General features: G+C 33.9%; 1 protein-coding gene across 1 annotated transcript; it reads left to right on the forward strand.

The window, feature by feature from the left end:
* Positions 1-24380: 24380 nt before the first annotated feature.
* On the forward strand, positions 24381-50518 carry LOC115723617 (protein DETOXIFICATION 8-like). The gene is made up of 6 exons (XM_061104035.1): positions 24381-24672; positions 28286-28830; positions 28925-29011; positions 29444-29500; positions 49715-49953; positions 50202-50518. Exons 1-6 carry the CDS (start codon positions 24400-24402, stop codon positions 50426-50428), a joined length of 1428 nt encoding a protein of 475 aa, XP_060960018.1. The 5' UTR covers positions 24381-24399; the 3' UTR covers positions 50429-50518.
* The last annotated feature ends 21571 nt before the right edge of the window (positions 50519-72089 follow it).

The raw sequence follows: 72089 nt of genomic DNA on the forward strand, positions 1-72089 counted from the left end.
TGAGTGGGAGACATCTGAGATGTAATCAAATAAGGAACATTAGGAGATACTCAAGAAAGATTTATGAAAGTGACCTATATGTTAGATATTAAGGAACTGTATATTAATTATCCTTATATCTACACCAACTCATTAAGAATTTTAGATGGTGGTTACTTTGGGGGTGGAGGAGTTATTCTAGAAGAGTTTAAAAACCCATCTATAATAATTTAAGCTCCATCAGAGAAGATATATATAACTTTGTAAATTCGAAATTACCAGAAAGTTATTCCACTGAAGAAAATTCTACACTGTATTATCTCAGTTCCAAATTTTAAAGTATGAGAGATATGTCTTCTGTTTGTTCAGATGTACTTAATAAGCAGTAAGGATTTCAGTATCCCTTGATGAGTAAAGCATATAGTAAAGGATGTTTCATAATGTTTTATGAACCTGGTTCCAAAAATTTGGGTGGAGTCAAATATACTACACTTGATCTGAAGATCAAGACAACAGATTGATTGGAATGCACAACTTGTTTTATGTTAGTGCAAGTGGGAGTTTGTTGGGTTTTGTGCTCTAAATAAAACCCATTGCAATCTGATTAGTTATCAATTTGAGAGATTTGAAGTGATTTATGTTAACATGTATTTCTCATGCTTATGGTTTAATATATTTATATATATATTTAATATATGCACAAAATCAGTTAAGTCCAGAACATTTATTTATTCACAATTACAGTATTATCAACACAGTGGAATCTGATTGTGATTATTGTTAGCCCAAGATATGTTTCCAAGAGGGGGGGTGAATTGGAAATTTAAACTAATTTCGGAAAATTAAAACTTTTAACACAAAATTATGCAATTAGTCAATTAATCAAGTAAAAGCAGGTAGTATGGCAAGCAATATATTAAGACAAATAATTAAACTTGTAAAGTAAAGAGTTTAAGGATTAGAAAATGCAAACTCTCGATTTTTACAAGGTTCGGTAGAACTATGCCACCTACGTCCTTGGTCTTCAAAGCTATGGACCTAGCTTTGAGTTCCAATATCGAGTCAAGTTAACAGGCTTGACTAACCCTTACAACCGGGAAATTTTCACCAAGGTATTTCCAAACCTCTTACAATAGTTTCGCACCCCCGAGGACTATTAACCTCTTTCTCGGATTGTTAAAGTGCCAATCTCACTATTACCGGGTTGTTTACAAAACCGGTGCCAACCTCACCTCAACCACAATATGGAAATGTGTTTGATATACAAGCTAAACTCACTCTAGAAATATGATGATACAATGGAAACCTAGAGTGAAAAGCTAGCACACTTAAGATGAATAAAATCAAATTTTGGCTCAAAGTGTGTGAAATGTGTTGGTTTGGATTTCAAACTTAGAAGCTCCTTAATCTCACTTAGATAGGTTAGATATATGTAATAAATGCTCAACCAACATGATTTTTTGAGTGAAAAACAAGTTTATATAGTGTAGGAACAAAAACTAGCCGTTTATAGCCGTTAGCACATTTTTCAAAAAGAATCCTGGGAAAAACGGACTACCTATTTTAAAACGGACTACCTTTCAGCGAAAAACGAACTACTTATTTTAAATAGGTAGGCCGAAAATCAGGCAGGTTCAAAACTTGCATTTTTTGGCACTAAAACGTGCATAACTCTTTACTCGATTATCCGATTTCAAAAATTCCAATTTTGTTCTCTTAGTTAAACAAAATGTGATTTAGAAATTCAATCAAAAAAATTTTTGGACTATCATGTGAGAAAACTTGTTGCACAAGTTAGTGAATGGGCCAAAATTTAAATTTATAAAACTTTGTGTGCTATGCAAATCAATTTAACAAGACTAAAGTAAATTTATACCATTTGATTTTGAGTAGTCTTGATGTAGATGAGCCTCCTAGCTTGATTTGCATGTTTTTGATCCCATGTTGACTTTTCTCGAGAGTTGACTCTTGACTTTGACTTTGACTTTGACTTTCGGGTTGACTTTTGACTTTGGCCTTTTGAAGACCTCTTTTGAATAGGGTCTTGAGTTGTTGATCTCTTGATGAATCTTTTGCTCTTGATATGCTTGTTGAATCCATTTAGGGTTGCTTTAAAAAGTTTGGTAAAAATACCAATTTATTTATTTTCTCTTTTAATTTTGCTACAAAATCAACAAATCATTAATAACAAATAATAATCAAATATTTGTTAATCATCAAAACAAGGAGATATAAAAGTTTGAGTTAACAATCTCCCCCTTTTTGATGATATCAAATATTTGATTATTTGGAAAGGGAAAGAAAAATTTAAATAATGTATATTGGATTAGCTCCCCCTTAATGTGTGCAAGAAAAAAATACCTTTTAATTTTACCTTGCATGTATTACTCCCCCTCAATTTTTACTTATGATTAAAAGATTAGATACAAAAAAAAAATGAGGTTATGCCAAAAAAAAATAATCAATAGATATTTTCTCCCCCTTTTGATTCATCAAAAAGGGTGGCAAGGAATTCACAAAATATAGAAAAAAATAAAAACAAAGCAACATTACCCATGCATTAAAACAAAGTCATATCATCCAAAATAACATTCAACACACAAAAAAAAAATAAAAAAAAGACCAAATAACACAAAGTCAAGAGGCATGAAGCCTTTGCACACAACCAAAAACAAAATAAAAAAAAACAAATATGCAAGAAAAAAAAATATGCAAGAAACTAGTTTGGTGGAGGGCCAAAACGATCCATGTAAGCCCTCCATTGTGCCATCTCATCTTGAACATTTTCAAATCCTTGGACCATGTCACTCCTCATGATGTTGATATCATTCCTTAAAGTTTGAAATTGAGTGTCAAGAGATGTGTGAAGTTGAGCAAAAGCCTCTTCAATATTGAATTGAGGCATGGGAGGCTCTTGAGGATTGTCTTCTTCTTCATCTTCCTCTTCTTCTTCTTCTTCACTAGCACTAGGAATTGCTTGGCCCCCTCCTTGAGCTTGGGAATCTTGCTTGGTGTAAATCCATCTTTCTTCATCGGTATCGAATTTGTAGGACATACCCTTGATAGTGATTTCCCCTAAAATATCGGAATCCTTAAATTCTAGCACTTCGGTTTCATCATTGGTAGGAATGCCTAGAAGAGGAAATAGGTAACTAAGAAGGGCACCAAAGGGTAAGGCCTTTTTTTGTCTAGGCTTAAACACTTCATTGATGGTTCGAATTATAAGATAGCCTAAGTTTATACTCTTACTTTGGACAATGATATTGAAAAGGAGAATTTGGTCAAGAGCACTAACGCTATCTTTATGGCCCTTCCTAGGTACTATATTGTTGCAAATAAAGGAGTGGATGAGTTTTTCTTGAAGAGTAAGGTTATGGCGTTTTGGTTTGTCAAGGACATCTTCTCCTACACAAACTATACTAGTAAATGAGGCATGGTTATAGTAGGCATCATTCTTAAGTCTAGGCCTAGGATCAAGTAAAAGACCTTCATTAGGGGCATTTAGGAGTTCATTTAAGGAATCAACGGTGATAGTAAATCTAACTCCTTTAAGAGTTCCCTTAATGCAATAAGGATCACTAGCAATTTCAATGCAAGCAAAGAAAGCCCTCACTAGCCTAGGATAGATATAAGTGTTAATTCCTATCAAAGTTTCCCAACCCATTTCTTCAAAAAGAGTGCTAAAATTAATAAAGTTAAGGGCATCCAAATCACATTTCTTACCAATGAGTATGTCCCTCTTTGAGAAATCCTCTTGAAATTTTCTTGCCCATTTTCCATGGGAGAAGAGTTCATGCCTAGCCTTGCTCCTTAGCTCTTCTTGTTGCATGGAAGTTCTTGTCCTCTTTCCTGGTCTTGATGATGAAGCCATGGAAGATAATTGATTTTGGAGAGAGGTAGGATTTTGAAAAGAGAAAAGAGGGATTAGGTTTTGGTAAGAGAAATGTTGATAGAAGAGGGTAGGAGGCTGTCAAATAGGGTTAGGAAATCAGAAATGGGGTTAGAAAAAGGTTTGGAATGGTTTTATGGAGAGAAAACCGAGTTTGGAAAGACCAAAAGGCCCATGCCCACGGTTCCTGTAGAAAACGGTAGTCCGTTTTCTGCGAGTACTGGGAAAAACGGACTGCCGTTTTCTCAGCACAGTGGGCCAAAAAGGGGCCTAACTTGGGTTTTAAAAATCCGTTTGACCTCAAATCTTTTCTAATAGCTCAAATATGATAAAATAAAAATGCTCAAACAAGAAAAACTAAAAAATGATGAAAAATGACGATTTACGGTAAGCTTTTCGAAAATTGCCAAGAAAACTAGAACCTTACCGAAAATGAGTTTTATGCAACGAAATTGAAAAATTCTTTTTCCAGCAGTTTTATGAAGTGAAATGTGAGGTGTATAAACTTATGGAATCGAAAAATGTTGAAAAATGAGAAAGTTTGGCGAAAAACACTCTTTTAGGCCTAAAAATCTAAAAATTCAACAAGTGAGGTACCAAAAATTTGTTTCATGCATATTTCAATCAAGATAAACCTATAGGCATACTAAATACATTCAATTTCACATATTCAAGCATATAGACACATAAGAAAATCAAATATGCAAAAATTCACATGTTCACTTGTTTAAAGACAAGTCCAAAGTTCACCAAAAATCCACATTATGACCTATAATCTTGAGTTTTCAACAAGTATGGTTCATATAGGTCAAGTATCAATAAACTTTCTCATATATGCATATAAATCTCATTAATATCATATTTGGAACAATTATGCATAAATAAGTAAGTAAAGAGATATGAAATTTTTTATAGCTAACCAACCTTATATTTCATTTAAGTTGGTCATGCCTAGCTCTCTTCTAATGAAACTAAATCTCTCATCACTAAGAGGCTTGGTGAATATATCCGCTAATTGGAATTCGGTGCTTACAAAGTCTAGCATAATATCATCTCTTTGGATATGATCTCTAAGGAAGTGGTGCCTTATGTCAATATGCTTGGCTCTAGAATGCAATATTGGATTCTTAGAGAGGTTAATGGCACTAGTGTTATCACATTTTATGGGTGTACATTCAAAATCAATATCCAAATCCTTAAGAGTTTGTTTCATCCAAAGTATTTGTGCACAACAACTACCCGCAGCTATATATTCGGCTTCGGTTGTGGATAGAGCTACCGAGTTTTGTTTCTTGCTAAACCATGACACTAAGGAATTTCCTAGAAAGTGACAAGTTCCACTAGTACTTTTTCTATCCGTCTTACAACCGGCAAAGTCGGCATCCGAGTAGCTAACTATTTCAAAGTTTGAGTTCTTGGGGTACCAAAGTCCTAGATTCATTGTGCCTATCAAGTATCTAAATATTCTCTTAACGACACTTAAGTGGGATTCTTTAGGACAAGATTGGTACCTAGCACAAAGACCAACACTAAACAAAATATCCGGTCTACTAGCGGTTAAATATAATAAAGAGCCAATCATACCTCGATACTTGGTGATGTCCACATTCTTACCGCTTTCATCTTTGTCCATCTTTATGGATGTGCTCATGGGTGTATTCATGGACTTTGCATTTGCCAAGTCAAACTTTTGAAGAAGATCCTTGATGTACTTAGTTTGACCTATGAATATACCATCCTTTTGTTGCTTGATTTGAAGTCCAAGAAAAAAATTGAGTTCTCCCATCATGCTCATCTCAAACTCACTATGCATACACTTAGAAAATTCTTCACAAAGAGCATCATTAGTAGCACCAAAGATAATATCATCAACATAAATTTGTACTATAATAATGTCTTTCGATTTTCTTTTTATAAAAAGTGTATTATCCGCTTTACCCATTGAAAAACCATTTGAAATAAGAAAAGTGCTTAATCTTTCATACCAAGCTCTAGGAGCTTGCTTTAAACCATATAAAGCCTTTTTCAATTTGTAAACATGGTTAGGGTATTTATGATTTTGAAAACCGGGTGGTTGAGAGACATAAACCTCTTCCATAATGTACCCATTTAAGAATGCGCTTTTTACATCCATTTGGTACAAGATAAAATTCTTGTGGCATGCAAAAGCTAACAACATTCTAATGGACTCAAGTCTTGCTACCGGGGCATAGGTTTCCTCATAATCAATTCCTTCTTCTTGATTGTAACCTTGGGCCACTAATCTAGCCTTGTTACGCACAATGACCCCATGCTCATCTACCTTATTTCTATAGACCCATTTTGTTCCAATCACCGATTGATGTGACGGTCTTGGAACTAACTCCCAAACATTATTTCTTATAAATTGATTTATTTCTTCTTGCATAGCTAGAAGCCAAAATTCATCAACTTCGGCCTCTTTAAAATTCTTTGGTTCAATTTGAGAAATAAAAGCAATGAAATTACACAAGTTTCTAAGGGAGTTTCTAGTAGTGACACCTTGAGAAGGATCACCTAGAATTTTGTCTATAGGATGAGCACTTTTGAATTTCCAATCATGTGGAAGGTTAGAGTTCATACCTTGGCTTTCATTTACCTTTTCCACGGGTGGTTCCTCTTTGGGAGTTTGTGAAGGAGCATTGGAAGTCTCTCCAATTTCGAGATTTTGAACCTCATCTCCCAAACCTACAACATCATCATCTAAATTTTTGCTTGTAGGCGGGTTAGTCTCATCAAAAGCAACATGAATAGATTCTTCAACAACATTAGTTCTTTTGTTATAAATTCTATAAGCTTTACTATGTGTTGAATACCCTATAAAAATTCCAACATCGGATTTCGCATCAAATTTTCCAAGCTTGTCCTTGGTGTTTAAAATGTAACATTTGCATCTAAAAACTTTAAAATAGCCAATGTTGGGGTTTCTTCCTTTCCAAAGCTCATAAGGGGTTTTATTCATGTTGGGCCTAATGAAAACACGATTCAAAATATAACAAGAAGTATTGACGGCCTCGGCCCAAAAATATTTTGGTAATGAAATTTCATTTAGCATTGACCTAGCCATTTCTTGAATTGTTCTATTCTTCCTTTCGACAACTCCATTTTGTTGTGGAGTTCTTGGTGCCGAAAAGTTATGGTTAAAACCATGATCATCACAAAACAATTCTAAGGCATCATTGTCAAACTCACCACCATGGTCACTCCTAACGGAGGTAATAGAATATCCTTTTTCATTTTGCACATTTTTACAAAATTTGACAAAGTTTTCCAAAACATCACTTTTATGAGTCAAGAAAATAACCCAAGTAAATCTTGAAAAATCATCAACAATTACAAATGCATAGTATTTACCACCAAGACTAGCAATTCTAGAAGGACCAAATAAATCAATATGAAGCAATTGCAAAGGTCTAGTAGTTGAAATTTCTTTCTTGGAATGAAAAGATGTTTTAATTTGTTTTCCAAATTGGCATGCATCACAAAGTTTATCTTTAACAAACGGAATAGATGGCAAACCAATAACAAGATCTTTTCTAACCAATTTTGAAATAGAATCCATACTAGCATGTCCTAATCTTCTATGCCACAACCAAGAATTATCATTCATAACGGTTAAACATTTATTTTTACTATCAAAAGAATCAACATCAATAACATACACATTATCCTTCCTTACTCCAAGGAAAATAACTTCATTGGTTGAAACATTTTCAATGGAGCATTTTGAGGATTCAAACACAACACGAAAACCTATATCACATAATTGACTAATACTAAGCAAGTTATGTTTAAGATTATCAACAAGAAGCACATTTTTAATACATGGAGAGTATATGTTACCGATATCACCAATGCCCAAGATTTTTCCTTTTGAATTGTCTCCAAAAGTGACAAAGCCACTTTCCTTGCTTTTAAAGCTTGAAAATCTTGATGGATCACCGGTCATATGCTTTGAACATCCACTATCCAAGAACCATAAGCTTTGGCTCTTTCTTGTTGATTCCTACAAAAACAAGTTCATTTGTTGGCTTTTGGTACCCATATAACTTTGGGTCCATTCATGTTAGTACTAGAACCCTTTGGTACCCATTTAGTCTTGCCTAGATATGCAAATTTCTTTACATGACAATAGGAAATAGTATGACCATCTCGGTTACAATATGTGCATGTAAAGTGAGGTAGACTAGATGATTTCACAAAAAAGTTTCTCAAAAATTTTTGTTTCTTACTAGGATCATAACCAATACCATTTTTTGAAAAACCACATGATTGGTTTCCCACCATGAGATCATAGCCTTCCTTACCTCTAGTGAAGGTATATATGTCATTTTTTAGACTTCTCACATGGGCTTTCAAATCAATAATTTCTTTCTTATGTGAAGCACATGTAGCACATTGAGATTTAGCTATAAGTTCTTTTTCATTTATTTTCATAATCTCAATTTCTTTTAAAAGCATGTTGGTCTTCTCTCTAAGGGTTTGGTTTTTAACAAGCAATTTACCAAAATCATCAAATAGTTCCTTAAATGAATTAGACAACTCATCATATGACATATCTAAGTTATCATCATCATTTTCGCTATCACAATCATTTTGGTTAGAAATGCTTACCCCATCATCAAGTGCCATCATGCACATGTTTGCCACTTCATTCTTTCCTTCTTCTTCGGAGTCCTCTTCGTCACTATTGAGCCAATCCGCCAACATTGCCCTTCCTTTGTATTTGTTCTTCTTTCTCATTGGACAATCCATCTTCATATGTCCGGGCTTCTTGCACTCAAAGCAAATTGGTGGATCATCTTTGCTTTTCTTTCTTTTGAGTCACTCCCTCTTTGTGGCTTCTTCCCAAAGATCTTTTTGAATTTCATGAACTTTTTGTATTTCTTAGAGAAGAGTGCCAAGTCCTCCATGTCACTACATAAGCTTTCCTCATCTTCTTCACTAATGGCATGGGAGGAGGAAGACTTGAATGCAATAGTCTTCTTTTTCTTCTCAACTTCCTCTTCTTCTTGGCCACTCATGAAAATTTCATGGTTCATGAGTGAGCCAATTAGTTCTTCCAAGGGAAGTGTTGAGAGATCCTTGGCTTCTTGAATGGCAACCACCTTTCCTTGATAAGCCTTGGTGAGACTTCTCAAAATCTTGGTCACCATATCCTTTTGAGTAAGTACCTTGCCAAGAGAGTTCAAACCATTAGTAATTGTAGTGAAGCGAGTATACATATTAGCAATGGTTTCATCCGATTTCATCTTAAAGTTCTCATATTGAGTGGAATAAATTTGAATTTTAGTTTCCTTCATAGCACTAGTTCCTTGATGAGTAACTTCAAGCATTTTCCACATATCATAAGCGGTAGAGGCTTGTTCAATATTTTTAAAAATATCTCTATCCAAACCACATATAAGAGCATATTTAGCTTTAGCATTTTTAGAAAGCATTTTCTTATCATTTTCATCATATGCTTCATAAGTCTTAATTACTTCAACACCATTTATGACATGTTTAGCAACATAAGGACCACTAGACACAATATGCCACAAATCATAGTCAATAGATTGAAGGTAAGTTTCCATTCTAATTTTCCAATAAGGAAAATCTACTCCATTGAAGTATGGTGCTCTATTTGTGCTAAAACCTTCTAACATGTTATTTTGTGAATTACTTGGAAACGCCATGCTCTAGATTGTGAAATCTAATCAAATAATTTGAGCCCTTGCTCTGATACCAATTGTTAGCCCAAGATATGTTTCCAAGAGGGGGGTGAATTGGAAATTTAAACTAATTTCGGAAAATTAAAACTTTTAACACAAAATTATGCAATTAGTTAATTAATCAAATAAAAGCAAGTAGTATGGCAAGCAATATATTAAGACAAATAATTAAACTTGTAAAGTAAAGAGTTTAAGGATTAGAAAATGCAAACTCTCAATTTTTACAAGGTTCGGTAGAACTATGCCACCTACGTCCTTGGTCTTCAAAGCTATGGACCTAGCTTTGAGTTCCAATATCGAGCCAAGTTAACGGGCTTGACTAACCCTTACAACCGGGAAATTTTCACCAAGGTATTTCCAAACCTCTTACAATAGTTTCGCACCCCCGAGGACTATTAACCTCTTTCTCGGATTGTTAAAGTGCCAATCTCACTATTACCGGGTTGTTTACAAAACCGGTGCCAACCTCACCTCAACCACAATATGAAAATGTGTTTGATATACAAGCTAAACTCACTCTAGAAATATGATGATACAATGGAAACCTAGAGTGAAAAGCTAGCACACTTAAGATGAATAAAATCAAATTTTGGCTCAAAGTGTGTGAAATGTGTTGGTTTGGATTTCAAACTTAGAAGCTCCTTAATCTCACTTAGATAGGTTAGATATATGTAATAAATGCTCAACCAACATGATTTTTTGAGTGAAAAACAAGTTTATATAGTGTAGGAACAAAAACTAGCCGTTTATAGCCGTTAGCACATTTTTCAAAAAGAATCATGGGAAAAACGGACTACCTATTTTAAAACGGACTACCTTTCTGCGAAAAACGGACTACCTATTTTAAATAGGTAGGCCGAAAATCAGGCAGGTTCAAAACTTGCATTTTTTGGCACTAAAACGTGCATAACTCTTTACTCGATTATCCGATTTCAAAAATTCCAATTTTGTTCTCTTAGTTAAACAAAATGTGATTTAGAAATTCAATCAAAAAAATTTTTGGACTATCATGTGAGAAAACTTGTTGCACAAGTTAGTGAATGGGCCAAAATTTAAATTTATAAAACTTTGTGTGCTATGCAAATCACTTTAACAAGACTAAAGTAAATTTATACCATTTGATTTTGAGTAGTCTTGATGTAGATGAGCCTCCTAGCTTGATTTGCATGTTTTTGATCCCATGTTGACTTTTCTCGAGAGTTGACTCTTGACTTTGACTTTGACTTTGACTTTCGGGTTGACTTTTGACTTTGGCCTTTTGAAGACCTCTTTTGAATAGGGTCTTGAGTTGTTGATCTCTTGATGAATCTTTTGCTCTTGATATGCTTGTTGAATCCATTTAGGGTTGCTTTAAAAAGTTTGGTAAAAATACCAATTTATTTATTTTCTCTTTTAATTTTGCTACAAAATCAACAAATCATTAATAACAAATAATAATCAAATATTTGTTAATCATCAAAACAAGGAGATATAAAAGTTTGAGTTAACAATCTCCCCCTTTTTGATGATATCAAATATTTGATTATTTTGAAAGGGAATGAAAAATTTAAATACAAGTCAAGTGATGATTCCCTTCTAGCTTAGCTAAATAGAAGTAAATGGATGAGCTCTTGTTTCAGTGACAATATCTTAGTTCACTAAAACATCATTTACAGGTAGCTAAGTGTTTTAAGGGGCCAAATACATTGAGGGGTGAAACGGTAAATTTATCCCTTCTCGGTGTAAATCATCTATATAGAGGATCTTTGATCAAATTAAGATTATAACGATGGTTAAATGAGATAGCGTATCTATATTGTGAAACATATAGAATGCTCCTATATAAGTCTGAGAGTGCAATTCCAAGTTCTAAGAGTGGATTCAACAAGAAATTAATAAGTTAGGGAATTTACTTGGTAAATTCGGTTCGGCTTATTGGAAGATCAGTAATATAGATCCATGGTCCCCATTCTAGTTGAGACCATACTGCTTGTGAGACTCAATAATCGATTTATGTTTAATCAATTATAATTCTAAACTTAGACTATGTCTAGTTTGTGAATTTTCACTAAGCAGGGGCAAAATTGTAAAGAAAAGAGATTCTAAGTTTATTTAACAATTAAGAGACTCTACATGTCTAATTAATAATTATGTTAAATGACAATATTATTTAATAATCTATTTTAGTTATTAAATAATTAGTTTTGGCATTTAAATGGTTAGAATTGGAAAATTGGCGTTTTTGAGAAAATAGAAATGAAAATTGTGAAAACTGCAAAATTCCAAGTGAGGCCCATTAACACCATGGCCGGCCACTTGAATAGCTTTTTCCTATTATTATTTTCATTATTTTAATGCCAATTAATTGCTAACCTAAACCTAGTAGTTTCCTATAAATAGTAAGTGATGGCTCACACCAAAATAAGAGAGTTATTCAGTAATTCGGGAAACTGTTTTTTTCAGAAAACTGAGCCATCTACCTTCTCTCTATAGCCGACCCTCCTCTTTCTCTTTTCCTCTTCACAATTTTGAATTACCCTAGTGAAAGAGTAGTGCCCACACACAGCAAGTGGTACCTCGATCATAGTCTGGAAGATCGTGAAGAATCCAAATTAAAGAGAAGGATATTCGGACATAGATCTTGATAATACTCTGCGACAGAAAGGATACAAGGGTTAGAGATCTGAGTGGAAGGAGACATATTATTCCGCTGCAACCAATGTAAGGTTTTCTTAACTTTATATGTGTTTGTTATCGTTTTAGAAAGTTCATATTTAGGATGTTAAATAACATACTTGTGAGTAGATCTAAGATCCTGGTAAAATAATTTCCAACAGTAATTGACTCAAGCAGACCCAAAACATTTGGCCCTTAGGTAGTCAAAGTGGTTAAAGACTTTCTCGACGTGTTTCCCAAGGAGTTGCCGGGATTTTCGCCACATCGAGAAATTGACTTTGTGATCGATTTGGCACATGGAGCGGAACCTGTTTCTAAAGCTCCATATAGAATGGCTCCAGCAGAACTCAAGGAGCTTAAGCTACAACTTCAGGGGATGCTTGATATTGGGTTTACTCGACCCAGTGTATCGCCCTGGGGAGCTCCGATCTTGTTTGTGAAAAAGAAAGATGGTTCCCTCAGAATGTGTATTCACTATCGGGAATTAAACAAGTTGACGATCAAGAATAAGTACCCGTTACCCAGAATCAATGATTTTTTCGATCAGCTTCAGGGAAAGACAATATTTTCGAAGATCGACTTACGATCCGGTTATCATCAACTTAGAATCTGGGAAGAAGAGATATCAAAGACTGCGTTCCAAACTAGATATGGGCACTACGAGTTTCTGGTAATGTCATTCGGATTGACTAATGCTCCTACGACCTTTATGGATCTCATGAATAGGGTATTCAAGGATTTCCTCGATAACTGCGTCATAGTGTTTATCGATGACAACCTTGTATACTCTCAGTCAGAAGAGGAGCATGAGCATCATCTTCGAATGGTATTGGAGTGACTTAGGGATCAAAAGTTGTATGCAAAGTTCAAAAAGTGTGAATTCTGGCTGTCTGAGGTGTCTTTTCTAGGACATATTGTCGGGAAGAATGGGATTATGTTTGATACAAGCAAGATTGAGTCAGTGAAGAACTGGCCGAGGCCAAAATCAGTGACGAAAATTCGAAGTTTCCTCGGTTTTGTAGGGTATTATCGATGTTTTGTCGAGGGATTCTCTAAAATCTCTATGCCACTGACCGAGTTAACTAAGAAAAATCAGCGATTCATGTGGTCAGACAAATGTGAAGCAAGTTTTTAAGAGTTGAAGTAACATTTGATAACAACTCCAGTGTTAGCTTTGCCATTAGATCAAGAGAAGTTTGTTGTTTACTGTGGTGCATCCAAACAGGGTATGAGATGTGTTCTGATGCAAGCTGACAAAGTCATAGCCTATGCCTCTCGTCAACTGAAGGATTATGTACAACGCTACCCAACTCATGATCTAGAGCTTGCTGCTGTGGTTTTTGCTCTAAAGATATGGCGACACTATCTTTATAGTGAAAAATATGAGATTTATACTGATCATAAGAACCTCAAGTACTTTTTCACCCAGAAAGACTTGAATATGAGGCAGAGGAGGTGGCTGGAACTGGTTAAGGACTACGATTGCAAGATTCTATATCACTCCAGGAAAGCCAATGTTGTGGCTGTTCGCTAAGTAGAAGAGGTCTTGATTATGTGTTTATAGTTTCCTAAATTTTTGTGATTAAAATTTATATTGAACATAGCATTGATTTTTGGTATTGATAATGTAGTATTAATTTTGAATCTTTATTCTTTGTCTAACTTAGCTTGTTGTTTTTAATGGGACAATCCCCAATAGATTGTTCTCTGTTAGAAAATATAATAGTATTTGATCTCATAAGATATATTTTGTAAATAAAAAATCTAGTTGACTCATCCCCAATAGATGCAACTTAGACTAGGGTCTACAATACCGAAATAATGAAGAAGTTTATAAAATAAGAATAACTTTCACTCTCGCCTTAAGGAACATCGTTAGATTCTTATTTTAAATCAGAATCATTCTTTAGATTTTCCCTATATCTTTTTCATTTAGAAATTACTACAACGTACATCATTGACCTATATGGATTATGATCATTTGTGATGCAGATGAACATATTCTAGATATTCAATCCAAGAATTGATAACTATCCTCAATTTTCAAGAATTGAATCTCATTATAGTGCTACTAAATATCGATTAAACTTAAGATTATAGTTCTGAAATCTATATCAAGCATTTTGTAAGCTAAACACGGAATTATAATAGTGTTTTATTGGCGGTCAAAGCTAGAATAATAACTCAATTTCTAGATTACTAAACACTATGCTTAACATTCATGAGTTTTTATATCCATTTCAGTTGATCAAACTATGTATGAAAATCGAGTTAATATTCTGAGACCGAATACTCACTTAAACTATTCAACAAACTCTTTGTTGTAATTAAACCTAGGAACCATATACATCAAAAGATTAGTTATGACTATGAAATATCTATGGCACTCTATCTTGTCATAGTTTTTTTACAAGATTATTCTCTGCAAAGAGATGTTTGTCCTAGAAAACCACTTGGATGGTGCATTCATGTGCCTTTTTAACATAAGGGTATACAAACTAGGGTGGATACGAGTAACTCGTAAAATTCTTAGATGAGTACTATAGATATTTAACTTATGCCAGAAATTTGAAATATTTGAAAAATTTCATGTATTTCTAGCAAAGACAATTAATAAAGTCGTTAAAGATCTTGCAAACTAATAGGAGTAGAGATATATTTGATATGTAGTTCAAAGACCATTTAAATGAACTTTGAATTGTAATTGAACTTACCTGCTCAGAATTTTAAAGTCACATTTTGATGAAATGATCAGCTTTGTGATTAGTTACTAGCAGCTGACAAAGTCCTTTCTAGTGATATGCCTTAGAGACAGCAAATCATACTTTAAAATGTTGTCCCATCTAAGACTAGATCCCAAGACAATCTTGGATTGAAATAATTGTCAAGTACTTAGTGTATATCATTATTAAATCTAAGGAAGCCCTTACCATGTCCTTAAGAAAAGCTAGAATTATTGACTAAGGTTTGTATATTTGTTGGCTATTCTAAATTGACTAGGGGTGGAGTACACTATGGTCATCAAGACTAGTAAGTGTTTGTTTTTTTTTTTTCACAAATACTACTTTTCTAGACGTGGGCTATATAGATGTAATCTCAAAAAACTAAAGTAGCACACAAGTGGAGCTAGTATTTGATTTAAGTCCATAAGTGTTCCATTATCTTATATTATATAAGATAGTCCTACATCCTTGCTTTTATTGCTGCAACTGAAAAGTTTATACTACTAAAGTTTCTAGACATATAATCACGGTTTCTTGTTGTAGTGGGAGAATTTTCTAGGAACCCACCTTATTATGACTTGGATGACATTAGTGATAAAAATTCATTGTTTGTTAAAAGATGCAATGGACAGTCCTAATAAGGAAATAAGACTCGAAGCGTAAAGAAGTATAGTTTAGCTATTCACATGGAGTAACCTTGAGTTTTCTAAATACACGGATTAGATCAGAATTCATACTCAATCTATTCAATGGACTTAAGAAAACTTATACTCTTTGTATTAAGGGTTTGATGAGAATATCAAAACCTATGGCTTGTGGTGTACCTGGTAATTCACTTGCTCTGTCCCAAGCAGCTTACATTAGTAAGGTGCTAGAGCGCTTTTCAAATTGATAACTCTAATGGAGGTCACTTAACTTCCAGACGTGAAGTTAATTTATCTTAGGAGTTGATTCTAACTACTCTAGAAAAGATAAATGCCAAGAAAAGGAATTCCCTAAGCATCAATAGTAAGAGGTTTCATGTATGCTCTTGTATGTACTAGACCAGACATCTGCTATTGAGTGGGAATTGTGAGTAAGTATTAGTTTAATCTAAAAAGGAACATTGAAAGATAATCAAACATATCCTGAAATACAATAAGAGGAACTATATGTTAGTTATAAGGAATATGAATTAAAACCATTAAGCTATACCAGATCAAATTCTTAGATTTGTGTTAATGCTACAAAGTCTACTTAAGAGATAGTGATTAATCTGGCGGTAGAGCAGTATTTTTGGAGAAGTGTAAAAGCCAATTCAAAATCACTCACTCTGTCAGTAAGGATAAATAATAAGGCTGTCCTAAAGTCAGTTAGGAAACAATTCAAACTCGGGAGAGTTTGATACAAACTTTGTCATAATTCTAGACGTGGAATAATTGCTTAGTGTAACTCTGTGATAAAATAAATGCAATTGCTAGATAGTAAAGAATTTTGTACCATAAGATGAGTAAAACATATAGATGGAGAATTCACAAAATCATAGATTTTAAGACTAAGGAAAATGTGATGGTGGAGAAGATTGATACTAAGTACAGCTTATCAGATCCTATAAAATATTCTATGCAAAATATTACATTTGATAAAGACATCAAGCATATGAGATTAAATTAAAATTCACTTTTATTTTTATATTTGTACAAGTGGGAGTTTGTTGGAATTTTATGTCCTAAATAAATCCAATTTCATTTTAATCTTATTTACTTTCAATAAAGATCAGAAATCATATCTTCACATTGTCATATGCTTTTTTTAACATGTTTTATACATGATCATATGTTTAATATATAATTTCTACTAAATCCCAAACAGGTATTCACAATTACAGTGATGTCATCACAGTGAAAAGTAATTATGATTATATGCTTTAAATTATTAAGTCTCACGATTTATTAGTGCACTAGATTTACACTAACGAGATAATCAAGGATAATGTTTACCTACACTTAGCTAAGTGGAATGACTTTTCCAAGACATTAGTAAAGTAAACCAGGATTGGATATATCGACTATACATCTAACCAAGATCGTGTTGGGCTTTGTGCCCTATATAAAACTCTATTTCAATGTAATCTTTTCTATTCAATTATCAATAAAGAAACAGATTTAATTTCATTACTTATTTTATGTGTTATTTGGTTTATGTGATCATCTATTTACTTATTTGATTAATAAATTCATCCAAACCCTTATCACGTTGATATTCTTGTTTATTGTGTTGTCAACACAGTGGAAAGTAAACAAGATTGTGTGATTAAATGTATTCCTGGATTTATCAGTACACATGGTTTAACTGATATGATAATCTACAACGTAGTTTACTTGCACCTTGGATTAAGTGCTATGTCCTTTCCAGGACATTAATTAAAGTAAGCTTGGGTTGGATGTATGGAGTATGCATCAGAAGGAACCAATATTGAATTTGAACTAGATATGATAATCTTACCGTAATATCTATTCAATTCAATATCACCTAGTTGATCCTAGATCAAATGATCTCAATCCTGACATGGTTAGGTTCGATCTCAAGAGTGTTATTTGTGTTCTTTGATTTGTTAGTTAAGCCTACCTTTTGGTCCGGGTGATACGTACATTTTGGGAACATGATAGTACAATTGAGTGGGAGCGCTAATCATAGATATGGAATCTATAGCTTCTATCTGGAAATAGAAGTGAAACGATGATTTCCTTTAAGCTTAGCTAAATAGAAATAAATGATAGAGCGCTCATTTTAGTGATTATATTAGTTCACTAAAATATCATTTATAGTTGGCTAAGTGCTTTAAGGATAAAATACATTGAAAGGGTGTAACGGTAATTTTGTCCCTATGCAATGTAAATCATCTATAGAGGATCATTGATTATTGAGATTATAAGAATGGATAAAAACCTGAAACTGACACGAAACGACAAGCTGAAAAATCGGTATTCCCCCTACTGCAAAATCCGGGTAACCAGTTTTACAAGCATTGTAAAACCGGTTAACCGGTTTTACCCAGAAACCAACAAAAATTCATACCCTAACCAAAACGTTTCCAAACTCAATCAAACTTTCCAGACCTGCATATTATACCCCAATAAACATATTCCAAGTAACAAAACAACAATCAAAGCTTAGAATCAATTTTCACCATTAAAGCTTCAAGCTTGAGTTCTAAAACTCAAAGCTGGCTAAAACCTTCAAACAACTACTAATTTATGCTTAAATCAACATAATAAACCACAACTAAACCTCTGAAAACAATATCCAACAACTACAACAACTACAGCAGCAAAAGCATCAATTCATGCAAAAATTCCATTTTCTTACACTTCAAGAAAACTAAGGAAAAGAATTGTAAAGAGGTTACCTTGGTTTAGCTCCTATACAATTTGATAAAACCTCAGCAAATTGAAGAGCAAAAGAAACCCTAGTTGACCTAGGATTTTCGAAAGAGAGAGAGAGAGGTTGAAGGAGAAGAGCTTTCCTTCAATTTTTTTTTTTTTTTTGAAAAATGAGTGAAATGAAATAAAAAGATTGGTTTTATTAATTATTCTCAGCCAAAACATAATAAATAATCAGATTATTAATTTAAATTAAACATCACTAAAGACAAAGCACAAATGGGCAAAATGTCCATTTTGCCCTTTCCCCACAAAACAACATAAAAGAGCACTTAGGGATAATTTGGGAAACTCTAAAATCCCGTCTATTCCTGACATTCTAATTTCTAAACTATTGTCCCGCTATACTAAAAATATTAAGATGTGATTCTAATAGCCATACACCGCGTTCCAATGTTGCCGGGCACAAAATATGCAAAATTGTGAAATTTTTATATGTGACATAAAAATGCATTATGAATTCAAATAAATCATCATAAATAATTAATTCAATATTAATAAATAATTTTCATAATAAAGCCCTAATTATCTACTAATTTCCAAATTAAAACTAAGCGGTCTTTACACAAACTGCTTGTAAGACTCAGTTAATTGATTTTAATTAATTAATTTTAATTCTAAAATTAGACTATGGCTACTTTATGAATTTTCACTATGTTATGACTTAATTGTGAAGAAATGATATTTTAGGGTTAATTTATTAATTAAGAGACTTTGTGGAGTCTAATTAATAAATATTATAAATGACAATTTTATTTGATAATTATTTTAATTATTAAATAAATAGTTTTGGCATTTATAGGGTTGAAAGTGTAAAAAATGGTATTTGTGAAAAATAGATAAAATAGTTGAGAAAAATGGAAAAAACCAAACTAATGTAGGGCCCATTAAGTGGCGGGCCATTAGGTGCCTATTTTACTCTATTTTTTATTCTAAATAATTCAACCCTAACCTATTGGAAATTAGTATAAAAGGAAGGCTATTGTCTCATTATCCAACTAATGCCTCCAAAGCTAAAAACCTAGTTTTCTCTCTAGGTTGATGAGACATCTTCCTTCTTCTTCTTCTTCTAATTCAAAATACCATAGCCTTCTTCACAAACCAAAATTCAGCCATTAGTGATTGAGTGCATTCCCACACATAACAAGTTGGTCCTCAATCATAGTATGTAAGACTGTGAAGAATCCAAACAACAAGAAGGATAATCGGGCTCAGATCTTGGTGATACTCTGCTACAGAAAGGATACAAGGGTTAGAGATCTGAGCGGAAGGAGTCATTTAATTCTGCTACAACCACTGTAAGGTTTCTCATACCTTTTATGTGTTTATTTTTATCGCTTTAGAAATTCATATTAGGATGTTAAAAACATACTTGTTAGTAAATCTAGATCTTGGTAAATATATTCCAACAGATCGGATATATCGACTATACATCGGACTGGACTGATATTAACAGTGGAAAAGATATTATAAATAGACTGTTATATGTTTTCTAAGTCAATATCACTTAGTTGATCATAGATCATTTGATCTCCATCTTGACATGGTTAAACTCTGGCTTAAATGTATTGCACAAGTTCTTTCATTTGTTCGTGACCAGTTACCATGGAACCAATTTAATACTTACATCTTGGGAACTCGGCAGTTCAATTCAGTGGGAGTGTTAATCACGGAAATAGACATCTATAGCTTTTATGTCTAGAAGTAAAACGATAGTTTCCAAAGAGCTTGGATTAACGCACTAAATAATAGAGGCCTCATTTCAGTAATTAGTCCTTAAATATCATTTACAAGTAGCTAAGTATTTTAAGGATAAAATATATTGAAGGATAAAACAGTAATTTTGTCCCTACTCATTGTAAATCATCTATAGAGGATCAATAATTATTGTGATTGAAATCATAGATAATTCATAGCGTATCTAAATTTGTTATATAGAGCGTTCTATGTAATCAAGAGTACAATTTCAAATCTATAGTAGAGTCAGGAGGAATTAATAAGATAGAAAATTTACTCGATAAATTTTAGATCTACTTATTAGGAGCTTTGTTACATAGGACCATCGTTCCCATAGTATCTAGGATAATATCATCTTGTAGACTCCATTAATTAATTAATAAGTCAATTAGAATTCAAAAATAGACTATATATTATTAGAGAACTTTCACCAAGTTTGGCCAATTTTGAGAAGAAATTGAAATTTAAGGATTTATTTGTTAATTAGTACAATTTGTGAATCTAATTAATCAATATATTTAAATTGTATTTTATTTGATAATTATTTATGATTATTAAAATAAAATTGGTATTTAAATTATTAGATGAGATAAGTGGTACATAAAAAAAAGACACTTTTGTTTTATTAGTTGAAATAAGGCGACAAAAAATCTAACCCTAAAGTCGATCATGTGATTTTGGCCCTAAGAGTTGATTTCAGCCAAAGGTATTTTATTTAAGTCCACTTCATCTAACCTAACCCTAAGTGAAAGCCTATACAAAGAAACCGATGAGAAGGGAGATCTAACCTAACGTAATTCAAAGTCAGACAACTCTCTTCTCTTCTTTCTCATATATTTCAAATTCACTATGAAAACAGTCTCTCAAATTTGTTCCAAAGTTTATTTTAGTATCAGCCCGTACTATTTAAGGTAACACTGTGATGATTGAAGGAGGAAAAGATCCAGATTCAGATCTTGATTATACTTTGTGACAGAAATGATCAAGGGTTAGAATTCTAAACGAAATGAGACAATTTATTCTGCTGTAGCCACAATAAGGATTTACTAATCTCTATATGCGTTTATTTATTGTCTTAATAATTTCTATATTTAGGATGTTAGATTAGTCATAATCCAATATACATGAGTAGTAAATAGGATCCTAGTCAAAGATTTTCCAACAGTTAATGACATATGTAGCATGCTGAAAGGAATGCCACCAATAAGAGATCTAAACTAGATTGTGCCAAGAGTGTCATTCTTGTTTGATTGATGTGCTTGTGTTTGCGTTTAACTCTACCATTTTTGTCATGATCATGTGGACAAGAGTGTTGAAATTGAACTCCATTGGCACCAAGAAATGAAACAAAGATTCTATACTCACTTCCCAATCCAATTGAATCTTTTTATGGGAAGACAAAACTGTTTTTCAACTAATTTTTTGAATTGAAGAAATGTTGGGAAGGCTTGAGACTTCAGTGTCATTGGAAAGATCCAAGTAAAACGAATAAAGTCATCAACAAACAGTATGTAATATCGAAAGCGTTCTTTGGAGCGCACATGAGATGGTCCCCACAGTCTGTGTGGACCGATTCTAATGGCATAAAGGCCCTGCTATGGGATAGGGACTATTGTAGCTTATTATTTTTAACAAGTTTGTAGGGATCACAAAATTTAATGTATTTTAATGAACTACTAAGGTTTACTTTTGTGAGAACTTTGGCAAGAACATTAAGGGCTGGGTGTCCCAACCTTTGAGTACCAAATATTAATATCTTGACTGAAATTAACATGAAGAACCTCATTCAAAGATTTGGATGGACTAGAAACAAAAAATTCTTTATTATAAATAAAATTTGTACATGAGGGGGAGGCTGTTAAAGCAACCTCTTTATTACAATGAGAGGTACAAACAGGGAAACTATGTGAACTTGGAACCTTAGTTGCTAGATGACACTCAATCTAGACTGGTGCAGAAGAAGCAAATGTGTTGGTCAACACGTATAGTCTATTCTTAACCCTCCCTTTGAGCAAAACTTTCCTTGTTATTGTGTCCTTAACAAAATAACAAGTAGAGTGAAATTTTAAGAAAACATGATTATCTTTTGTGAGTTCTGACACCTGACCAAATTTTTTGTGATTTTGGGAACTTTAATAACAAAATTTAATTGAATTGGATTGGAAGTGGAAGGTAAAGAGTGATTACCAATATGAGTGATGTGGAGTTTCTTACCATCACCAACAACAAGAGACTCATTGCCATGATAAGGTATTTCGAAGTCAAGATGTTCCATTCCTATAGCCACATGTTTGTTAGCTCCTATATTAGCATACCACTCAAGATAATGAGCAAAATCTTGAATCATGGGAAAACTGTAGGTGGATGGGTCTTCTTCATCAATCTCTGTTAGGTAGGCATAAAATTCACAAACTTTGGGGGGTGACAAATGACTTGTTGAACTAGTAATGGCACATTGTAGTTGTGTGGCCAGTTTTGTAACACAATTTACACAAGAGCCCTAATGGAGCTATTCCTCGTCCAAAGAACCTTCCTAAGGATCGACTAGGTTGACTACATCCGCAACTGTGGTCATTGTAGTCAAAGGTTCTTGAAGAAGACAAACTAGAACAAAATATCGAGGAACTTGTGAAAAGATTTGCAGTCATTTTGACCAAAGGATCACTGACTGTATAATGCCTTTCTAAGCGACTTTCGTGAGTCAAAAGCAGAGACTGTATGGACTCAAACAAGAAATTATCAACAAGACTGGTCTTGTGAACCGTAACAGGATCATATTCTGGTCCCAATTCGTTGAGAAGTTGCATGATCAAGTCACTTTCCTCCATGGGATGGCCAAATGTAGATAAGGAATCTGCAAGAACCTTCACTTTGTTATCGTAATTAGAAATGGAAAGGTTGCATTGCTGAATAGTTGTGAGCTGAGACTTGATCTGCAATATTCATGCCTTCGATTGAGATGAAAATCGTTGCTCCAAAGCTTTCCATCCTGTGGATGATGTGTTGTGTATTGAGCCAAAGAACCCATAATAGTTTCACTCATTGAAGAACGAAGCCAGCTGAGTAAGAGTTGATCTTTTCGTTTCCAAGCCACGGATTCAGGATTGACATTGCCATTGACAAGATGAGCTGGTGGAGGAATTCCAGTGAGTATTATGTCATCCAAGCCATGGCCAATCATGGTCAGAATAACTTGAGATTTCCATGCCAAGAAGTTGGATCTGTCAAGTTTGACAGTATGAGAGGAATTTATTATTAAGTTTTGGAATGGGTTCCATGATTGTTGTGGTGGCCCTTGATCAGTTTGGGCAGAGGTGCGAGGTAGATTTTCAATAAGGGTAGGATCCATACATGATTTTCGTGAATGGCTTTCTGATACCATAAAAGAATTTATCTATACAAGCTATAATTAACCGGATCAATGAATACAAAAAATCTCACAAGCTTGTAAAAGTTACAAGACTTAAGAGAGAAAGCCTTTATTTATAGAGAGGATTACATAGAAGAAAACCAAGAATATTAGTTAAGTACAGTTGTACAGAAAAATAACACAAAATACAAGCTAACTAATTGTGCTAACTAACAAGCAACTACTAGACTGTATCAAGGAGGTGGGGCCCTACATACTTAGTCACAATTCAATACCAAAAATGAGTGGATTCGATAGGCATTTTTCCACTCTCAAAACCCGAACCCGAGAAACACAAAACCCAGAATACAAACCCGATGCTCTAGTTGTAACCTTATTTATGTACAAAATATGTCTATTGTGAGTGAATATAGTTATTTTTTTTTTTTTGAAAGGAAGCATCCCATTTCATTAAATAAAATCAACTTACACGAAAACTCAAAAATTGTGAGTGAATAGTTTTCAATATTAGAAAACTTGCGCGCACGTTAACACCCCAATATATCATTGAAAAATGATTCTGTGGAACAAGATCTCCCCTAGTGCCAAAACTGACATCAACTGCTTCAAAATCTCATTAATTATACTTAAATCAAATTAATACATATATAAAATAAAATAAGGCCGGTCCTTGTTAGTCGAGCTCCTAATCAAATCGATTTTGTTGGATATATTATTTGTCTGTTATGAGTTTTCTCATTAAATGTCAAACTTCAATTCAATACCAAAAATCGATGGCAAAAAATATTATATAAACTATAATAATACATATATTTAGTACCATGGCTAGCTGTGGCGATATAATAAGTAACATATATATACATATTACTTACCTTCATAAACAGAAGTTTTTATGATATATAGAAAAAGTAGTAAAAATAGTATAGTACTAGTAATGGAGGAGAATTTGAAAGAGGAGAAGAATAAATGGGAGATATCATGGCGATCACTGGTGAGGGAAATGAAGAGAGAAGGAATTATAGCCGGGCCGATGGTGGGCGTGGCGGTGCTGCAGTACTTGCTTCAAGTGTCTTCCTTGATCATGGTGGGACATCTTGGTCACCTCTCCATCGCCAGTGTTGCCATTGCCATCTCTCTTACCAACGTCACTGGTTTTAGTCTTCTTGTAAGTATAATAATAATTACATTATATATACTATTCTACTTTTATCTATACACACCATCTTTTTACCAAACATATATATATATATATTTATATATGTTTCATTCCCATAACTTTATTCATAGTTCTGGTATGGATGAAGGTATATACATTAATGTTTCAGTAATTTAGTATGTAATTTTTTTTCCTTTTTCTGTTTTAATATCTGATGAGTGTAGCCCGGCCCGGACAGAAAGTGTACATAAATCAGTAATAGAAAAAATAAAATAGTAAGTATCATAACATTAAATGAAAATCTTCGATAAATAAAAATGAAGGAAAAAACAAACTAACTGAAAATCCTTCTCCAAAAATATGTATTAACATAAACATATCTTACACATTTTGGAAAACAACATACTCAAGAATATTCGAATTAGAACTCGTTCATGGGTACTAAAACAAAAAAAACACATTGAAACATCAGTTTATCATTGCTAAGTCGATGAAAAACAAGACTTATAGGAACACAACATAATATAATATATATTTTACATGGGACGCACCATATATATTTAAATATGTCAAGGTAATTAAGCCTTGTAATTTGACAGAACTCATGTTAAACTATATTCCAATTTAATTAAATAAAAATTAAACTATCACACACGCTAACAAATTAACTTATGTCAGCATTCTTGTTTTTTTTTATTTTTGAAAGATTTAGATTCAGTGTTTAATGAGACTTATTTAATCATATTGAACATATTTGGTGTTGCAAAACTCAAATTCACTAATTACTACCAGTCACTTAGCATAGCTGATATTTTGTTAAAGTGTCACCTACAACAAAGGGAGTGAGTATGGGATGTGAATGTGATATATATAATTGTTCTGTTCAGCTCACTGCCGGCTTGTTACGACATATATGGCACTCACATATCCAATCTAAGAAAGGATTATAATTAGCATGGTTTTGGTTTTTTGATTCTACATATATATAAATAACATAATTTTGATTAATATTTTTCTAGTAGTTATGTAATATATTTGTACATATTAATTACGTACCAAAGTAAAAAAAGAAAAAGACAAAATTTGTAATAGGGCCATCAATTTGCCTAGTTTATTATATATCTACAGGTAAAATGCACTACTCCTCAGACAGGAGGAAATAATAATAAAATTGAATGGTTCTTTTGCTATTTACTAAAATTTAGCAACTTGAGTACTTTTTAATTACTTGAATTTTGAGTTTGCCCGGAAACATTGCATATTACATGCAGATTATTAACATTATTTCTCTTTGGCACTAGATAAGAATGGTTGATTTTAAACAATTTGTTAGATTCTAGCAGCGAACAACTGTGTTCTTTTAATATGTCTTAGTCTTAGTCTTGAACTTAATTTTCTATTAGTTTCATTGTTTTGAAAGAAAATTATTTAATCACAAATAGAACGTTACTATGGACTATGTCCCTATATATATGCCCTTGATCAGGGGTCAAACTTAGCCGTACTTGTCAACCTGGCTGCTTTATTGTCATGAATGTTACCAAGTTTGCCATGATGTATTATCCCTATTAACAAGTTGCTAACTTTACCAACTTGGTTGAGGCTCTGGCTAATATTATTCATGGGATCTCTTTATATTGAGACGGGCCAACAATCTCGCAATTATTCTTTGTTGATGATCTAATACTTTTTAGAAGAGCAAATGTGGAGGAGGCTAAAGGATTGTGGGATTGCTTTAATAAGTTTTGTTGCTCGACTGGGCAGTAAATTAACACTACAAAAAATCTTACTTTTAGTCACAACAAAACATGTGACTAAAAGTGAAAAAGTTGTGACTAATTATAATTTATTATTCCTATGTTTTGACTAAAAGGTTCGTGGTAAAAAGTATTAGTCACAAAAATTACAATTTGTTGTGACTAAATGTACTTTTAGTCACAATACTTGTTGTCACTAAAACTAAATTACTGACGTGGCATGTCCACATGGTCAAGACTGAGGACAAGTGGAATATAATCGAGGAAAACTGTCAATCAATAAGCAAAAGGAGTTAAGCAGGCTATCGTGACCTTGGCTGGCCATGTCTGGCCGACCAAAGGAAGCCTATAGGTCGGCTAGGGTAAGTTTGTAGGCTAGCCAAGCCTTGAGAATAAGCTGGCCGACCAAAAGTGACTATCAGACTAAAGAGGTCTGTTCGACCAAGGAGGCCTGACCTTTGCAGGGAAAGCTGTACAAAGAAGCTAGAAAGGCTAACGAGCACATACTAAGGTTGGCAAGCACATACTACAGAGAAAGGCTGGAAGACACAGAGAAAGGCTGGCCGACACATAGAAAGGCTAGCAGACACATATAAAGGCTGGTAGGCACATACCGAGGCTAGCAGGAACATACCTGCTTGGCCAGGCCCTACCCGAGCAACTTATGCAAACAACTCTAAACAGTTGAGCAAAATTACAGGAGAAGTCTAATAACCCACAAAAATAGGAATTTTCCCTCGAGATATTAGTCTTAATTTCTAAGATTTTAGTTATCTTTTTTTGTAGCTTAAATAATGGATAAAAAGATGTTAATATCCCTATTTTAAGGGGATATCATTACCTATTTGAATTAGGATCTTTTGTAAGCCCTACACTACATAAAGAGCATTAGATACTCTTTCAAGGCTAAGTCATTCCACAGGCACTAAAGGGTCTCTACAAGGTCTTCTCTCATGCTCCCTTAAGCCTCATACACGTGTGAAGCATTTCTCTTTCAATCCTCACATCCTATGAATGCCTCCTAGACACTAAGTCAAGTATCTTCTTATGTCCTTCACAAGATCTTATCAATCTTTATCTGTAACACATTGTTCTCTCAATTTTAATACTAAAGAAAGCCATAGCTAGGAATCATAAGATTTTCACCTATGATATGCATGGTATTAACTCAAGAGTGAATACAACTAACGAGTAAGTAATTACCTGCTAAGCAAGGGGGTCGAACCTCTATAAATCTTTGTGTTACCTTTACTATTTATTGTTCTTATTTACACATGGTGATAATCAATAATTAATAAGGCTCCATTGTTAGTTGACCAAATTCTGAAGTAATAGGTACATTTAGGTGGTTTCACATTTTTCCAATATGTATTGTTTGGAGAACCAAAATAAGTAGCCGACTTATTGTTAAGATATTGATCCCATTTTTCTATGTTTTTATTGAGTTTCCAAGGGAATGCTAGTTAGTTTTTGTTAAACCCATTTTGTCCATTGCTACTTTATCACACAAACAACAAGATATATTAACATTAGTATTTTCAAATATTTTAGTTATGTTTTCTTCCACTTCCATTCATTTAGTATAACATTCAAATATTAGTGAAAATGGGCTCCAAATTATCCTATCAATAGAGCTAATAGAATAATTTTAATGACAATTACAATTTTTTTTTTCCAAATAATGAATAGAGTGAGTGAAAGAGTTAACAACAACAATAATGTACAGTATACTTTTAATTAAGCAAAAAAATAAATAATATACTTTTAGTGATGATAAAAAGTTTTTGCCAATAATAATGTACTTTTTTTTATCACATGTTGATAGTGAACGTACTAATATTTAATTGTTTGTGTAAGCACTTTAGTCAGGAATGGCTGGAGGATTAGAAACTCTATGTGGGCAAGCATTTGGAGCAGAGCAATACCACAAACTGGGAACCTATACTTACGCTGCCATAATCTCCCTCTCATTGATTTGCCTCCCAATTTCTGTCCTTTGGATTTTCATGGACAAGTTCCTGTTTCTTGTTGGACAAGACCCTTTAATATCCATTGAAGCTTGCCATTTTTCAATGTGGCTTATCCCGGGTCTATTCGCTTCAGCAATCCTCAAGCCTTTAACTCGATATTGCCAAACTCAGAGTTCAATACTTCCAATGCTTTTGATTACCCTTGTGGTTTTAGTTTTTCATATTCTGACATGTTGGATTCTTATTTACAAGTTTGAAATCGGAAAGAATGGAGCGGCTATATCAATTAGTTTGTCTACTTGGTTGAATGTTATGTTATTGGGGTTTTATGTTACGTATTCTTCTGTCTTTGAGAAAACTCGAATTTCCTTTTCTAAAGAAGCTTTCCAAGGTGTTGGGGAGTTCTATCGCTATGCAGTCCCTTCTGCTATAATGGTTTGGTAATTTTTTCTCTTTTCAAATTTTCTTTTGGTATATTGTATCTTCATTTGGATATTTTTTTACTTATTTACGTTGCACACTTGTGAAATATAGTCTTAAATGGTGGTCATGTGAGCTGCTTATTCTGCTATCTGGTCTTCTACCAAATCCTAACCTGGAGACTTCAGTTCTATCAATATGGTATTTTCTGAATTCAGTATATATTGTTTATGTTATTTAGGAAATATAATGTAAGGATAAAATTGGCAAATTTGAAGTATCAAGGGCAGAGACTGGCTGATACAATATTATTAGGTGCATGGTCATAACCTGTTTAGGTCTATGAGTTTTGAGTAAATGAAATGAGCCTTTCTAATTCTTGGTCATATTATTTACTAGTTTGAAAAAGCCTCAAATTTATAAACTATGTTTTTCGTGGTGCCCAAATTTTGATGTATAAACAATCTGTTAAAGAAATTGTGTGTCATGCCTTGTCAACAGTTTCTAGTTCCCACATTATGCATAAATACCAACTTATTTTTATGTCACGTAAAAGTTGTTTTAATTTTTATAATAAATTATATATTACAAATTTAATTACTTATATTGTTTCTTTTGGATCTTTCTAATCAGCCTAACCATCTCAACATTGCACTTCACCATATCATACGGTGTTGGAGCCGCTACAAGGTTTGCCTCTTAAGTCTCTTAATGCATTTTAATTTTTGTTCATTTTACTTATGTTCACATAGGAGTGTGCATAAATCATCCAATCTAATGAAAACCGATCGATCCAATTACAACCAATCGCTAAACATTTGATATCCATTTGTGATTTGATCGGATTGGATGTTATTTTTGAACATCCAATTTGATTGGATAGGATGTTGGATGGGGTGTCTGAAAATCCAATACATCCAACATCCAATCAAACTAATTAATATTTTCATTTAGTTTGGATGAGTAATTAGATTTTATATTATTACACGTAAAATATATATGTATATATAAAAATTAATATTAAAATTTTACTCTTTTTTTCTTAGATTGGATGGATCCAATCCAATCCAATACATATTGGACTTAAAATATTGGATGGATCCGATCCGATCCAAAAAATACTAGGTCTAAAATATTGAATAAACCCAAATTAAACTAATAAATATATATGAAATACATCCAAAGGCTAGAACCGATTCAATCCAAACATCCAATGGATGTTGGATCGATTGGATGACTGAAATTAATTGGATCAGATCGGATGGTAAAATCTAACATCCAATATATAATTGGATCGGATCTGGATAGGCCTAAAAACATTGGATGTGATCCAATGAACACCCCTATGTTCACATGATATATTATAAATCCCTTAGCTTCTATATAGATATATATTTACAAGATGACCATGACCACTACTAATAAATTGGAACATATATACATTTCATTTTTTTTAAGGGTAACCATTGTAGGTTAGAGAAAATGATCCTAAAAAGTAAAGGTGAAGAGTTTTCTTCCATCCAAAAGAACTTCTTCTCTATCCTAAAATTATGCTAAACCAATCCATCTGCTGCAATATTAATGTTGCGACTTACATAAGAAAGATATGCCCTCAGAAAGCTAGACAACAAAACTTTAATATCAGAAAAAAAATCCATTCTGCCCCACCAACATATCTACTGTTGAGAATTACTCAAACTTGATCAAAGCTCACAACACTGATTCAAAATAAAGAAGTATAAATAATTTAAAATAGAGAAAAAGAAAAGTGTTTCATTATTGAAAGTGTGTCAAAATCTGTACAAGAGTTGGTTCTATGTCTTTACAAGATTAATATTTATAGCTATAGGCCAGAACCGATTTTGTTAGGTATTGGAAAGTTAGTTAACAATTTTAAATAACTCAACTAACATTAATAGCTTAGACTACTAACTCATAACAATTACTTAGCTTAGGTACAGTAATAGAAAAATAAGGAAGAGGGAGAAAGGATTAAGGGTCACTCCTTTCTACAAATTCTCCACCTCGAACCTTAATCATTGTACCTTTGATATTCATGAGCCACGAGTAGTTGAAGAGTAGTCGTGATTGTCTACTAAGAGAAGCTTGTGACAGTGGTAGAACTTGATGTTGGAAATTATTTTACCAGGATCTTAGATCTACTCACAAGTATGTTTATTAACATCCTAAATAAGAACATTCTAAAACGATAAATTAAACACATATAAAGTTTAAGAAACCTTACATTGGGTGCAGCGGAATTAAATGACTTCTTCCGTTCAAATATCTAACCCTTGTATCCTTTCTGTAGCAGAGTATTATCAAGATCTGAACCTGGATCTCTTTCTCTGAATCCTTGATGCTGAATCTCCTTTGCTGATGATCTTTCTTCACGATCTTCCTCACTATGATTGAGGTATTGCTTACTGTGTGTGGGCACTACTCTAATCACTAAGGTAGGTTCGAAATATGAAGGAAGAAGAGAGAGAGAGAGTGGCGGCTAGAGAAGAGAGATAGGAGGCTCAGGTTTTTCTGATTCAGAAAGTGTGAAGTCTTATTTTCCTGAAGCCTTCACTATCAATTTATAGCATTCCACTAGGGCTAGGTTTGAATTGTTTGGTATTAAAATAATGAAAATATCAACTTAAAAAGCCTACAAAGGTGGCCGGCCATGGCTTAGTGGACTGGGCCTTGCTTTTTGCAATTTTGCAATTTTAACACCTTTTGTATCTGATTTTCTCAAAAATGCCAATTTCCTAATTCAACCATTTAAATGCCAATTCTAACTATTTAATAACTATAAATAATTATTAAATAATATTGTCATTTATCATATTTATTAATTGAACCATACAAAGTATCATAATTAACAAATATGCCCCTATTAACTCTTTCATTACAATTTCGCCCTTACTTAGTGAAAATTTCACAAATAGACATAGTCTAATTTGTGAATTATAATTGATTAATAAAAACCAATTACATGAGTCTTACAAACAATATTATCTCAACTAGTGGGGGGACCACGGGTCTATATAACCGAGCTTCCAATAAGTAGATCAAGAATTTAGCACTAAAATTTACTAACTTATTAATTCTTCGTTGAATCCACGCATAGAACTTAGAATTGCACTCTCAGTATATAGAATGCTCTATGTGTTCCACCATATAGACACATCATTAGTTATCCATTGTTATAATCCTAATGTGATCAATGATCCTCTATATGAATGATCTACACTGTAAAGGGATTAGATTACCGTAACACCCTACTTTGTATTTTATCCTTCAAACACTTGACCCCGTATAAAGGATATTTCAGCTTATGTGAAATGAGATCTCCACCATTTATTTTCGTTTGGTCAAGCTCGAAGGAGATCATCCTTTGCTTACTATTCGCCAGATAGAAGCTATAGATTCCTTGTTTATGCTAGCGCTCCCACTCAATTGCACTACCGTGTTCCCAAAATGTACGTATCACCCTGACCTAAAAGTAGGCTTAACTAACAAATCAAAGAACATGAATAGCCTTTCAAGATTGAGCCTAATCATAACAGGATTAAGATCATTTGATCTAGGATCAACTTGGCGATATTGACTTGAATAGATTCTACGGTAAGTTTAATTAAATCTAAGTCAAAGTTCAATATCGGTCCCTTCCGATGCATACTCCATGCATCCAACCTGAGCTTTACTTTAACCAATGTTCTGGAAAGAACATAGTATTTCTCCAAATACAAGTAAACTCTTGTTGTAGATTATCATATCAGTAAAACCCTGTGTCTGATAAATCTAGGAAACTTTATTCACATAGTCATGTTTACTTTCCAATGTGATGACAACACAATAAACATGATCAAGTATGTGAAAAGGGTTTAAGATTAATTTATAAATCAAATAGACAAGCAATTGATAAAGTGAACCAAAACATACACAAATGAATGAAAAATACTTCTGTTTCTTTATTGATGTTGAATAAAATAGATTACATTGAAATGGAGTTTTATTTAGGGCATAAAACCTAACAAACTCCCACTTGCACTAATATAAAACTCATTAGTACATATCAATTAATCCTAAATTCTGACGGTGCTTTTCAAAGGCTGTCACGGCCAGGACTTTGGTAAATGGATCAGCTAGGTTGTCCTCTGTGTCAACTTTCTCAACTAGTACATCCCCTCTTGCCACGTATTCTCTGATAATGTGATACTTCCTTTCAATGTGTTTGCTTCTCTTGTGGCTTCGAGGTTCTTTACTGTTTGCTATTGCTCCATTGTTATCACAGAGTAGTACCAGAGGCTTTTCCATTCCAGGAACAACACCTATGCTGGTGAAGAAATTTCTTAGCCAGACAAGTTCTTTAGCAGCTTCGGCAGCTGCTATGTATTCAGCTTCCATAGTTGAGTCTGATATCGCGGTTTGTTTAGCACTTCTCCAAACCACTGCTCCACCCCCAAGAGTAAACACCATCCCAGATGTAGATTTCCTGTCTTCAAGACTTGCCTGGAAATATGAATCAGTGTAGCCTATGGGATTTAAAGCACCACCCTTGTAGACTAACACAAGATTCCTTGTACTCTTTATGTATTTCAGAATATACTTAACTGCATTCCAATGTTCTTGTCCTGGATTAGAATGATACCTGCTCACGATTCCAACAAAGATACCGTATGTCGTGTCTAGTGCATAACATTGCATACATTAGACTTCCAACTGCAGAGGCATAGGGAATTCTCGCCATGTCCTCTATCTCTTGAGGATCAGTCGGTGACTGTTCCTTAGATTGACGAATACCATATCTAGAAGGCATGTTTGTCCCATTGGTGTTGTTCATGGAGAATCTCTCTAAGACTTTGTCTATGTAGGTTGTTTGAGAGAGAGCAAGAGATCTGTTCTTCTGGTTTCTGATAATCTGAATACCAAGAACATAGGCTGCTTCACCCAAATCTTTCATATCGAATTGAGTGTTGAGCCATTCCTTGATGTGAGTCATTTTCTTGACATTGTTTCCAATGATCAAAATGTCATCAACATAAAGGACCAGGAATACTACTATTTGGTCTTCCTTGAGTTGGTAAACACAAGGTTCATCTTCATTCTGAAGAAAGCCGTAGGTCTTGATGATTTCATCAAACCTTTTGTTCCATGAGCGAGAAGCTTGCTTAAGTCCATAGATAGACCTGTTTAACTTGCAAACTTTCTTTTCCTGCCCAGGAAGAACATAACCTTGTGGTTGCTACATATAGATGGTTTCTTCAAGTACCCCATTAAGGAAGGCAGTCTTGACATCCATTTGCCAGATTTCATAATCGAAAGCAGCAGCTATGGAGAGAAGAATTCGGATGGATTTGAGCATGGCAACAGGACTAAAAGTTTCCTCATAGTCCACGCCTTCTCTTTGGGTATAACCCTTGGCTACAAGTCTAGCTTTAAAAGTTTCGACTTCGCCTCAAGCTCCTCTTTTCTTCTTGTAAACCCACTTGCATCTTATCAGATGATAGTCGTCAGGTGCGTCTACATATTCCCAGACTTTGTTCTTTTTCATGGAATCCATTTCTGAATCCATGCCGGCTGACCATCGTTTCCGTTGCGGACTACCCATTGCCTGTTTATAGGTTAATGGATCGTCATCAATACTCTCACCTACGACCATATTGATTTCACCATCCAAGCCATAACGAGCAGGTTTTGTTGAAACCCTCCCACTACGACGAGGTACGATTGTCTTCTGAACAGAAGCTTTAGTAGTAGATTTCTCAGTTTGTTCAACTGAGGGAGTGGGATTGTCCTCTTCACGTGTGGAAGAGAACGGAACATTGGAAGGACTTATATCTGAAAGCATTTCCTCCAACACTACTTTACTTTGTGATTTGAAATTCTTAATATAGTCATCTTCAAGGAAAGTGGCATTTGTAGAAACAAACACTTTATCATCCTTGCGACTATAAAATAGTCCACCCCTAGTCTCTTTAGAATTACCGACAAACATGCAAACTTCAGTTCGTGACTCAAGTTTGCCGTCTTTCTTTCCTAAGACATGAGCAGGCACCCCCAGATTCTGTAATGGCGTAAACTAGGTGTACGACCATTCCAAAGTTCTAAAGGCGTCTTAGGGATTGATTTAGATGGAACAACATTTAAAATGTCGGTTGCCATCTGAATTGCATATCCCCAAAAGGACGTAGGTAGAGTTGAAAAACTAAGCATAGACCTAACCATTTCCAAAAGCGTGCGATTCCGTCTTTCTGCAACTCCATTTTTCTGTGGAGTGCTAGGGGCGGTTAATTGGGATTCAATTCCAAGTTCAATTAAATGATCTTTGAACTGCATATCCATATATTCTCCACCCCTATCAGTTCGCAAGATCTTTAATGATTTACCTAATTGGTTTTGGGCCAAAGCATGAAATTCTTGAAACTTTGCAAATGTTTCAGATTTCTTATGCATAAGGTAAATATGTCCATATCTAGAGTAATCGTCAATGAAAGTGACAAAGTACTCATAACCACCTCGGGCTTTGACATTCAAAGGTCCGCAGACATCGGAATGCACTAACCCTAGAGGGATTTTGGCACGCTCTCCCTTTGCAGAGAAAGAACGTTTAGTCATTTTTCCTTCCAGGCAAGACTCGCATACTGGCAATTCACCTAAGACGACATTTTTCAATGGACCGTCTTTGGTTAGCCTATTGAGTCTATCAAAGCCTATATGACCTAAACGTAAATGCCATAGATATGTTTCATTATCATCAACGATCTTTTGCTTTTTGTGGTTTCTAGGTTTAGCTACTTTAAAAAGTTCGTTATGTAGGGAAAATGGTGTTTCTGGTCTAAGAACATAAAGCCCCTGTTCCATGGATGCAACACAAATCTGAATGTCATTTCGAGAAATGGTAGAACCAGAATCCGAAAAATCTAATTTGTATTGTTGCAATTGTAAGCATGAAACAGAAACCAAGTTTCTACTGAAATTTGGAATGTATAAGACATTGTCTAATTCCAAAATTCTGTTTTGAAACTTGAGTTTGGCTTTTCCTCTAGCTCTAACCGAAACCATTTCGCCATTACCAACTTTAAGTTTCAACTCTCCGGATTTCAAATAATTCCAATTCTCAAGCAATTGCAATGAACAACTTACATGGTTTGTAGACCCAGAATCAAGAATCCAAATGGATTTATCATTCTCTAACACACATGATTCGAAGACTAAAGCATTACTGCTTATTCGTTTGTTAATTGTTGTTCTTGCTAGTTCATTTTGTTGTGAAGTATAACTTGAGGAAGTAGAATCACTTTCTCTTATCTTCTCAACTAAGCTTGAAGTAGTAGGATTTATGGAGTTATGAACTATTTGCTCTTCAGAGTGAACAATTCCCAGCTTACCTGCTTTCTGGAATTTAAAGTCCATCCTGAGCATATGTGAAGTATTACTCTGACAAGGAGTTTATAACTTCAAGTTCAATTGCTAAGATATTAACTAGGAGTGGAATGAGAAGGGGATTATAGACACTACAACACATCAATAAAACAGAAGTAAGGTTTTGGTTCAAAATTCATACACAAGTTCAGAAAATAACAAGTAATGACATATGTTATAGAAATACTAAATCTAACATAGTTTATTTTCTAAGGTTTCCAACATAATGAAATACAGTGTCCTGGTAGGCGAGAGTCAAAGATAACATTAGTTGAATAGAGTTGTCAGCTCATCTAAAATTAAACATTTTAGCAACCTTTTATTCGATCAAAATGAGAATCCAACGTTGTCCCGGTAGGCGAGAGTCAAGGTTATTCTCATTTTATGAGCTTCCACCATTGTTTCATGTTTTATGAGTTTATCTCTAAGTAGTCACCGTAGGGGAGAGTCTAAATAGAGACGAAAACTCACAAAACACTTATCAAATGAAATCTTACGATGTTAAAAGTGTTCAACGAATAACCATCCATAGGGGGACGAAGTCTAGCGTCTCGAGGTTATATTGAAAAAGTTTAACTATTGTAAGACCAACAATGGAGATCGAATATCTTTTGATTAAAAGCTCATTATTTAAAAAAAAAAATATATATATGTATTTTGTATAATCATAATATTCGATATTATAATAATGAAAAATTACAAATTAAAGTTGGTTTAAATAAAAAATCAACTTTAATTAATTTTCAATTATTATTTAATTTGAAAAATAAATTCAAATAAATATCGAACAAGTTCCATAATATAATAATGAAAAATTACAAATCAAAATTGATTTAAATAAAAAATCAACTTTAATTAATTTTCAATTATTAATTAAATTCGAAAAATAAACTCGAATAATAAATGGAACAAGTTCCATAAAATAATAATGAAAAATTACAAATCAAAGTTGGTTTAAATAAAAAATCAACTTTAATTAATTTTCCATTATTATTTGAATTCGAAAAAATAAATTCGAATATTTAAATGGAACAAATTTGAAAATATCTCGCTTAAGTTGTTTTAGAAGAATTTAAAAAATCAACTTAAATGTCTTTCAAATCAGATTTAATTAAATTTAAAATTAAGTTGTAACCACTTAATTTGAAGATATTCCATTTTAAGTTAATATTCGAAAAGATATTAACTTAAAAAATATCTAAAGAATCTTAATAACCAATGTCTAAAATTTCTCAACTTAATTTTGAAATTTTAAATCCAAAAGATATTTAGATTTAAGTTGGTTAGTTGTAAATAACTAAATATCAACTTAAATAAGAATATTTAATGAAAAATTTAAATTAAGCTTCAAAAAGAATCTAGATGGTTATAATTCTATATTTAATTAAATACAAGAAAATACATATAGTTTAGCTTAGAATACAAAATTCTTTAAACTATGATTTTCTAAATTAATTTCAAAATAAATGAAATTAATTATGTTGCTAATCAATTTTAATTGGGTTAAACTAGTGTAATTAACCTAGTACAGTCATTCAAATCAGGCAAATGGGCCTTCACAATTGGGGTGGTTCATGTGAGGGGGTGCTGGGTTCAGTATGTCGTACCCACTACTATGGCTCCCAACTCTCACACAAGGCCCAAAAGAGAGGAATTTAACCTTAATAAGAACAACTGTTATTAATTGAATAGGCCCAAAAACTAAATGGGCCTAAATAAATTCTATCAAGAACTATGATAATTTATTTTAGCAACAACAACCTATATGCATTTATAATCAAATTAAACACATAGGCTCACACAGGGACACTTTGGATGGATCCTATCATGTTGCTAGGTCATACACAGATGAAAGAAGATTGTAAATAGACCTGTTACAAATTATTATCTTGACCAAGGGAGCCATCAGATCATTAGATCTGGCAAAAAGTAACCATGGCTATTTGCAATCAAGTAATAATAGGTTTTGAAAACTTACACATAAGCTAAAACACATACTCCTGCAACAAGGTTAGTTGGATAGTTGGATGTAGGATTTATTTAATTTTAAATTAAGTAATTAATTTCAAAAATAATTAAATAAAAATAAATAAATTTTCGGAAATTAAAAAAAAAAATTGAAAAATTTAAAAAAATTTCGAAATTTAATTAAATATTTAAATTTAAAATCAATCCTACAATTTTAAAAAATTAGGTTTCAACCAACCTAAATATCATTTCAAAAAATTTTGCTAACTACTTTTAAATTTTAAATGTTATTTTATAAATAAAAATTAAATTAAAAATTAGAAAAGATAAATGAATATCTTTTTCAAATTTTAAATGTAATTTAAATAGATAAAATAACAAAATTTAAAAAATTAGCAAAATATCTTATATCATTTAAAAATTACATGATTATAGTTATCTTATTTTAAATTTAAAATAAGATAAAATATAATCAAATTTTAAAATAAGATAGATTTTTAAGCAAAAAGATAGATACTAATTATATTCAAATTCAAATTACACTAATATCTTGAATTAAATTTAAAAAAAAATATTAAATTAATTCAAAATGATAATTAAAATTAAATTAGGAATAGTAATAGTATAAATATAGAACTACACCAAAAATCGGAAGTTAATTCCATGAAAAAGCATGAAAAATCGAAGAAAAACGAAAAAATTGTGAGCTGTACGGACAGTTTTCGCGATCGCAGGAAAATTTCAAAGACAAATGTACCCCGATTTTTTCAAATCTTCAAAAATTCATAACTAATTCAAATTAAATCGAAATTGAGTTCTGTAAAAAAGTAACTTGCTTAATTTTTTTCCATACTATCCAATAAAAATAATTCCTGAAACAGAATCGCAATTATTTTTCACGAAAATTCACAAACATCAATCAATCATCAAATAACACTCAATACAACATGATACCATCCAAAAACAAACAAACAATCGTTTTAAAGTCCAAATTTCTTGCAAGTAAATCAATTACCATGGCTCTGAGGCCAGTTGTTAGAAATTATTTTACCAGGATCTTAGATCTACTCACAAGTATGTTTATTAACATCCTAAATAAGAACTTTCTAAAACGATAAATTAAACACATATAAAGTTTTAGAAACCTTACATTGGGTGCAGCGGAATTAAATGACTCCTTCCGTTCAAATTTCTAACCCTTGTATCCTTTCTGTAGCAGAGTATTATCAAGATCTGAACCTGGATCTCTTTCTCTGAATCCTTGATGCTGAATCTCCTTTGCTGATGATCTTTCTTCACGATCTTCCTCACTATGATTGAGGTATTGCTTGCTGTGTGTGGGCACTACTCTAATCACTAAGGTAGGTTCGAAATATGAAGGAAGAAGAGAGAGAGAGAGAGTGGCGGCTAGAGAAGAGAGATAGGAGGCTCAGGTTTTTCTTATTCAGAAAGTGTGAAGTCTTATTTTCCTGAAGCCTTCACTATCTATTTATAACATTCCACTAGGGTTAGGTTTGAATTATTTGGCATTAAAATAATGAAAATATCAACTTCAAAAGCCTACAAAGGTGGTCGGCCATGGCTTAGTGGACTGGGCCTTGCTTTTTGCAATTTTGTAATTTTAACACCTTTTGTATCTGATTTTCTCAAAAATGCCAATTTCCTAATTCAACCATTTAAATGCCAATTCTAACTATTTAATAACTATAAATAATTATTAAATAATATTGTCATTTATCATATTTATTAATTGAACCATACAAAGTATCATAATTAACAAATATGCCCCTATTAACTCTTTCTTTACAATTTCGCCCTTACTTAGTGAAAATTTCACAAATAGACATAGTCTAATTTGTGAATTATAATTGATTAATCAAAACCAATTACATGAGTCTTACAAACAATATTATCTCAACTAGTGGGGGGACCAGGGGTCTATATAACCGAGCTTCCAATAGGTAGATCAAGAATTTAGCACTAAAATTCACTAACTTATTAATTCTTCGTTGAATCCACGCATAGAACTTAGAATTGCACTCTCAGTATATAGAATGCTCTATATGTTCCACCATATAGACACATCATTAGTTATCCATTGTTATAATCCTAATGTGATCAATGATCCTCTATATGAATGATCTACACTGTAAAGGGATTAGATTACCGTAACACCCTACTATGTATTTTATTCTTAAAACACTTGACCCCATATAAATGATATTTCAGCTTATGTGAAATGAGATCTCCACCATTTATTTTTGTTTGGTCAAGCTCGAAGGAGATCATCCTTTGCTTACTATTCGCCAGATAGAAGCTATAGATTCCTTGTTTATGCTAGCGCTCCCACTCAATTGCACTACCGTGTTCCCAAAATGTACGTATCACCCTGACCTAAAAGTAGGCTTAACTAACAAATCAAAGAACACGAATAGCCTTTCAAGATTGAGCCTAATCATAACAGGATTAAGATCATTTGCTCTAGGATCAACTTATATTGACTTGAATAGATTCTACGGTAAGTTTAATTAAATCTAAGTCAAAGTTCAATATCGGTCCCTTCCGATGCATACTCCATGCATCCAACCTGAGCTTTACTTTAACCAATGTTCTGGAAAGAACATAGTATTTCTCCAAATACAAGTAAACTCTTGTTGTAGATTATCATATCAGTAAAACCCTGTGTCTAATAAATCTAGGAAACTTTATTCACATAGTCATGTTTACTTTCCAATGTGATGACAACACAATAAACATGATCAAGTATGTGAAAAGGGTTTAAGATGAATTTATAAATCAAATAGACAAGCAATTGATAAAGTGAACCAAAACATACACAAATGAATGAAAAATACTTCTGTTTCTTTATTGATGCTGAATAAAATAGATTACATTGAAATGGAGTTTTATTTAGGGCATAAAACCTAACACTTGATTGATGGTAGGGTGTTGTAAGCATGTCAAATCGGTTATTTGTTGTTGTAACTCTTTCTAGCTTTACTTTACCATCTGATATACATCTCTTATAAAGTGTAACCTAACATCAATATGTTTTATTTTCCCATGGAACACTTGGTGTTTGCTTAGGTGCAATGCACTTTGGTTGTCACTAAACATAGTGATAGAACTCAGGTTTATACTCTCCTGTTAAACCTTTTAGCCAAAGTGCTTCTTTGATGGCTTTTGTAAAAGTCATATATTCAGCCTCAGTGGTGGACAAAGCCACTGTTGATTGAAGTTTTGCTTTCCAACTTACAGTGCAATCTTTGATTTGGAATAGAGAACCTATTTAGACATTAGTATCCAAATCTCCTACATAGTCCGAGTGTACATACCCTAATACTTCTGGTTTTTTAGTGTTGGCAGAATTAGTTCATACTTCTAGAAATGCCTAACATATATTTGTTGGTATCTTAGTGCAACTCTACGTACAACTTACCAATAAGCTGATATGTTAATTTGATGGCAACTAAAACATGTACGCTAAACATGTGAATATGTGCATGTGTTATACTAATTTTACCTTAACTCCGCAATCAGGTGTGGCAGCCAACCTGAGTAGAAATTTTTGCTCGACGATTAGTGGCCCTAAGTCACAATCACATAAAATTGGTAAGTGTCTCGATAAAACACTTTTGGGGACTTAAAACTCAAAACTAGAACTTTCCTATCGATAAATAGTGTGGAAAACTATAAATATCAAGAAAACATGAAATTTTGGGTACCCAAAAATCACCCCAACCGGTTACTTGGATCCCCAAACGGCTCACCATTTCTTGGGGTCCTGCCTCAAGAATCAGTTTAGTGTTTTTACAGAAATGGTGGACCGTTTCATAGAAGAAAACACCAACTTCAAGTTTTCTTCTTTAATTCTACCTCAAACTTTACCAAACTTTCTAGAATACCTAATTAAGGCATAAAAAAACATAATTCGACCAAACATCGTATCATCAAACCCCTGAAACCAAAATCACCATTATTGAGCTAAGTTTGAGTTCAAAAACTGAAACCTAGCTCAAGCCATGCAACAACCACCGAAACCTCTTAAAACTAACACAAACAATCATAACTCAGATCCCAAAACTCAATTCTAATAGCCTCAAATCTTAACAGAAATGAAATCTCAAACTCATGCATCAAAACCAACCTTTTTTTAACACAATCAAAAAGAAAAGAGAGCTAGGAAATAACTTGGATTAGTTAACACTCTTCTCTTCCAAAACCCTGCTAAATTCTTATGAAAATTGTTGATTAAGCTCTAATAGGTTGGGTTTCTTGGGGTTTTCTAGGCGTAGAGAGAGAGAGAGAGAGAGAGAGAGAGAGACTTTGGTTTGGGTTTATCTAATTCTAAAACCCTTGTTTTATTCTAAATATCATTCGCCATAAAAGACTTATCTCGACATTAATCCACTTAGTCGAATAAAATGAAACTTATGGCTAAATTACCATGATGCCCCTTTCTTCACCTTTAACTAATCTCTTAATCTAGGATTAAAATTGTCATAATCAATTACTCTGCGTAACGCCGATATTCAAACTATCTATAACTCTTGGTATGCTAATTTTCTGATACTAAACAGCATAAAAGTGATACTAATGGCCAAATCGTCAAATTATATAGTTGTCGGGCATAAAATATAAAAATATGATAATTTGTAAATAACATGCATGACACACCTAGAATTTAATAAAATCTCTGTAATTTAGAAATTATCGGACTAATGTCTATTTCTGACAATAGATCTTGTTTTGTACACTAATGCACTAATTATAAAATAATAATTAGTAATGTCCTGTCTTGTTGTATTGACATGGTTATTCAGTAAAAAAGTTTTGTTTTGTTTCGTTCCAATTCTGTGAGTTTTCTATTGTTATCTTTGGTGCACAATGAGCAACAGTCAGACAAGGTTTCAGAATTTATCAGAGGACTACGCTGGGTTTACGATTGATGATGAGGATGAGGAGGGATTGTTGTTTGAGGCAGGGGAGGATGGGCTTGCAGAAATTGATGATCGATGGCTTTTGGTGGGGCGGTTTCTAACTAATAGATCTATTGATTTTCAAGCAATGCAAAACAAGATTGCGACGCTATGGCAGCCAGGACGTGGCCTGTACGTGAAAGAGCTCGATCCAAACCTCTTTCTATTCCAATTTTATCATGAGGTGGATATAGAAAGAGTCATCGAGGGAAGTCCTTGGACGTTCGATAGGGCGCCGTTGATTATGGAAAGAGTATCACATGGAGTCAATCCCAGAACAATACCATTGAATAAAATTGAACTTTGGGTTCAACTGCACAATCTATCTATTGGCTTCATGTCCGAAAAGGTCATTAAGGGGGTTGGAAATTATATTGGAACTTTCATCAAATCGGATCCAAACAATTTCTCCGGAGTTTGGAGGGATTATTTGAGAATTCGAGTAAAGATTCCATTGGAGAAACCGTTGAAGAAAAAGAAAAAATTAGAAATGCAAGGGGGAATGGTTTGTCATGTCACTTTCAAGTATGAGGATCTTCCCACATTCTGTTTTATTTGCGGGGTACTAGGGCACACAGAAAAATTCTGTGAACGACTCTTTGATACTCCGAAAGAGATGATTAAAAAGAACTATGATCTAGAGTTGAAGGCGGCTCCGCGAAGACGTAATTATGCGGATGGTTCAAGGTGGTTGAGGTCTGGTTTGGCCACGAAGAACTCTGTATGGCAAGGGGAAAGTTCGGTGAACCCGAGAAGGAACCAGGTGGTGGCGCCGTTGACAGCCGGTGGTATTAATGATCAATTGATGGTGGAGAGAAATCAAGGGGAGAATTTGGTGGGATTTGGCCAACAGAAGAATAATCAAGATATTGGCAATCAAAGCAAATCCCATACATCAGGGGAGGCGCTTTTAAGGGAGGAAATAGTGGAGGATGAGGTGGACAAATCAAATGATGGGTTGTTAATTTTTGATTCAAAAAGAAGGAGAACAATAGAATGCCAAGTCAGTGGGCCAATTCAACGTAAAGTAGGGGATGTGGGCCTTGCTAATGTTGGCTCAAAAATGCATGTGATAACTGAGGAAGAGGTGGTTATTTGTGAGGACATAATGGTTGAAGAGGGTGTTACAAAAAACTTGATTGGGGCGGGTGCTGGTATCCAGGCCCGCCAAGAATTATGAATGTGTTAAGTTGGAATTGTCGGGGGCTTGGGAACCAACGTAGTATTCAATTCCTTAAAGAGATGGTTTCTCAAAAGAGACCCAATTTTATATTTCTGTGTGAAATAAAATGTCAAAAATCAAAAGTTGATGGGCTTGCAAGACTATTGGGCTTTGAGGGTGTTTTTGTTGTGGATGCTATTGGCCTAGCTGGTGGGCTTGCTCTGTTGTGGAAAAATAAAGATGATGGTAGTCTAATGGGTTATTCTAATAACCATATTGACCTTATTGTTCACACCTCTCAGTTTGGTAATTGGAGGCTCACTGGGTTATATGGTGAACCAAATCGGAATAGGCGGGAAGATACATGGAACTTGATTCGGACTCTGGCTAGTCGTTCGGCACTCCCATGGTGTCTTATTGGGGATATGAACAATATTGTTCGGCAAGAGGAGAAAAGGGGGGGTCGGCCATATCCCCAAAGATTAATCTCGGGTTTCAATTCGACTTTGCAACAGTGTAACTTGACTGATGTTGAACTTCAAGGTCACCCTTTCACTTGGGAAAAGAGTAGAGGCTCTACTAACTGGATCGAGATTCGCCTGGACAGAGCCGTTGCAAATTCGACTTGGTTTCAGGTATTCCCATGTGCTACTCTCTCTAATTTAGATTACTCTAGCTCTGATCATGCGGCTATTTATCTTGAACCGGTTCTTCCCACTGTCTTTGCGCCTCATCATCGTTTTCGATTTGAAAACACTTGGTTGAAAGAGCCGCTATGTACTGAAATTGTAAAAGATTGCTGGGAATTTGGTCATGATTATAGTCTGGGGGGTAAACTAAATCTTTGTGCCGAGAAACTGAAGGAATGGGGCAAGGAGATTACGGGTTCTCTTAATCATCGAATTAAAGATTACAAGAAACAGTTGAAACTGCTACAAGGAAAGAGGGATGTCAGTTCTGTACAAGCTTATAGTGAAATGAAAAAAAAGCTTTTTAAAGCTCTTGATCAAAGGGAGAGTTATTGGAAGCAGAGAGCCAAACAATTTTGGTTACGGGATGGTGACCAAAATAGCAGCTATTTTCACAAAGCGGCTAGTAGTCGAAAGAAGAACAACCAAATTGAGCAACTAAAAGATGCTCAAGGTAACTGGGCCACTTGGGATTCGAATCTAGGAGAGGTTATGAAAGATTATTTCCAAGGATTATTTACTTCTTCTAATACGGATTGTAGAGAAGTGGTGGAAAGTGTTCCTGTTTGTGTTTCGGCCATGATGAATACTGAGTTGTGTCAGCCCATCCAAGAAGAGGAAGTAAAGAAGGCTCTCTTCCAGATGCACCCAGACAAAAGTCCCGGTCCAGATGGAATGACCCCGGCTTTTTATCAGCGTTGCTGGTCTATTGTGCGACACGATGTGGTGAATGTGGTTCGGTCTTTCTTTACAAATGGGGTGATTGAAGATGGCTTTGGTGAAGCTAATGTTGTGTTAATCCCAAAGAAGAGGAATCCGGAAGCTATGACTGATCTCAGGCCTATCGCTTTGTGTAATGTCATGTATAAGATTATTACTAAAGTGATGGTTAATAGGATGAAGCCGTTCATTGATTCCATTGTCTCTGAAAATCAAAGTGCTTTCATCCCCGGGCGATTAATTTCGGATAATGGGTTGGTCTCCTTCGAGGTGTTGCACTACCTAAAAAGGAAGAGAAAAGGAAAGGAAGGGTATATGGCGCTCAAGCTCGACATGAGCAAGGCATATGACAGAATTGAGTGGTCCTTCCTCGAAGCAATACTAAGGAGAATGGGTTTTGCAGAGCTTTGGGTTCGGCTGATTTTGAATTGTGTATCTTCAGCTCGATATACGATTGTTCATGGGAACCATGAAGTCGGTCCTATCATCCCTTCTCGGGGAATTCGGCAAGGAGACCCGCTCTCCCCTTATCTTTTCATCCTTTGTGCGGAGGGCCTTTCAGCTTTGATTAGACGTTATGAACAGCGGGGTTGGTTGCACGGGTGTAAAGTAGCTAATGGGGCGCCAAGAATCTCTCACATGCTTTTCGCAGACGACAGCTACTTGTACTGTAAGGCCACTGAAGCTGAAGCTTTTCGGATTAAGGAAGCTTTGCACAAGTTTGAATTGGCGTCGGGTCAAAAGGTTAATTTCTCAAAGTCGTCAATTTTCTTTAGTGCTAATACTCAGGAAACTTTGAGAAACCATCTTTGTGGTGAGTTGGGGATGGTGCCTGCATTGGAAGGTAGTATGTATCTGGGACTACCAAGCTCTATGAGTCGAAACAAAGTTTCGGCTTTGAGTTATTTGAAAGATAAGGTGAGGAAAAGATTGCAAGGTTGGGGTGCAAAGTTCATTTAAAAAGCGGGAAAGGAGATTTTGATCAAGTCCGTTGCCCAATCTCTTCCTAGCTACGCCATGAATGTATTCTTATTACCTATGGAGATAGTTAGAGATATGGAAAGCCTCATGTCAAAGTACTGGTGGAGGAATTCAGTTAGTAGTAACTCCGGTATCCATTGGATGTCCTGGGAAAGACTATGTCATCACAAAACCGAAGGAGGAATGGGGTTCAGAAATCTGAGAGATTTTAATCTTGCAATGTTGGGAAAGCAAGGTTGGCGCTTACTAACCAATCCTAATTCCTTGGTGGCTCGTATTTTCAAAGCTCGGTATTACTCGAATGGTTCATTCCTTACAGCTGAAATTGGGTCTAATCCTAGTTTTGTGTGGAGGAGTATTCTAGAGGCTCAACACTTGGTTGCTGGTGGAGTTCGATGGGAGGTTGGAGATGGAAAAAGCATTGATGTTCTAGGAGAACCGTGGCTGCCAGACAAAGCAAATGCTTGTGTTATTTCTTCTCATCCGGGTCTACAAAATGCTAAAGTAGCCAATCTATTGAATATGGATGGTCTTGGCTGGGATATTGAGATTCTGAATGACTTATTTGAACCTCGGGATAGAGTTTTGATCACTCAAATTCCCATCAATATTGCAACCGGTCCTGACCATTTAATCTGGTTTGGTGAAATTTCTGGTTTATACACTGTTAAAAGTGGATATAAACGTCTCCAAGAGCTGAAAGGGTTGGTGAATTTTGATGAATCTCAAGTAAATAGCTTCTGGAGAAAATTCTGGAACCATAAAATGCCTCCAAAAATGAAAAATTTAGTGTGGAGGGCATGCACAAACTGTCTTCCTACTATGGTGCAACTTCGAATCAAACACGCAGTCCCTCATTCTCTTTGCCCTGTGTGTTCTGTTGAAGAAGAATCGATCTCCCATGCTTTAGTGACCTGTCGAATTGCAAAAGACTGCTGGGAAAGTGTCGGCTTTCATCAGCTCCTGCAGCAACATCACAGTTTCCTCGACTGGTGTATAAGCAACTTTCAGATTTTAGACAAGGAGAACCGTGAACTGCTTGTGGCAATTGTTTGGGCAATCTGGAACGCAAGAAACGATCGAGTGTGGCAAAATAAATCCAAGACTGTGGATGCTATTGTTTCGTCAGCTAAAGGTTACCTTTCACAATGGAAAAATGCTCATTCCTCTGGTTTAGAGATGCTGTCCGCTGGTTTGATCATCTGGGACGGAGCCGAGCATTGGGTGCCTCCAACAGAGAATATTATTAAGGTAAATGTTGACGCAGCGATCTTTGAAACAACCCGACAGTTTGGAATTGGTTGGGCTGCCAGGGACACTAGGGGAATTCTTATCAGTGGCCATATAAGATTGTTCAATGTTCAAGCTACACCAGAATTGGCTGAAGCTGTCGGAATTAGGGAGGTTTCGAGCTGGATAAAAACCAGCCGTTTGCAGCAGGTGGTAATTGAAACGGATTGTTTGTCTGTTGTTCAAGCCTTAAGGAGTTCAATTGTTATGATTTCCACTTTTGGTCAAGTGGTAAATGATTGTAAGGCTTTACTTACTGAACTAAAAAATGTTTCTATTTATTTTATTCGTCGATCAGCAAATACGGTAGCTCATGAGTTCGCTCGAGCCTCTGTATCATTCCCTGATTGTAATTTCAGTTTGGATTCCATTCCAACTGTTTTGTTACCTGTTTTGGTGACTGATATGGTTATCTAATAAAAGATGAATTTCCATTCAAAAAAAATAAAATAATAATTAAATTACTAATAAACTGCTAATTACTTGCTAAATTCTATGTCTAAATATGTATGTCATTACAACATGTTCTCTTATGACTTAAATCCAAGACATAACTGTGAGCCTTTTCCAGCGGTTCAAACATCTCCTTCTCTGCTTTTTCTTGACTTTCATTTTCTATGGCGCCCAGAAGTCCATTCTGTACCATAAGAGCTTGCATCTTTACCCTCCACAAACCAAAGTTGTTCTATCCCATGAACTTCTCTAGCATTAATTCCTCATTGTTCCCAGGATTGATTCTCGAGCAGTAGGAGATCACAACCTTCACCTACGAACTCGAAATTGCCCTTGTTCGCTCTAATATCAGTTTGTTGAGAATGAGAATTACTCCAGCTTGATCAAAACTCACTGCACCAATTCCAAATAAACAAGTATGAGCAACTTAAACGAGAAAAAAAGAAAAGTGTTTCTATTGAAATTGTGTCAAAATCTATATAAGAGTTGGTTCCGTACCTTTACAAGATTGCTATATATAGCTATAGACTAGAACTTGTTTTGTTAGGTATAGTGGCAAGTGAGTTTTGACTAACTTAACTGACACTAATAACTAAGACTACTAACGTCCTAAGAACTACATAGCTTAGGTACAATAACAGAAAAATAAGGAGGGAGAAAGAATTAGGAGTCACTCCTTCCTAACATCTACAAAAGTAAAGATACATCAATGTGAAATTAAGTAAATAATAAAATATAAAAATTTCTATTATAATGTAATAATTAAAAGTTCTGTAAAACATAATCTGTGATTTATTTTTAAATGAAAATAAAACCTTGAACCATCTTAATCTAACTAAAAAAACAAAGAACGATTGCTTGAAAAGCTGACACTTAGACCAAAAAAAAAAACTACAGAAGAAAAAAAAAGTTTAAAGTAAAGTAATTTTAAAATAATATCATATACCATAAAAAAAATGTCATGTCATATATATACCTTACATTTCATGAACATGTAGCGACTATGTTTTTGAAGGATAAAAGGTCATGTGATCATTATATTAGGAATGAAACTCTAATAATGTATAACAACACTACATATATATGATAGTACTGTCATATTATTTATTACACCCTGTTGATCTTGTAATCCGTAGAACAAAATAAGTGTCATTTATTGGTGAAACATGAAGAGAAATTAAAGGGATGGAAAATTTGAAGAGTAGTGAAACAAAGTTGATTTCTTATTGATGTTATACTTACACAGCACAAGAGTGTCGAATGAATTAGGTGCTGGTAAACCAGAAGCAGCGCGATTGGCCGTATGGGCAGCAATGTTTATAGCAGCAACAGAGGCAGTAACAGTGAGCATTAGTCTCTTCCTCTGCCGTTCATTTGTGGGTTATGCTTTCACCAATGAGAAACAGGTCGTTAGTTATATTGCAATCATGGCTCCTCTCATATGTCTCTCAGTGTTTATGGACAGCTTACAAGCTGTTCTTTCAGGTTAGTATGTCAATCCATAAAAGCTTTGAACCAAGGCCTTTTAAATATTTATATTCATTTCACTTTAATGAATGTTTTTCCGTTAATAACTCTTTTACACCTTTAAATAATCCAATGACTATATAAGCCATCTCTTCACTAGTAATAACATTATTTCTTCTCCTCTCTCATTTTTTTGTTTTTGTTTTTCTTGTGTGGTTATTGAAAATAAATTAAGTAGATGCATTGATAATGTGACTTGGGTTTAGGAGTTGCTAGAGGGAGTGGTTGGCAACGCATGGGAGCCTACATTAATCTTGGTGCCTTTTATGTGGCTGGACTCCCCATGGGTATTGTACTTGGTTTTGTTGTACATTTAAAGGGGAAGGGTCTTTGGATTGGAATAGTAATTGGTTCAGTTGTACAATCAACTCTTCTATTTTTAGTTACAATTTTCTCCAATTGGAAAAAACAGGTACCATATATTTATATATAAATATAAAATATATAAGGAATAATTATTGTTTACGTTATTAACTTACAATTGATAATATTGTGATTCTAATATATAATAATTTATGGTAAAATATTGAATATATATCGAAAAATATTATTGATATCTTATGATTCTGAGAAGAAAAATTATTGATATAGTATGATTGTCGTATTTAAAGGCTGAAAAGTAGGCCATATTTAATTATTATAATTATTTTGTAAATAACGCAGGCAATCAAGGCAAGAGAAAGGGCTATATCAACGCTGGCTGGACATTGAATCGAAACCATATATAAAATGTAGTAAATGAAACAATTCACGAGTCCTTACAATTCTTAACATAAATTATCTATCTTTGTTAGGATCGATTAATTATTTATGAATTGTAATTCTTTTAGGCTGTGTTTAACAGATGAATTTTGATAAAAATAGAAAAAATGCAAGAAAAAAAAAAACAGTAGAAAATAAAACAAAATAAATTATAATATTTAGTATGAAAAGAAAAATATATAGAAAAACATCCAATTTAACAAAATTTTTCATTTCAAACATAAAAAGATGGATTTCTTTTTTTAATTTTTTTTTTCTCTGCACTTTTTTTTTTTTTTTACACTTTTCTTACAATCTTTTTTTGACCAAAATTTAATATCCAAACATAACCTTAATTTATTTTTTATTTTTATTTTTTTTTGAAAGGAACCTTAATTTATTAAAATAGTGAATTCTCATATTCCCAAGAAAAAATATACATTATCAATGACATGTTAGCACTCTTATAGTTTAATAAAAATAACCAGTAAAATATCCATATTGTATGAGATTGTTAAATAATTTAAGTGGCATAGGAATGTGAATGAGAATAGAAATAGGAATAGGAATAGAATAGAATAGAATTTTTATTCTTTTGTTTGGTAAAGACTATGGAATCAACAACGGAATAAAAATTATTATGTTTGGTATTGTATGAATGGAATAGAACTTTATTATTTTGACCAAATTACCCTTTATTCTTCAAAAATAATATTTGTTTTATTAAATTACTTATATTTTATAAAGAATAAATAAATTATGCTTTTAGCAAAAAAAAAAAAGGTTTTTTCATTTTTACACTTCAAAACATTTTTTTTTTTGTAATTTTATGAAATTCTACATAGAAATTCCTATTGCAACTAGTGCTGCAACCTAAATTGCAACAAAAAATTCTATAGAAATTCCTATTGCAACTAGCGCTGCAACCACTTTAGAAACTCAAATCATAAATTTGAAAAAAAAAAAGTTAAAAAAATAGAATATAGGGTAATGGCCAAAAAAAATATATATTTATCATGTGATGAGAATATGCACATTCTTAAATCTAATTATTAAAAAATAAAATAATAAAATTACATATAAATATTTTTTTCAGCATAAATTTTATCTATTTAATTTAATCATCACACATATTTATATATCTATATAATTATAATTATGTTCAAAGTTTTAATAGAATTACATATATTTAACATTAGCAATATAATGATTACATCCAAAAGAGTAAGAAGTGGTAAGTCTTTCAAAAGATTTCAAAAAGTTATCAATGCATACAATTAGAAAGCTTCGATAAATAATTCAAAAAACAATTCATAGCCACATATTAGATAGCTCCAATTAATAAAGCTCTAATCCAATGATCTTTCTCTTCATCAGGGAGACTAAAGAAAAATGAAACAAGAGCATTATCACTCATAATCATGCGAGCAACCCTATGACGATCCATCACAGGAAGCAATGTGTGGTTCTCATTATCTCTTCATTGACTCGCATTTGTTTGTCATTCATTTTCTCGCCAATCGCACGACTTAGTCGAACAGAAGACAATTCTATTTTTTCTCCGATGAATTGTCAAGCATCCTTAATTGCCTCAGTAATATCTTCTAAACTTGAACGTTTTTGTTTTTTCTTTGATGAGCCATCTGATTGGATTGGAGGAGCTCTTGGTCCATTTTGTGCTTGTAAAAATGACATAGACTCTTATTTTTAGCATATGTATCCCCCATATTATGAAATAAGTTGAACTTATCATCATCAAGATTAACATGTTGATTTTTTTCTCATTTTCCTCTACCTTAGTTAGGGTATCTTCATTTTTTTTAGTTGCTCGATCTTTCCCAAAAATTGTGCACAAATCATCATAATAAGGAAATATTTGATTCTTGAATGGTGCTGCCTCCCTATGACTCTGGAAAAAAAAATAAACATGCTATTGTCATAGTAATTGTTGTACATACATGCTTCAAAAAAAAATTAGCTAACATATAATTACCTTAATAAATATATCTATACATATGTGTGTGATTACCTGTAAATATGCCTCCCACACAAGTTTTTCTGCAGTGACCATCTTTTTCTCAAGATCCCAACTAATAATCCACTATAATTTGGTCCAGTTAACATCTCATGGACAATTTGAAAATGTGTTTTTAAAGTTTTCATCCGTGACTCAATATGTGGTCTAGCTTGTAGGTCACATCTTGGTATTTTAGTTGCTAATGCTCTTTCAAGAGCTTTCAAATATCCTGATTTATAGTTTCCTTCAGCTTTATGTTGGGAATTATTTTACCAGGATCTTAGATCTACTCACAAGTATGTTTATTAACATCCTAAATATGAACTTTCTAAAACGATAAAATAAACACATATAAAGTTAAGAAAACCTTACATTGATGCAGCGGAATAAATGTCTCCTTCCACTCAGATCTCTAACCCTTGATTCCTTTCTGTAGCAGAGTATAATCAAGATCTGAGCCCGAATCTCCTTCTTCTTCAAGCTTTGATCCTTCACAGTCTTCCAATCTATGATTGAGTTACTGCTTACTGTGTGTGGGCACTTACTCTTTCACTAGGGTCACGAAAAAGATGAAGGAAAAGAGGGAGAGAGGTTTCGGCCAAGGTAGAGAGTGAGGGAAGGCTCAGTTTTTCTGAAGAGAGAAGTTTCTGTCAGAAAGCTAATGAAAGCATGTGTTGTGAATGAGCCATCACTTTCTATTTATAGGCAACTTACTAGGTTTAGGTTTAGAATTATTTGGCATTAAAATAATGAAAATATTAATTTGAAAAAGCCTTATAAGTGGCCGGCCATAGGTGTTGTAATGGGCCCCACTTAATTTTGCAATTTTATCAAATTTTATCTCTATTTTCTCAAAAATGCCAATTTTCCAATTCTAACCTTTTAAATGCCAAAACTAATTATTTAATAATTAAAATACATTATTAAATAATATTGTCATTTAATTTAATTATTAATTAGACATATAAAGTCCATTAATAAATAAATAAACCTAGAAAACTCTTTTCCTTACAATTTCACCCCTGAATAGTGAAAATTCATAAAATCAGACATAGTCTAACTTTAGAATTATAATTGATCAATCACGAATCAATTAATGAGTCTTATAAGCAGAATGTTCTCAACTAGAATGGGGACCATGGATCTATATGCTGAGCTTCCAATAAGTGAACCAAATTTACCAAGTAAATTCCTACTTATTAATTCTTCGTTGAATCCACTCTTAGAACTTAGAATTGCACTCTCAGACTTATAGAGCATATTGTATGTTTCACGATACCAATATACTATCTCATTTAACCATTGTTATAATCTTATTGTGATTTAAAGATCCTCTTATATAGATGATTTACATCGAGATGGAATTTCTTTACCGTTCTCACCCCTCAATGTATTTTGCCCCTTCAAACACTGAGCTACAAGTAAAAGGTGTCTAGTGATCTAATAATTAGTCAGTTAAACAAGAGCTCATCCATTTACTTCTATTTGCTAAGCTCGAAGCGGAATCATCACTTAACTTCTATACACCGGTAGAAGCTATAGATTCCATATTTATGTTCAGCACTCCCACTCAATCATACTATCATGTTCCCAAAATATACGTATCACCCTGACCCAAAAGTAGGCTTAACTAATAAATCAAAGAACATGAATAGCACTCCTGAGTTGAGCCCAAGCATATCAGGATTTAGATTCTTTTCAATCTTAAGATCAACTACTGATATTGACTTGGAAAGATATGTATAACGGTAAGTTTGTAATATCTTAACTTAGTTGCAATATCGGTCCGGTCCAATGTATACTCCATACATTCGAAACTAGTATACTTTGCTAATGTCCTCGGAAAGAACATAACACTTACTCCAAGTGTAAGTACACATCATCGTTGATTATCACATTAGTGTAAATCCAATAACACTGATGAAACAGGGACCAAAACTTTTGATTCATATGATCACAATCACATTCCACTGTGTTGACGATACTGTAATTGTGAATAAACATATGATCTGGATTTAACTGATTTTGTGTGTATGAATGTAATAAACATATTAAACATATTAAACCATTAGCATGTAAAATTCATGCAAACATCAATCACTTCAAATTTCTTATATTGATAACTAATCAGATTGTAAAGAGTTTTATTTAGGGCATAAAACCTAACAAACTCCCACTTGCACTAATATAAAACAAACTGTGCAAATAGGTCAATCTGATGTCTTGATCTTCAGATCAAGTGTAGTATATTTGAATCCACCCAAACTTCTGGAAACTAGTTCATAAATACTCTTATGAAACATCCTTTACTATATGCTTTACTCATCAAGGGATACTGAAATCTTTACTGTTTTAAAAGTACATCTGAATTAACAGAGGACATATCTCTCATATTTTAAAATATGTAATTGAGATAATACAGTGTAGACTTTTCTTCAGTGATATAACTTTCTGGTATTTTCGAATAGACCAAGTTATAGTTCTTCTCTGGTAGAGCTTGAATTATTATACAATAATTCCTCCACCCCCAAAGTAAACACCATCTTATAGAATTTCGAAATTAGATGGTGTGATACAAAGACAACTGATACACAGTTCCTCAATATCTGACATATAGATCACTTTCATAAATCCTTCTTGAATATCTTCTAATGTTCCCTATTTGATTACATCTCAGATAGCTCCCACTCAATAGCAGATGTCTGGTTAAATTATACTTTTAACCTCTGATTGTTTGGAGAGTTACCTAGTTGTGACTTTTGTATTAGTCTTAAAACTTTAAGTTAAGACTAAGTCATCAACATAGCAGACTAGTATTTGAAGTGAAAAATACATGCCAGAGATAAAGTAATCAAAATTAAGATACCATAAAATTTTATGAGGATTAAGAATTCTTGGTTCTAGTCATTCGAATGGACTGAACTAGAGTTCTTTATCTTATTCTCATAATTCTGATAAGCTATATCTATCCATGTGAATGGTTAGATTTGCTTTTCAGTAGTGTTCTTAAGTACCTATCACATTTATCAACCTAATGAAGATGGGTATAGAACTTTAAAATTCTCCCACTCAATTAAGGTAGTGTGAAACTTTAACAAAGAACTTTCAAAGGTATCAAACTCTTACTTACAACAGTAAAATTGAAATGGAACATACAATCAAGATCAAGAATTTATATTGACAATAGCTGACTCATTATATTACTTCTATGTTTAAACAAGATATGTGTTTCATAGGGAATTGTGGAATAGACTCCACCCCTAAGAATATACATATAGGGTACTATGGATAACCTCCACCCCTAAGTATATAGAGATTATGATCCACCCCTAAAGGTTGTAAAGATCATGATTCTCTAAGTGTGATAGAGTTTATGTGGAGTTGAATACTATCCAGAGTTCATTAGATATAAAAGATCGTTGAACTGCATAGTTTTCTTAACTTTTCTCCACCCCTATCAGATCATAAGATCCTTTTATTAAACAAATTCTTAATAATTGTATGAGAATGAACAATTATTGATAAACATAGAAATAATTTCTAGTGTTTATATAATATAACTCTATGAAGAGTTGTAAATATTATAGAATTTGTATCAATAATAAAAACACTTACACATACAAACATACAAATATAATGTGGTAATAATTGATGAAGATAAATTAAATGAAGCTCAATCTCATAAATTGCAATAGGGAATTTCGAAAAAATAAACTTTATTAATAATAAAAAAATATTGCAACATTATGAGAGAAACAGGGATAAATATCCCTAACTAAAATTTGAAATCCAAATTGTCTTTAAACTAAAACAATTAATTCAAAAAATAAATTGAAGAGCTTCATCTTCATCTGGACGATTTCACCCTTGGTCCAGCTTGCTGATCCAACTCAATTGAGTTCAAGTAGCTTGGCCTATAAGAAGAAGAAAACAAATAAACAAAGTTAGTCCAGAATTATAAATCCAATTGGATAATAATTCACTAAAACTCTTAAAGTTTATGAAAGGAAATACCTTGTTTCTTTGCAAGAAGTTTAGGACATTGGGGTTTCCAATGGCCTTTTTCATTGCAGTGGAAACACTTTCCTTTAAGTGTAGCATCACCAGAAGGAGCAGTCTTTTTCATGACTTTTGTTCGCTTCTTGGTGTTCTTCCACTTCTTCTTCGATTTGGGCTTTGAAGCAGAGGCGACATTTGCTTCAGGTTTCATCGTCCCATTACCATTACCAGGATGAGGTTTACTCCCTTTCTTCTTGGGTCCTCCAATCAAATTTTCATAAGTTTGAAGGTCATTGACTAATTCATGAAAGTCAATTTCCTTCTTATTCATGACATAATTTGATGTGTATGGTAGAAATGCTGGAGTCAGGCTGTTCAAGATAAGACTTACTTGAGTAGCACTGTCCATTTCAGCACCATGATCCTGGGCTTCTTGGAAATAACTGGACATGAGGAGAACATGATCACGCACGTTTTGATGAGGTTCCATCCGTGCGTTAATGTACTTCTTAGTCGCGTCAAAGCGTGACTGAAGTGATGCCTTACCGAATAGCTCATTTAACTTCGTCATAACTTCGTGACCTTCTCGGTTTTAGAAAACCGAGTTTTGAGGGTGTCAACCATGCTAGAAAGCATAAAGTATAGAGCTTTGTCATTTGCCTTCTGCCAACGCTCATACTTTTCTTTCACGACTTTGGATGCATTATCCCTGTGCACTTCAGGTGACGGCTCAGTTAAAACAAACAAGGCACTTTCTCCTATGAGAGCAATATTAATGTTCTCATTCCATTTATTAAAGTTAGATCCATTCAGCTTATTTTCAGTTAACAGTGATAACATGGGATTCATTTTGACAAACAGGATACTACAAAATAATAGAAATCAACAAATAGAAATTAATAATGGTTTAACACAAAAAATCAATTCAGAAATTATAAGCACATAGCAAGTAGGAATGATATGAGAAAATACTTAAAAATTCAATCCTAAATAATTTCCAAGGTTTTCAACAAGCGATATCAGTGTCCCGTTTAGGCGAGAGTCAAAGCTACCATCCATTGAATAGAGTTGTCAGCTCATCTAAAATGTTAAACATTCTAGCAACCTTTTATTCGATCAAGATCAGAATCCAGCGTTGTCCCGTTTAGGCGAGAGTCAAGGCTATTCTATCTCATGAGCTTCTACCATTGTTTCGCAATTTGCAAGTCAAATATGGTCGCCACCATTAGGGTGATCTATACCATATAAAACACTTGCAAACCACTTATCATGCGAGATTAAACGGTGCGAAATTGCTAATGAACGTTCCTCCATTAGGGAGGATTACTCACTAAAACAAACGCGGTGTAAAACCCACAATGGAGATCGAATATCTTAATAATAATAAAGCTCATTATTTAAAATGTATTTTCTTTATTATTCTAATAAATAAATCTCATTAAATTCAAAATTTAAGAATTAAAATTCAAAATTAAGAATTTAATATAATATTTATAAAATTATACTAGATGGTGATTGAAATAAAATTAATTATTTCCATCTTAGTAATAATCTTAAATATAAATATTAAGGAAATTAATTTAAGTTGAATTAAATAAATAATTAGCAACTTAAAAATTTCCTTTGAGAATATATTTATTGGGTTTCGAAAAATTAAAGTATATAAAAATACAATTTTCGAAAATAATAAAAATAGAAAAGAAATACTTCAAGCAAAAATATCACCTATCTAGATTTTCTTTTGACTAGTTAATTCAATTTCTAATAATATATATATATATATATATTTTAAATTCATTTATTTTTAAATTAATCAATTAAATGAAAAAATCATTGACTTGAGTTGGTCCAAGAATTAATTAAAATAAATAATTAATTTACAACTCAATCTATTTTTCAAAAAAAAATCGAAAATATTGCATAATTAAAATGCAATTTTCGAAATTGATTAATAAAATAAAGAAAAATATATATATTTTGAAAATTATTTAAATTTAAGTTGAAAAATTAGATTTCAACCTAAAATTAATTTTCTATTTAATTAAGTGTCATGAAAAATCAATAAATATTTAAGTATCATGATGAAAATCAACTTAGATATTTAGATTTTCAAGTTAATTAAATATATTAAATTCAAGAAATAATAATTAAGTTTAGAGAAGCCTTAATTATTAATTTCTATTTAATACTAGGAAAAATATACTTAATAAAATTGTACCAAAATTAATTATTTAAATAATTAATTTCACAAAAGTATAATATTTTCCTATATAAGTATTAGAAATAATAAGTAGTCTAGAAATTACTATCTAGAAAATATCTTATTTGACTAAGTATCTTTTCAAAAATTTGAAAAAATATCTAATTTAAGTTATATAGAAAAAATCTAAAACTTAAATAATTTCAAATCTAGATTTAATTAAATATCACAAATTAAGTTGTAACCACTTAATTTGAAGATATCTTTTGAAGTTAATATTTTAAAAAAAATATCAACCAAAAAATATCTAAAATATTCCATTTTAAGTTAATATTTGAAAAGATATTAACTTAAAAAATATCTTAAGAATCTTTAATAACTAATGCCTAAGATTCCTCAACTTGATTTAAAATTTAAATCAAATATTCAAATTTAAGTTTGTTAAGAAAAATCAGTTGATACAACTAATTTATAACTTAAATAGGAATATTTAATTAAATAAGTTCCAGAAAGAATCTTAGTTAGTTAAAATTCTATATTTAATTAAATACAAGAAAAATACAAATAGTTTATCTAGAAATAATATCTAAACTAAAAGTGTTTTTCTTAAAATTAACTTTAAAATATTAAAATGAAAATAAATTTTCATATATTTTAAAAGTTAATTATGTTGCTAATTCAATTTTATTAGGTCAAACTATTATAATTAACCTAGTACGATTATTCAAATCGAGCAAATGGGCCTTCACAATTGGGGTAGTTCATGTGAGGGGGTGCTGGGTTCAGTATGTCGTACCCACTTCTATGGCACCCAACTCTCACACAAGGCCCAAAAGAGAGGAATTTAACCTTAAAATGAATAACTGTTATTAATTGAATAGGTCCAATAACTAAATGGACCTAAATAAAATCTATCATGGTGTGACATTTTATTTAGCAACAACCTATATGCATCTATATAATAAAATAAACATATAGGCTCACACAGGCACACTTTGGATGGATCCTATCATGTTGCTAGGTCATACACAGATGAAAGAAGATTGTAAAATTTACCTGTTACAAATTATTTACTTGACCAAGGGAGCCATCAGATCATTAGATCTGGCAAAAAGTAACCATGGCTATTTGCAATCAAGTAATAATAGGTTTTTAAAACTTACATACAAGCTAAAAACACATACTCCTGCAACAAGGTTAGCTGGATAGTTGGAAGTAGGATTTATTTAATTTTAAATAAATAATTTCGAAAAATAAATAATTAAATAAAATATTTTAATTAATTTCGAAAAAAAATAAAAAAAATTTAATTAATTTCGAAAAAATAAAAAAAATATTTAAAATTTCGAAATTATTTTTTAAAAAAATTTAAAATTAAACCTACTATTTGAAAAATTAGGTTTCAACCAACCTAAATATCATTTCAAAATTTGCTAACTACTTTTTAAAATTAAATGTTATTTTAAAAATAAAAATTAAATAAAAATTAGAAAAGATAAATAAAATATCTTTTCAGATTTTTAAATTTAATTTAAATAAATAAAATAACAAAATTTAAAAGTTAGCAAAATATCTTATATCTATTTAAAATTACATGATTATAAATATCTTATTTTAAATTTAAATAAGGTCAAAATATCTAAAAAGATTTAAAAAATCTTAATAGATAAGATATTTTTAAAATATCTTAAAAGATAGGATATTTTTAAATATCTTAAAAGATATTATAAATATCTTTAAAAGATATTATAAATATCTTAAAAGATAAGATATTTTTAAATATCTTAAAAGATATTATAAATATCTTAAAAGATATTTTAAATATCAAAAAAATATACGACGCTTAAATTTAAAAATATAATCAAATTTAAAAAATAAGATAGATTTTTAAGCAAAAAGATAAATACTAGTTCTATTCAAATTCAAATTACACTAATATCTTGAATTAAATAAAAAAAAATTAAATTAATTCAAAATGATAATTAGAATTGAATTAGGAATAGAAATAGTATATATATAAAACCATACAAAAAATTGGAAGTTAATTCCATGAAAAGGTATGAAAAATTGAAGAAAATTGAAAAAAATCGAAACTGTACGGACAGCTCTGCGATCGTGAAACTATCAAGATAAAATTTCCCCCGATTTTGTCAAATCTTCAAAAAATCATAACTAATTCAAATAAAATCCAAATTGAGTTCTGTAAAAGGCTAACTTGCTTAATTTTTTCCATACTATCCAATAAAAATAATTCCAGAACCGAAATAACAATTATTTTTCACGAAAATTTCATAATCATCAATCAATCATCAAATAACACTCAATACAACATAATACCATCCAAAGAACATACAAACAATCGTTTTAAAGTCCAAATTACATGCAAGTAAATCAATTACCATGGCTCTGAGGCCAGTTGTTGGGAATTATTTTACCAGGATCTTAGATCTACTCACAAGTATGTTTATTAACATCCTAAATATGAACTTTCTAAAACGATAAAATAAACACATATAAAGTTAAGAAAACCTTACATTGATGCAGCGGAATAAATGTCTCCTTCCACTCAGATCTCTAACCCTTGATTCCTTTACGTAGCGAGTATAATCAAGATCTGAGCCCGAATCTCCTTCTTCTTCAAGCTTTGATCCTTCACAGTCTTCCAATCTATGATTGAGTTACTGCTTACTGTGTGTGGGCACTTACTCTTTCACTAGGGTCACGAAAAAGATGAAGGAAAAGAGGGAGAGAGGTTTCGGCCAAGGTAGAGAGTGAGGGAAGGCTCAGTTTTTCTGAAGAGAGAAGTTTCTGTCAGAAAGCTAATGAAAGCATGTGTTGTGAATGAGCCATCACTTTCTATTTATAGGCAACTTACTAGGTTTAGGTTTAGAATTATTTGGCATTAAAATAATGAAAATATTAATTTGAAAAAGCCTTATAAGTGGCCGGCCATAGGTGTTGTAATGGGCCCCACTTAATTTTGCAATTTTATCAAATTTTATCTCTATTTTCTCAAAAATGCCAATTTTCCAATTCTAACCTTTTAAATGCCAAAACTAATTATTTAATAATTAAAATACATTATTAAATAATATTGTCATTTAATTTAATTATTAATTAGACATATAAAGTCCATTAATAAATAAATAAACCTAGAAAACTCTTTTCCTTACAATTTCACCCCTGAATAGTGAAAATTCATAAAATCAGACATAGTCTAACTTTAGAATTATAATTGATCAATCACGAATCAATTAATGAGTCTTATAAGCAGAATGTTCTCAACTAGAATGGGGACCATGGATCTATATGCTGAGCTTCCAATAAGTGAACCAAATTTACCAAGTAAATTCCTACTTATTAATTCTTCGTTGAATCCACTCTTAGAACTTAGAATTGCACTCTCAGACTTATAGAGCATATTGTATGTTTCACGATACCAATATACTATCTCATTTAACCATTGTTATAATCTTATTATGATTTAAAGATCCTCTATATAGATGATTTACATCGAGATGGGATTTCTTTACCGTTCTCACCCCTCAATGTATTTTGCCCCTTAAAACACTTAGCTACCTGTAAATGGTGTTTAGTGATCTAATAATTAGTCAGTTAAACAAGAGCTCATCCATTTACTTCTATTTGCTAAGCTCGAAGGGAATCATCACTTAACTTCTATACACCAGTAGAAGCTATAGATTCCATATTTATGTTCAGCACTCCCACTCAATCATACTATCATGTTCCCAAAATATACGTATCACCCTGACCCAAAAGTAGGCTTAACTAATAAATCAAAGAACATGAATAGCACTCCTGAGTTGAGCCCAAGCATATCAGGATTTAGATTCTTTTCAATCTTAAGATCAACTACTGATATTGACTTGGAAAGATATGTATAACGGTAAGTTTGTAATATCTTAACTTAGTTGCAATATCGGTCCAGTCCAATGTATACTCCATACATTCGAAACTAGTATACTTTGCTAATGTCCTGGAAAGAACATAACACTTACTCCAAGTGTAAGTACACATCATCGCTGATTATCACATTAGTGTAAATCCAATAACACTGATGAAACAGGGACCAAAACTTTTGATTCATATGATCACAATCACATTCCACTGTGTTGACGATACTGTAATTGTGAATAAACATATGATCTGGATTTAACTGATTTTGTGTGTATGAATGTAATAAACATATTAAACATATTAAACCATTAGCATGTAAAATTCATGCAAACATCAATCACTTCAAATTTCTTATATTGATAACTAATCAGATTGTAAAGAGTTTTATTTAGGGCATAAAACCTAACACTTTAAACATTCCCTCATTGTGCAATTCTAAAAGTAATTCAATCAATTTTGTGTCTTCTTTTATCTGTTCAAAAGCTCTTATTCTGTCCTGGACCTTTGACTTTTGAAGTATCTCTTGAGCAAGCCATCGAATAATAATAATACTAAACTTTACAAACTTAGTCATAAACATGATATACTAAAATATTTCTAAGTTTGCAACATATTATCCAATCATAATTTCAAATTACATCTTGATAGCAAGCCATCTAATAATAATAGTAACAAACTTTATAGACATAGTCATAAACTTGATATATTAAAATATTTATAAGTTTGCAATATATTATCCAATCATAATCCAAAATTACATAATTAATAGAAAACTATCTAATAATAATAACAAACAAACATTATGTTATACTACATCCTAATTTACATGCTTACGATTTCTCCACTCATCATACATTTGATTTGCTAAGTTCATTCTCCAAGTACTCCATGTTGGGCTTTGTGCCCTAAATAAAACTCTATTTCAATGTAATCTTTGTCATTCAATTATCAATAAAGATACAGAAATATTTTCATCACTTATTTAGTATGTCATTTGGTTCATGTGATCATTTATATGTTTATTTGATTTATAAATTCATCCAAATCCTTATCACATTGATATTCTTGTTTATTGTGTCGTCAGCACAGTGAAAAGTAATCAAGATTATGTGATTATATGTATTCTTAGATTTATCAGTACAAAGGGTTTAACTGATATGATAATCTACAATATAGTTTACTTGCACCTTGGATAAGTGTTATGTCCTTTCCAGGGTATTGGTCAAAGTAAAGCTTGGGTTGGATGCATGGAGAGTATGCATTGGAAGGGACCGATATTGAACTTGGATTAGATATGATAAATTTACCGTAATGTCTATTCAATTCAATATCACCCAGTTGATCTTAGATCAAATGATCTTAATCCTGACATGGTTAGGTCCGATCTCAAGGGTATTATTTGTGTTCTTTGATTTTTTAGTTAAGCCTACCTTTTGGTCTGGGTGATACGTACATTTTGGGAACATGGTACACTACTGCCATTTTAGCTTTTAGTGACACTCTTTAGTGACATGCACAAAAGTGCTTGTCGCTAAAGGCTAGGAAGGATTTTTAGTGACACACACAATTAGACTCTAAACTTTCAATGTTAGCCTCATGTAATGTGTGTCACTAAAAACATAAAGTGTCACTAAAGAGTAATATCCATAATTTTTCTATTTATATTTTTTTATAAAAAATATTGACTAATAGAGTCACGCCAGGAGAGACTGGGAAAGCGTGTCCCCACATGCCTGGCGTGTCACTATATACTCAACCATAATTAAAAAAAATACATATATTATTAATTTTTTATAATTTTTTTTAAAAAAAATACACTTATACATTAAAAAAAAAAAGCACATATAAAATACAATATTAAGGTTTACAATAACCTTAAATTATTATTTTGTTAAAAAAAAAATACTAAATTACATTAAAAATATATATTTCTGAGTTTGAATTATTCTCTCTCTATTTCTCATTTAATCTCTCATTATTTCTCTTTCCTTATAAATAAAAAACCCTAAATTTTCTAAACACATAATACTCAACCCCTTTTTCTTCTCAGCCGCACGCACCCTTCTTCTTCTCACTTCTCAGCCGCACCCCTTCTTCTTCTCACTTCTCAGCTGCACCTTCTCTCTCAATCGCACCTTCTCTCTTCCCAGCACGGTGGGGCTCTGACCACCGTCGACCACCCTTCTCCTCCCTAGTTCTCTCAATCGCACATATCCTCAGCTCACTCAGTTGCCCTCTCTCATTCTCCTTCGCGCATGAACCTCCGCAAGGCTGCCATTATTTCCCATCAGCCAAAGTTTTGAGATCGCCCAAGGTAGATAGGTTTTGTTCTATTTTTTTCGTGCATCTCTCTCTCTCTCTCTCTCTCTCTCTCTCTCTCTCTCTCTCGGTGACAGTATTTATTTTTCTGTGCAGCAATCTCAGTTCGTGGTGATAGCGTTTGAAGCTCGCCATGGATCTCAGTCAGGGGTTCGTTTGAATCACGTTATGGATCTCGGCTTGTGGTTTGTTTGAAGCTTGCCATGGATCTGATTTGTTTTAGGTTTTTGTTAGTTCTGTCTATTTCTGGGTTATATTTCTTTGTTCTAAATATTGCAGTAAAAATATGTATTTTATGAATGTAATCAAAAGTTGGTAGGCTGTGGGTGGTTGCTGCTGTTGTTTTCTGCTATCGTATGATGTTGGCCTTGTGCCTTGTTTGTGTATTAGCTTGTCTTTTTGAGTAAAGTTTCCCTTTTTTCAAAAAAAAAAATATATTGTGTCTGTAAAAAAAATTGGATCAATATTTAGGTACTTACCAATAATGTAATTTATTTTAGTAATGTTTGTTGTTAAATTAGTGAGCTCTAATGTAGTAATGTAAATATTGTGTTTGTAAAAAAAAAAATTGGGTAAACATTTTGTTTAGTAACAGATAGCTTTATTAGAATTATGATAATGGTGTAATTTATATATTTTTTATTAATTAAAATTATTATTGTTATATTTAATTGTATTTGGACATAATTAATATAATTTATTATTTATAATATATAAAATTTGAATTAAAATAATTAAATATTATTTTTTTGTAGAAAAATATTTAATATAGTGGCACTTTTTGTGTGTCACTATATCTCAAAAAATAATAAAAATAATAATAAAAAAAAGATATAGTGATACTTCATGTGTGTGGCTATTACCGCCTATAGTGACGCGCAAAAAATGAATTTAAAAGGGTTCATTGACACGTGTGAAGTGTCACTAAAAACTGTCTTTCCAGTCACCCTCATTAGTGACTCGCGTTGAAGTGTCACTATAAAGTTTAAGAGTTACTCAATGTGTGTCACTAAAACCCATTTTTCTAGTAGTGGTAGTACAATTGAGTGGGAGCGCTAATCATAGATATGGAATCTATTTGCTTCTATCTGGACATAGAATTGAAATGATAGTTTCCTTTGAGCTTGGCTAAATAGAGATAAATGGTTGAGTACTCATTTCAGTGATGATATTAGTTCACTGAAATATCATTTATAGGTAGCTAAGTGTTTTAAGGATAAAATACATTGAATGGTGTAACGGTAAATTAATCCCTATGCAATGTAGATCATCTATAATGGATCATTGATTATTGAGATTATAACAATGGATAATTAATAGCGTATCTACATCGTGGAACATATAGAGTGTTCTATGTAATTGAGAGTGCAATTGTAAAGCCCGCTTAGTTAATTTGGAAATTAGCAGTTGTTTATGTTTAATCATGAAATTATTTATAGCTATTTAAATAATTTATTACTGTTATTTATGGAATTCATAAATGCATGATTATGTTATCAGTAGTTTGTATATTTCGCATTTCCGGTGTCCGGTATTTTGGAACTCGGCGTTTGGCTCAGTAGAAATCACAACTTAGTATGTTAGTAATTTGGGGACGGGTTTTAGACATTGGGAATGTCGGGAATGGCCGGGAATTTAGAATGTCCCAAAAATACCCCTTTAGTTGATTTATGTGATTTTTGGTGGAGGGGCAAAATGGTCTTTTTGCCCCATTAGTGTTTTGTCTTTTAGTGACTTTTATTTAAAAAAAAAATTAAATGTTATTTTAATTGTATTCTTGGCTGAAATGTATATTGCCTTTAGTCATTCTTTTTCTCTTTTTAGCAAAAAAATCTCTAAGTTAGAAAAAGAAAGAAAATTTCCAAAAATTTCACTCAAACTCTCTCTCTTTTTCTCTCTCTCTCTCGGCTGTGCATGTGGGTGCAAAGGGGGGATTTTTGCTTTGATTTCTTAGTGGATTCTCATCCAAAGCCAAGCAATCTTCAAGCTAGGTTAGCTCCTTTAGTTTTCTCTTGAATTTTTATGAAATATGTTGATTCTTGCATGATTTTTTTTAGTTGATTTTGCTGCTGTGTTTTTGTGGTTAATTTGTGTGATTCAAAGCATGATTATTGATGTTGATTGAGCTGTGTTGAAATCATGTTGGATAGGTTGTTTAAAGTTTGAGTTTTCTTTGAAAAAATGTGGTTTTTGGAGGAAAATAGTGTGATTATGTTTCTGTGTTGTTGCTGTAATTTCTGTTAGTTTTCAGAGGTGATATTATGCTTGATTATGTAGAATTAAGTGGGTTTGATTGCATGTTTAGGTGTTTTTGCTCAAGTTTGAGTTTAGAACTCAAGCTTGAGCTCCAATAGCAAATTTTGTATCCGTGGTTTAAGGTAGGTTTGATGCCTTGGATATGTTATTTGGGACATATAGAACAGGTCTGGAAAGTTTGGGACCAATTGGGGTTGAATTGGTCAAGTTATGAATTTGTATGGTTGCTGCCTGCGAGGAACCGGAATTCCGGTTGTGCATCCGGAATTCCGGATGGGGGTCCTGAATTTCCCAGAACCGGAATTCCGGTTGGGCAACCGGTCTACCGGTTGGGGGATTTTTCAGAACCCTAGTTTTCCTCGTTTTTCGGTTTTTAGGGGTATTGCCATGCTTTTTATCGATAGGGAAACTTTTAGTTCCAAGTTTTAGTCCCCGGGAAGTGATTTAGCGTGTCACTTATAGCGTTGTGATTTTTATGGTTTAGGAGCCAGTAATCCGCCGTTCGGCCTTCGGTTCCCAAAGTTGACCAAGCACACCTGAAATCGGAATCCAGGTAAGATTAGTATAACAGTATGCATATGTAGATTACATGTTTAGCGTGCCTGTAGGAAGCCTGCTAGATTACATTAGTTATGTATTTAGGCTTCGAACCATCCAACCCCCGTCACGTCGCAGACAGCCGGAGTATGACCAAGAAATGAGTATGACCGGCTCGACCGATCAGCTCGACACTTGGTTGGTGGTTCAGGCTATTGACCTATCCGTCGGTGACAGCCGGAGTATGACCAAGGCGGAGTATGACCGGTTCGACCGATCAGAGGATACTTGTCAATAGTACCGTCCCCCGAACGTTCAAAACTCGCACCATGTTGGACATGGCGTAGTAGCCCGCACCATGTTGGACATGGCGGGCGGGACTCGCATCGTGTTGGACACGGCAGTCAGCTTTATGTATGATATTATTATGCTTTTCTTACCGAGTCCGTCGACCCGCGCTTTATGTTCATGTGTAGGTAAAGGCAAGGCTAGCATGGGCGATGGAGCGTGAGCGAGCTTATGAGATTGTACATGTCGGGGCGGTTACGCCTGGAGCGTACGATCCTCGGGACAGCACGGCTGAGATTTTTGTAACTGTCGTTAGACGACTTTTATTTTGATGTAATAGATAAACAGTTAAACCTTTTGTAAATATTTTTATAAATCGGGATCCCGAGACTTTTGTAAAATGGTTTATAAGTTTAATGAAAAAGCAAAATTTTAATTAATCACGTTTTTCCATAAACCTCGTTGATTAGCAACGAGCTGCACAGTATGTTTAAAAATCACGTAATACGCCTAAGATAGTTAGGGTGTTACAATTTGGTATCGAGCCGCTGGTTGTCTTCCGAAGATCGTCACGACATGTACAATCATCATCAGCAGTTAGCTCGGTTCACGGTTCAGTAAGCCTTTATTGCTTTAGTAGTTTATTTTATTCAGTTATGGAAAAGAAAAGCCTATTAGGAAGCATGTTAGTAGCCTGATAGTAGAATAGGCGCATGTTTCATTTCTAATTTCCAAATTAAGCGGCATTAGTAAGCTCGCCTTGAATACGACCTGATATGCCAACTCTTGGTTTTGCAGGCGGTTCTAATCAGATGGACGCCGGGCGGACTACCGGGAGTCGGGGCAACCCGTAGGGTCGAATCGGGGACGGGGAGCTCGGTTTCCCCACCTGCTAGGGGCCGAGGCGAGAGGTCCCCGAGGCGGGGCTCGTGGCCGGGGTGATGAGAACCCGCCACAGCTGCCTGTGCCCCCACCGATCGAGAGCCCCGGGCGGGAGTTACGGTTTGCGGAGATGCAAGCCCGGATCGAAGAGCAAGACCTCGAGATTCGTAGGTTGAGACAGCGGGGTGCTCCCGCAGCCTCTGTGCCCGTAGTTCCGCCGGCACCTGCCCCCGCCGCCTGTGCCGAGATAGTGGTGGCGGCCCATAGATTGGAACCATTGTATGAGCGGTTCGGAAGCAAGCACCTCTCGGTATTCCCGGGAGGTCGGACGTGATGAAAGCCGAACAAAGTGGCTAACGGTGATTACCGAATCCCGAATTTTATGGGTGTCACCGGTAACGACGAGTGGTGTGCGCCACGTTTCGGGCCGGGAGGACGCCCTGGTATGGTGGGACATGGTGTCTCAGATTCACGATGTCACCACCATGACCTGGGAAAGGTTTCAGGAACTCTTCAACGCGAAATATTACAATGAGGCGGTCAGAAGCGCCAAGAGGAAAGAGTTCGTTCACCTGACCCAGCGGGAGAACATGAGCGTCACTGAGTATACTACTCAGTTTGACCGGTTGGCGAGGTTAGCCTCGGGAATTGTGCCGACCGACTTCAGCAGGAAGGAGAAGTATCTGGACGGGTTGAATCCCAAGATCAGGCATGACCTGATGATTACCACCGACGACAGCACCACCTATGCTCAGATGGTGGAGAAGGCACTGCGAGCTGAGGGCGTAGTGGGGTGCATGTCAGATTCAGTCAGTACTCCGGTTGGTGGCGGGGCTCCTACCCCTCCTGCATCAGGCTATAGCAGGGGGAGTAGCGGTTCGGCCATTGATCAGAGGAAGAGGGCACCCACTGCTTCCGGCGGCTCGAGTCAGAACAAGAGGTTCCGGGGGAACCATAACCGAGGGAGTCGTCCTGGTGGTAATGAGACCCGATTCTCCTATCCCGAGTGCCCTAGCTGCAAGAGGCACCATCGGGGTGAGTGCAAAGGTCAGGGATGCTTCCATTGTGGCATGCCCGGACACTTCAAGAGGGAATGTCCCCAGCTCCGGCCAGAGGCACCGAGAGCTCCAGCGATACCCACTCCAGCCAGGGTGTTCGCTATCACGCAGGCTGATGCAGATGCCAGCCCATCAGTTGTTACAGGTCAGCTTTTTATTAACAACTCACTTTATTCAGTGTTGTTTGATTCTGGGGCTACACATTCTTATGTGGCGGCCAAAGTCTTTAGTAAGTTGGGTAGACCCTTTGATAGATATGAATCAGGGTTTGGAACCCTGTTACCTGGCGGAGAATTGGTTATCTCCAATAGGTGGATTAGGTCTATGCCGATCAGGATAGATGGTAGGGAGTTAAGCGCTGATCTGATAGAGATGAGCTTAGTCGAATTCGATATTATTTTAGGAATGGATTTCCTATCTAAATATTCGGCGAGCATTGACTGTAAGAGGAAGATGGTGGTCTTCCAACCGGAAAGTGAAGAACCGTTTGTATTTGTGGGTTCGGTTCAGGGATCTCGGATCCCGGTGATCTCGGCTATGTCAGCGAGAGAATTATTGCACGGCGGGTGCTTAGGGTTTCTGGCCGTGGTGGTGGACACCACTCGGCCGTACACCATTCGGCCAGAGGACATCAGAGTAGTTCGGGAATTTTTGGACGTCTTTCCCGAAGAACTTCCAGGGTTACCACCTCAGCGGGAGATCGATTTCGTGATTGACTTGGCACCAGGGGTGGATCCGGTTTCCAAAGCCCCGTATAGGATGGCTCCAGCTGAACTTAAGGAACTGAAGATTCAGCTCCAAGGGTTGCTTGACATAGGGTTCATTCGGCCCAGTGTGTCACCTTGGGGAGCCCCGGTTTTGTTCGTCAAGAAGAAGGATGGATCTATGAGGATGTGCATCGACTACAGAGAGTTGAACAAGTTGACGGTGAAGAATAAATATCCATTACCTAGGATCGATGACTTGTTCGATCAGCTTCAGGGGAAGACGGTCTTTTCTAAGATTGATCTCCGTTCGGGTTATCATCAGTTAAGGATCCGAGAGGAGGACATTCCAAAGACGGCTTTCCGCACTAGGTATGGACACTACGAGTTTCTGGTTATGTCATTCGGACTAACCAATGCTCCTGCAGCATTCATGGACCTGATGAATAGAGTATTCAAGGATTTCCTCGATATCTATGTGATTGTGTTTATCGACGACATCCTCGTGTACTCTCAGTCAGAAGAGGAGCATGAGTTACATCTTCAGATGGTACTGCAACGACTTCGAGAACATAAGCTCTACGCCAAGTTCAAGAAATGTGAGTTCTGGTTGTCTCAGGTGTCCTTCCTAGGGCACATTGTGAGTAAAGACGGGATCAAGGTTGATCCCGGGAAGATCGAATCCGTCAGGGATTGGCCGAGACCGAAGACAGTGACAGAGATCAGAAGCTTCTTGGGATTAGCTGGGTACTACCGTAGGTTCGTGGAGGGGTTCTCCAAAATTTCAATGCCCCTAACCGAGCTTACAAAGAAGAATCAGCGATTTATCTGGTCAGATAAATGCGAAGCTAGTTTTCAGGAGCTGAAACAGAGGTTGATTATCGCTCCGTACTAGCTTTGCCTTCTGGACAAGGAGAAGTTCGTAGTTCATCGTGACGCATCCAAACAGGGTTTGGGGTGCGTATTGATGCAAGCCGATCGGGTTATCGCTTATGCCTCCCGTCAGTTAAAGGATTATGAACAGCGATACCCGACTCACGATTTAGAATTAGCCGCTGTGGTTTTTGCACTGAAGATTTAGCGGCATTACCTGTATGGAGAGAAGTGTGAGATCTACACCGACCATAAGAGTCTCAAGTACTTCTTTAATCAGAAAGATTTGAACATGAGACAAA

The sequence above is a fragment of the Cannabis sativa genome, chromosome 9 (genome assembly GCF_029168945.1).
Source record: "Cannabis sativa cultivar Pink pepper isolate KNU-18-1 chromosome 9, ASM2916894v1, whole genome shotgun sequence".
Taxonomy (NCBI): domain Eukaryota; kingdom Viridiplantae; phylum Streptophyta; class Magnoliopsida; order Rosales; family Cannabaceae; genus Cannabis; species Cannabis sativa.

Coding starts and splice junctions, on each gene's coding strand:
- LOC115723617 (XM_061104035.1), top strand. CDS start 24,400: ATGATATATAGAAAAAGTAGTAAAAATAGTATAGTACTAGTAATGGAG. Junction 29,012..29,443: donor ACTTCAGTTCTATCAATATG/GTATTTTCTGAA, acceptor CTTTCTAATCAG/CCTAACCATCTCAACATTGC. Junction 49,954..50,201: donor CTTACAAGCTGTTCTTTCAG/GTTAGTATGTCA, acceptor ACTTGGGTTTAG/GAGTTGCTAGAGGGAGTGGT.